The sequence below is a fragment of the Schistocerca cancellata genome, chromosome 5 (genome assembly GCF_023864275.1).
Source record: "Schistocerca cancellata isolate TAMUIC-IGC-003103 chromosome 5, iqSchCanc2.1, whole genome shotgun sequence".
Lineage (NCBI taxonomy): Eukaryota > Metazoa > Arthropoda > Insecta > Orthoptera > Acrididae > Schistocerca > Schistocerca cancellata.
The window spans coordinates 236381976-236454064 of NC_064630.1; positions in this window are offsets into that span (position 1 = coordinate 236381976).

The following is a 72089-nucleotide window of genomic DNA, read 5'->3' on the forward strand; positions in this document are numbered from 1 at the left end:
CGCTCGGTCTGCAATCACTGACAGTGGCGACACGCGGGTCCGACGTATACTACCGGACCGCGGCCGATTTAAAGGCTACCACCTAGCAAGTGTGGTGTCTGGCGGTGACACCACATGTACTGTATTCGAACACTATGAAGTACCTCTAAGAGAACGTTTTACTGACTGCTGTAGTCAGCACGGGTTCAGAAAATATAGTTCTTGCAAAACAAAACTAGCTCTTTATACTCATGAAGTAATGAGTACTATCGACAGAGGAGATCAAATTGATTCCATATTTTTAGTTTTACAGAAGGCGTTCGATACCGTTCCTCACAAGCATCTTCTAACCAAACTGTGTGCCTGTAGAATATCGCATTAGTTGTGAGACTGGATTCGTGATTTCCTGTAAGAAAGGTCACAGTTCGTAGTAATAGACGTAAAGTCATCGAGTAAACCAGAAATAATATCCGGCGTTCCCTTGGAAGTGTTACAGGCCTTCAGTTGTTCCTGATCTATATTAACGACTTAGGAGACAATCTGAAATAGCCCTCTTAGATTGTTTGCAGATGATGCTGTCATTTACCGTCTTGTAAAGTCATCATATTACCAAAACTAATTGCAAAATGACTTAGGTATGATATCTGTATGGTGCGAAAAGTGGTAATAGACCCTGAATAAAGAAAAGTGTGAAGTTATTCACATGAGTACTAAAAGAAATGCGCTAAATTTCGATTACGCGATAGGTCAGACAAATGAAAAGGCTGTAAATTCAACTGAATAATTATAGATACCCTAAATTGGAACGATCACATAGATAATGTTGTAGGTAGAACAAACTAAAGACTGCGATTCTCTGGCAGAACACTTAGATGGTTCAACCGGTCTACTAAAAAGACTGCTTAAACCACGCTTGTTCGCCCTGTTCTGGAGTACTGCTGTGCGGTATGGGATCCGCATCAGATGGAACTGACGAACGACATCGAAAAAGTACAAAGAAGTGCAGCTCGTTTTGTATTAGTGCGAAGTAGGGGGGGGGTGCCGCAAACATGATACGTAATTTGGATTGGGGGCACTCATTAAAACAAAGGCGTTTTTCGTTGCGACGGGATATTTTCATGAAATTTCAATCACAACTTTTCTCTTTCGATTGCGAAAACATTCTCTTAACAACCACCTATAGGAGGAAATGAACATCAGGATAAAATAAGAGAAATCAGGGGTCTTATAGAAAAATTTAAGTGCAAATTTTTCCCGCGCGCCGTTCGATAGTGGAACGGCAGAGAGACAGCTTGAAGGTGGTTCATTGAACCCTCTGCCAGACACTTTAATGTGAATAGCAGAGTAGTCACGTAGATGTAGGTTTAGATTCATATGGTCATAACATCTTGCGTTTATGGACTAACAGTGAGTTGTGTAGCTTATCATTCATTTCGGTATTTTAATAATTAATCACCATTTCGAGATAGCACTTCATACTCATGTTGTGTTTCCTGGTCCTGTTTTACAAAATCGGCAACACCTTCAAAGTGTATATGTGTCAACGAAATTTTTGGACACTCTCTGAATAGATATTATACAATAAAATAAATTTACAGCACTCCTCAAATAGTTTCATTTCTTTCAATTTATCTATAAACAGAACAATATTCTCTGCTAAAACATCACTCGTTATATTGATACATAACTCGCATGTGTCATTTAGCGAGGTCGGGCATTTTGTGACGTTTAGGATGGATACGAAGTCGAAACATAAATGCGTGAAATAAATAAGAATTTACAGTTGAATGGCGGAAATTCCTTACAAATGGTTCAAATGGCTCTGAGCACTATGGGACTTAACATCTGTGGTCATCAGTCCCCTAGAACTTAGAACTACTTAAACCTAACTAACCTAAGGACAGCACACAACACCCAGTTATCACGAGGCAGAGAAAATCCCTAACCCCGCCGGGAATCGAACCCGGGAACCCGGGCGTGGGAAGCAAGAATGCTACCGCACGACCACGAGCTGCGGACCAAATTCCTTACAAAATGATTGCGGATGTAGTGGGAAAACGGCGAGTTCACGGTTGTAATTGTGAACTAGCGTTACTCGCTCTCCTTTCTGAGCGTATCAAGTCCAGTTGCACGTCTTCACCAATTCAACTGACAAGTGGGCAGCAGTGGAGTCTGTGGGCACACGCAGTCGGCGAGTTAGAAGATGGAAGTCACAGGACTCGCTGGCAACTTCAGATCGAGTATATTGAGCTCATTTTTGATCTCTAGTGTCAGTATCGTCTCACTCTCAGAGATGATGACAGAACTTTCGAGTGTCGCATTCCTCTCCATGTTCCGCCATTTGTGTGAACAATTCCACGTTGACAACCAGAATCCATCTCCTTACTAGGTTCTTGACGAACTCACAGCCTGCCATCAGCTTGTTCCGACGTGAGCCAGCAACCAGTTTTTCCATTGTTGTAGGATGATCTGTGTTCTAACTGGTTTGATGCTGCCCGCTACAATTTCCTCTCTCTTCGAAATCTTATAACAGCACTACAATATACCATGTGCAGCTGGGACTCTTATATTGATTTCTGTCCTATACTGCGATACCAAATCTCAAAGAGAGTTTGTTTCACAGCTGAATACAACATCCTATGAACGCGAGTAGTGTGGTTACGAATTGTGACATGGATTTTACAAAAGAAAAAGTATGTATCACAGTAATTCCCATTAATAAAAAAAGGAGACACTACCTTTGTTATTGTTTAGATTTCCTAGGAGCCCACCCTTAGAGGCATGCAACATTAAATTTCAGGACTGTTTAGCTGCCACTGTCTTGTAACCTACAGACGATTAGCTAAAATCAGCGTTCCTTTTCTTGGAGCAGGTTCAAATTGTTCAAATGGCTCTGAGCACTACGCGACTTAACTTCTGAGGTCATCAGTCGCCTAGAACTTAGAACTAATTAAACCTAACTAATCTAAAGACATCACTCACATCCATGTCCGAGGCAGGATTCGAAGCTGCAACCGTAGCGGTCGTTCGGCTCCAGACTGTAGCGCCTAGAACCGCACGGCTACTCCGGCCGGCTTTGGAGCAGGAAATGGCCACTAAATACTAGAGTACATCACCTATAACCTAAGGTCTTAGCATACATACTCAAAACTTGAAGCTTTATTCGTTCCAGTTCCAGTCAACCAGTTTATGAACGGAGGAAACTGGGGTGCGATGTAGTAGCTCAATTAAATAACTTACTAAAAAGGCCCTAACAATAACTGCTGAAGAAAAAACTGCCGCACTGTAACCGAAAGCGATAGAACTGTTGCCCAGCACAGAAAAGCCTAATTTCACAACTGACGCAAGAATAGAGTTAGAATTGTCAGAAATAAAACATCAATACAAACATGTTTTTCAAAATGAAACAGAAAAAGTAATAATATATGTGTGTTGGATAAACGAGTTAGGTGAAAATGGAATGTGGTGTGGCGAGGGCCTGCTGGCGGGTAGACCTGATCGCCTGTTGCAAGTCCTTTGACGTGACGCCTTTCCGGAGTCTTGCGCGTCGATGAGGATGAAATGATCAAGATAATGAAGACACAAACACCCAGTCGCTGAGCGGAGAAAATCAACTACCCAGCCAGAATGGAGCCCGGGTGGCCCGGCATGGCAAGCTGACTCGCTGTTCACTTTTTTGTTTGTGTTTTTCTTTTTTTGCATTTTGATCGTTATTGTTAGTTGCATTTGGTCGTAGCGGACGTCACGTGACATCCGTATGACATCCGTTGAAATTCGTTGTTGATCCCTTCACTCAGTTTTCTTTATTACAGAGACCAGCCAGCTCTCTGAGCGAACACGCTGAGCTACCGAGCCGGCAACCACTCAGCTACGGTGGCGGACAACGAATTAGATGTAAGAATGTGCAAAATTATTAAGTGACCAAGAAGTACCTATCATTATTAGTATAGGCGGACAAGAGAGATCGCTGAAATTAATTGAAGAAAGACATATTTATCTTGAATAGTATAGGATCTTGCTACTTAGCTGATGTTATTTCATTTCGACCATGTTTACAATATTTTATTATGATTCATGCTACGTGATAATTTACTAGTGATTTGAACGGTGAAGTATGAAACACGCCAGGCTTTGGCGAGCCTCACGTTTCATTCTTTTTGATTGACGATGAAGTCCCATGTTTCTTGACAGAGCGTAGGGGATCGATGCGGGAGACCCGCACCGTCGTATCAGGCAAGGTCTTAGTGGAAGTGGTTTGCCGTTGCCATCCTCCGACCGTAATGGAGATGAATGATGATGATGAAGAAGACACAACAACACCCAGTCATCTAGAGGCAGGTAAAAATCCCTGACACGCCGGGAATCGAAGCCTGGACCACTTACTCAGGAAGCGAAAACGCTACCGCGAGACCACGAGCTGCGGACTCTTTTTCAGTAATCACACTTAATTCCTCATTATCAAAGGCGTAACTGATCGATAACTTCCGACGTGTACCCGAAGGAGAGGTATTATTTGCGGCGGTGAGAGGTCAATGTAGAGGATTTCCTTTAACTAATACCTAAAGCACGTGTTGAATTCACTCTTCTAATAGTTAGCGGGAAGTGAAATCATGACCCTTGTAGTTTTTACTCGCCTCGATTTGCCCTCAGCGGGCAGTGGGCGCTTTTTTTTTTCATGAGTAGGTGGAGACCAGGCGAGCAGGGGTCGGAACCCGAGGCCTGGCCGCGATGTCTCCCACTCCCGTCCCTGAATCACTCCCTCAAAGTAGCTTTTTGATTTATTTATATTTTATTTTATTATTTTTATTATATTTTTTTTCAGCAGGAACTGGGTAAATGAACAAAAGATCTTTATTGGTACAAACGTAAATACAACAGAAATGCCATCCTTCCGGCGAAAAGAACACAAGACATTATACTCGTACAAGGCGAGCATTTTTTTTATGAACAAGGTGTAGGAAAAAAAGAATAGTAATACTGATGTAAGCTAAGAGGTGTGAAGCAATATACAATGGAGTGAGGGAAAAACCAGCGTTTTCTGGTATAGTGCATAAAAGAAAGGAGGCGCGTGTCCATGCGCCTACTCCACTGTGGGTTACAATGTAGAAAGTGGCGCGGGGGGTCTCAGGTGTTAGCAGGGGGGGGGGGGGTGCTGTCGGCGTGTGGCACCATCCATCTGAGCGGGGGTGACGTAAAGATCGCACGTAGGTAATTGGCGAAGAAGGCGTGGTAGCGCGGTCGGTGTTCGACTTCAATGTGGGCGGTTTGTAAGTACTGCCAGAAATCAAGGCGTGATTGGTCGCCATCATTATACATGTAGGTCATCGTCCATCCCTTGACCCATACAATCTCATGATTTTTGGTGGCGGGGAAATAAGTATCCTCAGGATGGATAAAAGTCCATGGGTCAATCGAGTCCGGCGGAACGCGGAGGTAACAGGCAACGAACTGTCGGGCAAGTTTCCAGACGTCACTGGTGGCAGCACAAGTCAGTTGATGGACACCGTCATCCACGAGGTGGCAAATGGAACAAAGTGGAGTCCGTTAGTCCGATGGCGTGAAGACGATGATTTGTGGCGAATTTTTCATTTGCGACTAGGTACCATGTTGCCCGGACGTTGGAGGGAAGAAAAGGCTGGTGGATGTGACGCCAAACCGTGGGCCACTGCGTGGACGGATGTCTCACTTCGATATTGTTGCTGGATATGGAACGAAGGAGTGGGGTGTAAAAATCTTTAGGTCGAGGAGAACGCGTGGTCGGTAAGTGTGTGTGAGCATAACTGAAGTCGACGATGAAATAAGAAATGTGCGTCAGATGGTGCTTGATGTGTCCGACTAGTACTGGTGGTGTTATGGTCGCCGGCACAAGAATTTCCAGCAAGCTGCGCGTAAGGGAGGTGCCCCCGTGCCACTGCTTGTGCATGGTGGACATGTACAAGGACCCCGCGCGGAGTCGCACATTGACAAGTTCGAGGACCCCCGCTCGCGGGGGAAGGGTGAGCGTGTCGTAGCGGACCTTAAAGAGCGTACCGGCCGTAAGGATGTATCCGAAGGCAGCCAATAGTTGATGGCAGCGGGAGGACCTGTGCAATGTGGACCATTCTGGACGCCACATGTCGATTCAGATATTGGACACGTTGTAAAGAATCGAGTCGTTGGAGAAGGTTTTGTCGCACCGTCGTGCGGATAGTTTGGAGTGCACGCCGAAAATTGATGGCAGCGGAGCGGCGCACGGTGGAGGTGAAAATAATACCAAAGTATCGTAGTTTTTGTACACATGGGAGAGGTGCTAAGTCGTCGTGTGAGAGGCCGCGTCCAATGGGCATCGGCGCGGATTTAGCCACATTCATGTTACTCCCCGCTGCAGTGCCGTACGTTGATATCAAATCAAGTACCGTGTGTATTTCACTCCGTGAGCGGATCAAGAGGAGGAGGTCGTCCGCATACGCACGACATCGAAAACTGTGCTGTCGCAAAGTGAGACCAGAAAGGTGGCTCGTCAGACTCCCGATGAGCGGCTCCAGGCTTATGGCATAGAGTAGGGTCGAAAGCGGGCAGCCGTGCCGTAGGGAACGCCGGATCGCCACTGGTCCCAGCGATTCGGCGGTGCCGTACAGGCGCCGGATCACGTCGATAAAGGCTGGTGGAAAACCCATGCGGTTCATCACTGAGAACAGAAAAAGATGCCGCACTTTGTCCAATGCGCTGTCAAAATCAATGTCAACCACTGCGGCGCGGAGTCTGCACGCCGCTGCCAGTGCAATTAAATCACGACATTCTCCTGTGGCTGTTTGTATATTAACTGAGCCGCCCGGAGTTGTCTGTTCCGGGGATAGAATGCTGGGCAGGACCTTGCGGCATCGCGTTGCCAGTAGGCGTGTAAAAATTTTACAGTCTGAGTTAAGCAGAGTCAGGGGACGGTAACGTGCCGTCGTCACACCTGATGTCGGTTTGTGGATGGGTATAATAATTCCCGTGACAAAGGACGGCGGTACGGCGTTCCCCATCGTCAGCAGTTCATGAAACATCGTTGTCCACCGTGACGCCATTAGTGTGAAGAAAGTGCGATAAAATTCTATCGGCAATCGGTCGACACCAGGTGACACCAGGTGACCAGGTGACTTATTCAGAGCACCTTTTTTGATTGCATCGTGGATTTCGTCACGTGCCATGGGCTCCATCAGCTCGTCCGCTTCGTCGCTGGTGAGGGTGCGAGTTACGTGTGGTAACACAGACTCCTCAGCGTGGTTGTTGGTAGTGTCCTTCTGGTACATTGTGCGGTAGTGGTCGACAAAGGCACTGGCGATTTTGGCCTGGCAAGTGACGTGCTGGCCGCGACAGGTGGTGATCTCGTTGTCGTCGATGTTTCCTATCGGAGGCGATTTGATGCATGGTCGGATGTTCTTGTTCCGCCGAATCTTGTGTTCGGGTTCGCACCATAGCCCCCTGCAGTCTACGGCGTGTCAAAGTTACAATTTGCGCCTTAATCCTGCTGCGTTCCCTCTGGGTGTCGGGGGTGGGCGGTTGGGCGTCCAGGTCGCGGACAACGGCGTAGAAATAGTCGGTAGTGTGCCGGCGCCACATAGCAACTTCCTTTCCATACTGAATCAAAGTACGTCTAATGGCATGTTTGGCACATTCCAGCCTCCAGGTCAAGGTCGTGTCGTATTTAGGTAAGCGACGTTCACAGGTGGCCCATGTCTCGGTAACACGTTGAAGACATTCGGGATCATGAAGATGGGAGGTGTTTAGCTTCCACGGTGCACGACTGCGACAGACCACTTGCTTGGGGAAGAGAATGTTGCAGATGTTGGCACAGTGGTCCGAAAAGGCCAGGGGCCAAAGTTCTGCACCTAGGTGTGAGTTCCCGAGAGACGTTAATTCTATCAAGGCGGCTCGCGGAGTGACTCGTCTGGTAAGTATGTCCAGGCTCGTCGCCGTGCTGAACTTCCCAAGTGTCGCGGAGCAACAGATCTCGGACGACAACACACATTTCTTGACAGGTGTTGTAGTGGGGCACTTGATCGTTAGGGTGCAAGACACAATTAAAATCACCCCCAAGCAAGTAATGGTTGCAGCGTCCAAGAAACAAAGGAGCGATTTCTTCTGAATAGAAGAGTGCCCTGTTGCGTCTGCGGGTGGAGCCTGACGGAGCGTAAATGTTGACGATACGCGTCCCCATGACGGTGACGGCCATGCCTCTGGCTGATGGAAGGTATGTGATATCGGCCACTGGAATGCCTTCTCTGGCGTAGATGGCTACGCTGCGTCCCAGGTGTTCACCAGGAGAGAGATAAGTGTTATATCCCGCGACGGCTGGAAGTGTGGCCAAGTGTACTTCCTGTAGTAGTGCGATATCGACGTCCGACGCCTATATCATCTCTCGCAGCAGTTGAAGTTTCACTGGTGAGCTAATGGTGTTAGTGTTAATCGTCGTTATTCGGTAGGTTTGGAGCCGTATCCCGGCGTGGAGGGGAACTCCACTGGCGGAGGATGAAGAGGGGCGAGGCAACGGCGAGTCGTGCCGTACGCCACCTGACGGCGTTATCAGCCCCGTAACGATGCTTCCGTCTGGGGTAACTCCGTCCCCAGCGTGTGGTCCGGGTCCTCATCGACGTCCTCACTCCACACCATTGAAGGCGCTGTCGTTGTGATGGTCGTACGTTCCACTTCGGTCGTAGGGGCGGAGGACGTCTCGGCGGCAGTCGCAACGGTGGAGTCCATTGGTTCAGGAGCACCTGAGCCAGCCAGTAGAGTAGGCATCGACACAGCCACAGTCGGCGCATGTTGTCATTCGTATCGTCGTGGAGGTTCTCCGAGGCCTCGTCGGTTCGGACGGCCTTTGGAGCAACAGGGGAAGGTAATCCGTCTCGTTCCAAGACCGTACGGCGCCTCCTCTTGCGCCTCTTAGGTGAACGTTGTTTGCGGGTTCGTCCCTCCGTGTCGGAAGACGGAAGGGGGTCGCGTCGCTCTGAGAGGAAGGCCGTCGCGGGAACGTCAAATGAAGGGGCGTCCATATGTTCAGGCGGGTGGGGGGCCGAAGTCGTCACTGTTGGTAGTGGCGCCGGAGTAGCGTCACGCATTGAGCGCGACGTGTCGGCCCCGGCGGTATCCGTAGCAGCTGGAAGGGTCACCGGTACGTGGCCCGATGGGCGGCAGTCGGTGGGAGGTGAAAAGAGCGCCGATGCGTAGGTGATCGGTAAAACCGTCGTCGGAGCCGGAGGTGCCACGGTAGCGGCTGGCAATTGGATGATTCGTCGCTGAAGACACTCAGATCTGAGGTGGCCTTCTTTGCCGCACCCGCAACAGGTCTTGGGTTGGCCGTCGTATATGACAACCGCGCGGCACCCGCTAATTTTCAGGTAAGATGGCACGTGGCGATGGAGGCCGATGGTGATCTGCCGTACACCGTTAATAAGGGGGTACGTTTGGAATTGCGCCCAGCGTTCGGCAGTGTGGCCATGTACAGTGCCATAGGGGCGGAAAGCCTCGATAACGTCTTCCGCCGGCCGGCCGGGGTGGCCATGCGGTTAAAGGCGCTACAGTCTGGAACTGCGCGACTGCTACGGTCGCAGGTTCGAATCCTGCCTCGGGCATGGATGTGTGTGACGTCCTTAGGTTAGTTCGGTTTAAGTAGTTCTAAGTTCTAGGGGACTGATGACCTTACAAGTTAAGTCCCATAGTGCTCAGAGCCATTTGAACCATTTTTTCGTCTCCCGCCGGAAGCTCAAACGGGAGTTCGAAAACTCGTATGGTGCGCATTCCTAAGCCGGCATAGTCGACAGTGACCGCTCCGACATTGCCGTCGGCGTGGCAAAAGCGTAATCCATGGTTTGTGTCACGAAGTATTCTTTCACATACCGCGTCAATGACGACTTTGAAGTACACAATACTGCTTAATATGGACAAATGGAGGCCCAAGATCTCGGAAGCTGGGATCTTAGCAACGTCGCGTAGGAAGCGTTCCACTTCCAAGGCCTTTGGTCGTGCGTATTCGTTGCAGAAGTTGAATCGTAATGTTGATTTTCGAAAACGGTTGGCCACGGTTCTAGTGCACGTAAGCGACACGTAAGTGACGGCCGTTGAAATGTAAACAACAGCGAGCGCGCGCGCTCCGCAGGCGGAAACAACAACACGTCCGCACTGCACGGCGGCGAAAGCCGGACTGCTTTGAGAGTGACCATATGCAAGCAGTGGGGGGGTAAACACTAGCTGCCCGAGTCCCTAGGAGCAACCATTTCTGCCCTATTCACTGAGGCTGAGGGCGGCGTCTGTCTCTTGCAAGGTTAGCAACGCTAACATCGTCGTAATGGCGAATATGAATATGGATCTTACTCAAAAGGAACCAAGCCACCGACGCAAGTGGCGTGTCTTGTAAGATAACATCTCACAGTTGTGAAGCAGTGACGAGGCACCTCCATAGGCGGGTCTTATGTCTCGTGTAGCTGGGCTGCCGGTGGATCGACTGTAAAAACTGAGAAGCAAAGTTACAGGAAGTTTTCGCAGGATGGTTTATGGTAGGTCGGAGCTCATAATCCTTGGGAACGGTGAATTTTCATAGGGCGGCAGTCACAAGTTCTTAAAAGGGACAATTATGATAGGACGGCAGTCGCAATCTTCTGAAAAGGAGCGCCGAATCTTCGGAATAAAAATGTTTGGTGCTTTAGGATTGGAGAAATAAAGTATGTGATCTGAGACTAGCCGAAAACGACATTTCAGCTGTCTCACCCCGCAAAGGAGTAGGAGAGCAAACTATCAGGCACCTCTTCGCTACTGGTGGTAGGGAGTGGAACAGTTCGGTGTTAGAAGTTTCAGAGGGGTACTCGATGCCTGCGGCTGATTCAGATTCAAAGTCTTCGGATTCAGAGTCTCGGCTTAGAGAGGAACAGTCGATTTGCGACCAGATGTGCCGCTCTATCCCAGCATCTGCCTCTGTCTTCGACCTAGCCATTTTTCGTCTACCACAACTGATGTGATTTGGGCAGTAAAAGGCATACAGTATTTGTACGGGATGATGGGCTGGTCATGTAAGATTTATTAATCACTCACTGTATTGGCCATGATTTTTCTTCTTTGGGAGTCTCTTTCAATTTACTCACTACATTTCCAAATAAATCATCACCTCCTATTTATTTTCGCAATTTATAGTCATTTATCACAATTTCTTGTCCATTCGGTCCGCCTTGTGAGATCGTTCCCAATGAGTCACATTTATCAGCCGTTCATATGCGTATGTACACTGACTTTTCCATGATGAATACTTGCTCTGGATTTGTTCTGAACAGTCATTGAGTTTGCAACCAGCACATGTACATAATTTGTAACAGCCATTGATAGTCCCCTGTACTGATGAGTAATTATAACTTCACACGTTCATATGTGTATATACCCTCATTCTCTCATGACGAGTACTTGATCCTTAATTCTTCTGAGCAATTATATAATTTGCAACCGATACATGTGACCCTTGTTCCATTACTGCAGCTGATAGCCCCGTCACTAATTAGTAATTGTTAACACTTATCAGGAGAGAGTCCATGTGTTAGAGATAACCCTTTCGTTCCGTTCTCGTGATTACAATTCCCTTACATACTCTTAGTCGTAGTGGAGGACGTGTACCTTGAGTGGGGAGAGTGCAAGTCAGTGGGAAATGAGACTAGAATCTTAACCTCAGTGCTATCCTGCAAGTATAATATCTATACTGTAAACTAAGTAAAAGAACAATTGAAATTAAACATCACTCTTATGTCGGATATGACGGCCACCTTTCCAGCAGCTGAGAACTTTTATTTATGTACCATTGACGAACTATAACGATTTGCATAGCAGCGAATGCTGCGTCTGTGTAATGTTAAACTCTGATAACGCTTACACACTACGTGCTCCGTTATGTCCTCCATACATTCATTTTCTGTTTCTACTGCTTTACCCTCGGTCTACGGCTTCGCCGAAAGTATGGACGATATTTCAGACGTTTTAAAGAACGTTCTGTTATTCTGTTCATTCTTCAAACACCTTACGGCCACCATTTTTGCCTTAATATATTCTCTTTCTTTTCTTCCAGGTTCACCCTCATTCTACGGCTTCTATAGAACCGTGCGTCCGCAAAGTCTCCGCACCGGCAAGCCTCAGGCGTCCCGCCTTGCGGGGTGCGTGGAAGGTTGGCAGCACTTACAACAAGTATCGCCTGCACATGTGCAGTGGACCTGCAGTAGTACGGTGGTGGTAGTAGTTTGAGTGTTGCAGTTATTAGTTGTGTTATAGTCTAGCCTTTGTCTAAGCAGAATGTAGTGATAATGCTTACTGTTGCGTTTATAGTGGGAGAGGTTTTCCGCGCTGGCAGAAACGTTACGCACCAGCAGTTTCAAATGGTTCAAATGGCTCTGAGCACTATGGGACTTAACATTCGAGGTTATCAGTCCCCTAGCACTTAGAACTACTTAAACCTAACCAACCGAAGGACATCACACACATCCATGCCCGAGGCAGGATTCGAACCTGCGACCATAGCAGTCGCGCGGTCCCGGACTGAAGCGCCTAGAACCGATCGGCCACCGCGGCCGGCACCAGCACTTTCGATTGTGTTTTAATGCTTAGAAGCGCCCATATCGTGAAACTGCACGTGATTTAATTCGCAGGTTCCAGACAGCATGTTCAGTTCTTGACGCACCACGAGCTACCTGCACACAATTTTAGTAGACGGCAGCTTGAAGATATTTCGGACATCATGTTGCGGAGTTCACCAAAATCACAGAGATTATCTCAAGAGATTAAGTCTCTCGTACGACAGTACATAATGGCTTAACCAGAGAACTAAGGATGTAGCCGTACAAAATTACTGCTCTACAACAGTGCAAAGCGAATAGCGTATTGTGAATTGTTTCAGCGATTTGTTAACCGACATGGAGCTGGTGTTTTAGGTCTAAACTTTTTCGCTGATGAGGCTTGGTTTCGCTTCTCTGGCTGTGTTAATTCTCAAAATTCACGAATCTGGTTATCGGCCTTAAGAGAAAGGCCATTGCGCGCAGAGAAAATCAGAGCGTGGGTTTCCATAAATCGAGCGAAAATTAAAATGCCGATCTTTCTGGTTACTAACGTCACTTCCGATGCCTGTTGTTCTCAGATAATTGATCAATTTATTGCTCTGCTGAATAAAAATTACATCAATCATTCATTTTTCCAACAAGCCACCGCTAGTGCTCATACAGTGCCACCAGTCCCTATGACTTTTACGTGAAATCTTAGGAGACGGAATAATTACGAAACATCTCTGACCCCCTTGCTCACCGGACCAATCCCCGTCCGATTATTTCCTTTGGGGTGAGGCTAACACATTTGTGCATCAAAATAATCCAGAAACCATAGATGAACTGAAGACAGCGATAATTGATTATCTGCATTCGTTTACACTGAAACATCGGTATAAGTGTTTACAAATACATGTAAACCTGTCGAACAATGCCTTCAAGAAAATGGAAATAACTTTCAATGCCTACAACAATATTGATGAGTACAGTGTATTTAATTGTAATTATTATAATTAATAAATTATATTGTTTTAATTGTAATAATATTGAATCCCGTGTCCCAACATAACTGCAGCCACTAACAGTGAATCACGGTCTCGCCTTCACATCCTCCCTTAGAAGGCGAGTGTTTCTTCTTTTTCTCTCCCATTATTCGGACAACCTTATTTTTTATCTTAGGCCACTGAATTTTTAAACAGTCTTCTGCAGAACCGGATCTTAAATGATTCAGCTCCCTTACTTTATGGCATTTATATCTTGTTAAATTGTGTGCCCCTTGAAGTGTAATAAGCAGATATAAACATGTTGGACATTGGAATCTGTACCTGAAACTGAGGAGGTGCTGGTCTATTTTATGTTAACGCTGCAATAGTTTTCATGCAGTATTAAATTAGAAAGTTATTTTCCACCCTGTGATCACCCTGACCTTCGCAGTCACTCCACGTAAGTGATACTTTCCCCATGGAGTTCACATGCCCTGTCGTTTCCCCTGAAAACTGCTACGCTATAATCTCGACTAACATTCTTGATGAAACTTGGAGGGTGTGTAAAGGGAGCAAAATAGTTATGTACATATAGTTTGTTTGGCCTCATTTCGTTTTAAAGGATAAAACACAGCCAGAGGAGTAATTTGGCATTTTAAGTTTAGAAGGAATATCCTCGAACCGATGATACATTAGAAGCATTTTTCGCATAAAATTTGAATGAGACCTTCTGTTACAGCATATATTAAAGAAGCTGTGAAGACACAAACATCCTTGTGTAATAAAGCTGGTTTCTCAGTCACTATCTTTGGAAAATCATCTGTATAAAATGTGCTGTTGGAGTAATAACATACACGCATTTTGTTAATTTAAAGTAATAAGTAACTCATTATTATAAGACAAAATGATTTACAATAATTATTATGCTTAAAACGTGGCATTCTTTTAAGCTATGCTTATAAAATGAACGAAATAAACCTACACAACGGAGAAGACTATATAAAACAACAATGAGTAGGACTTCAAATTGTCACGGATGATTTTCAATAGATTGTAATCTTTATCAGTATATTCGAAGAGAACTGATTATGCACTAGTGACTGCAGCTTGATTGCAGTATTTCCCAAGTGGAGTTTGACCTCATAAACGTCCAACATATCTATATCTCTAAGTCTTCTCACAAAGTTCTTCCAACATCGAAAGCTGTACCTGTGCCGTCAAGCCTTTGGGATCATCTGGTGAACAAATTCCTTGTCCTCAGATTCGATGTTCTACACAGCTCTTTCACGCTGACCACCGCTACAATCTAACAACAATACAGGTGTTTCTCTCCCGCTGGGAAATATAACAACGTTAAAATACCTTAAAACCTGGTCAGACGTTGGTTTACCAGATCGCGAAGTTGCCACAAGGAGATTTAGGGCTTCAAAAAGAGATTCTAGAGTGCCCGGCCCAAACTCACCTTTAGTTTCTTTCAAAACAATGAAAATGTGGTGGTCAGTGTGAAACAAACAGTTTTGAGCGTCGTACCAGAGGACAAGATACAGCTGATGATCCCAAAGTGCTCGACAGCACAGGAACAAATATGGAACGATGTTGAAGAACTCTGTGAGAAGATTTTTATATCTAGTTCTGTTAAATGATTATCATATCAGTATCCATTTGATAAACAATACGATCAAGTTGCAATCACTAATACATAATCAATTCTCTTCGCCAAGGAATATCAATGTTCTGAAATTTGTCTGACACAAATTAGGATATCTAGAGTATCACCCACGACAATTTGAAATCCTGCTGATACTTGTTTTGTATTGACTTCTCTGTCGCGTACCTAACTTCAAGAAATTTCTTTCTTTTCATGTACACAGCGTAAAAGAAAGTTACGTTTTAAGGATTTCCTAACATATTACCATTATTGTAATTATTTTCTAGCATAATAATGAGCTACTTACACGAACATTCAATTAATAAAATACGCATCTGTGAGTCAAAAAACAAAAAAAACCAAGAAACATGAATGTATAACGTAAAATAACAATTTAAAACGTAAAAGGAATTTAAGTGAAGTAAATAATTAGAATGACATGAATGTTTAGAGATTTTAGTTAGCTATGTTGAAAACTTCAGAAACCAGATTTATTACATAGGTATGTATGTGGCCTGAAAGCTTCTTTAACTTACATCATAATAAAAGTTTTCATTTTTCAAAGTTAGTTAATGGTGGTGAAGTATTCTGCTAAATTTCAAATTATTACAAAAGCTGAAGATACAGTTTTCAAGAATATTAATTACATATCAACTTTTATATGAAAACATTGTTTATATGTTATTGTTTCGGGGATATCCCCTCTAAACGTAAAAAAACACCTTTCGGGGTGTGTTTTACCCCTTAAAAGTGAATTTCGGTAGAAGAAACACCTGTTGCAGTATTTTGCCCCCCTTACACACCAGCTATCAAAATAGTTTATTGACACTTGACAATATGCTCTTGTAAGGTACGGACTCCAAAAGACATTTAAGTACAAGCGTTTATATTTTTACTAATTTCGATTTTCTTTACTGTATTTTGTAGGAAAGAAGTAAAATGAAAACTAAGTGTCTCGCAAAATGAAAAGAAATCTTACAGGATTATGGATTGCTTCCCAGTTTCTCACCCATGTGGAAGAATACCTGTTCGGAGCTTCTGCGGGAAAACATTCCTTCTGGTTAAGTGTCAACTTATCAAAAACGGTTTGAGAGTCCATTGGTGTCATGGCTAAACCACGGCGAAGCCAAGACAGAAAAGTGAAAGGCAACTGCCTCACTGAGTATTACGTTATAGAAGAACCTGCTTTCGGAACGTAGGCGGAAAAGAACGAAGCAGTAGTCTTCTCATTTACAGGCCCACAATTGTAGTTCTAATCGAAATACTGCCAACAGCGAAAGTGCACATCAGTTTTATTTATATAAATGTTGTTGCCAGAATTATGATAAGGTCCTGCTATTCACTACTTAAATCAGTTGTTTGACACCCATACAGGGTGCCCATAAAGTAAGTAACCGTATGGTGACTGCGTTAACTAACGAGTGTCTTTTTGTTACATTTTTATCACTGAGCAGTTTGTAGACGATTCCTGAACTTACTGCCATTATCACATAATGTCTACAGGGTGTTCCATAAGATGAACTGCGTCGACTGTTTAACGGAAATTTAGGGAGGATAGGCCAACGAATAAAAGCGTATGTAAACTGTTTAATAAGCTTCAATGAGCAGGCACTGTTACTGATAAGTCTCAGGTCGGTCTTGCACAAGCCCAGCTGACACAGACGCCATACGGTAGTCACTTGAACTGAGTCCTAAATCTGTGCTTTGTCTTTCAAGCCAATTGAAAATTCCGAAATCAGTAGATTACAAAGTGCTGAAATTCACCTTGAAGAAGTGTGCATATCATTTGCAAGTGCTACCCCAACCCCATGACAATGAATTAGCTGAATAATGATTTAATGTCACACCTGCTGTTTATTGATGAGGCAACCTTCCACGTAAAGGGACACATCAACCGCTACAACTGTCGCATTTGAGCCGATACTCCTCCAACTGAGTTCACAGAGAGTATTAAGGGCAGTCCAAAGGCCCATGTGTCGTTGGGAGTCACGCGGACACACTTTTGCAGAGAGAAAGCTATTAACGGTGCCCGTTACTTGGACATGCTGAAGGAATTTTTGCAGCTACAGTTGGAATAAGACGGTATTTTAGAGAATTTTGTTTACCAACACGATAGTGGACCATGCCACTAGGCCTTGATGGTCAATGACCACCTGAATGGTTTCCCAACCGGTTTGATAGGACGAGGAGGGTGTAGACCATGGGTAGCAAAGTCCTCGTACCTTACCGCTTTAGGCTATTTTGTGTGAGGACTTGTTACATCAAAAGTCTACACAAGAAGAATGGCTAACATAGATACACTGACAGCTAAAATCCTCGAGTCTGTGTCTCTAATCTCACCGAAACATCAGTGAAATGCATTTCGTGAAACGGTGCACAGATGGGAAGTGTGCAGAGACATCAATGGAGGACATGCTGAAGTGAACCAGTGAGTTGTATTAAATGCGAAACAGTGTAAAAGATGGCTGTAATGCACAGAAAACGTATGAAGTCTGAAATACATCGTTTTCAAGGAAGTAGTAACTTATTTTGCTGACCCACTGTACTTCTCAAATTTTGGAACCAAAGGTCTCAGATGCTGTACTGCCATTCACTACTACAAGAAAATGAAACGCCTACGGCTGTCCATATGAATCTAATTTATTGTGTAGCTCCTAGTTTCTGTGCCTCATTGTGCCATCTTCAGGCCTTAGCTGATACTGAATGGGTTATACGATCTATACGTACGCTACATCAGTGGCCAACATAACTGGTTTACAGAGACTACCTGTAACTGTGATGTTAGCATTCCGACCATCAACTGCAATTGATGGTTGGAGTGTTGACATCACAGTTACTGGTAGTCTGCGTAATCCAGTTATGTGGATCACTGATGCTGAGTGTATATTGATAGTGATAACCCCTTCAGCATCAACTAAGGCGTGAAGTTGGCCAACTGAAGCGCCGAAACTGGTAACTACACAATAAATAAGAGTATAACGACAGATTTAGGTGTTACATTTTCTTAACACTCGGTAGGGATGCATGTGCAGGCCAGGTGGAGTATTTGTATGTGTAGTGAAAGTGATGTGCCAGTCCCTTGGGACGGGTGTCAGTCTGATTCGGCTGGACCTTGAAGCATTCTCTGCTGAACTGAGGTCTTATTTTCTGGTGTTCAGACAAGTTTTGGAATGTTTTTTGACTTGTTAAAAACAGATCCTGTCTGTCAACATTTTCGGACCAAGTGTTGCATTACACTCTTAGCTGGCACTTTGACACCAATAAACTTCTCAGCAAACAACTGATCACACCATTTCTGTTGTCACGTAAATTTCCACCATGAACACCCACTGTTGCACTGTGAATACCATCGTTCCCTCTGCACTACCCTACTCTCATTGATATAGCCTACAGTATTATTCGAACTGGTGTGGATCATGTGGCAGCCGTACACGTGGTGCGTGTGTCATACATTCACGTCCAATTGTAATCACTCGTCCCGGTCACTTTTACTTGCTACACCCTGTAGTTATTTTGGCAGTATGCCGCGAGAGTGTGAAGTCCATTAGTTGGATACCTCTCTACTGTTTCGAAATCTTTGGTTTGGAAACAGTAGAGAGGCGTCTAACGAATGACGTCACACTCTCGCGGCATGCTTCTAAAATATCTACCTAAAACAGAATCCTGCTAAAACTGAGGTATGCGCTTTCCATCTACGAAACAAAGGCGTCAACAGAAAATTAAAAATTGTGTGGAATGGCAAGGAGACCGAGCACTGTCATAATCAATAATATCTGGGGGTCACACTGGACCATGCACTAACTTTCTGGAAGCACTACCTAAACACAAATGATAATTAATAATTTAATTTGGCTCAGTGACCAGCTACAAGTCTTTCAATTGGATGACACTTGGGAGACTTGTGCGTCCCTAATGTTGGTGAAAAGGGAAGGGGAACGTAGTAAAAACTTGATGTGTTTACATAATTTAACACAATTTTTGGTGTTTGAAAGATAATAGAACCAAATCTTGCACATGAGGTAATTATGTTATGGGCTACGTTGTGGATGTTTTCAAATTGTTTTTTCAAAATATCTAGTCATGGACTTGTCGGACATTTTCACAACATATGCTAACATACGAAGAACATTTGCACAAACATTACTTAATTTACATCTTTCATATGGTGTTAGATAATTCAGAGTAATCAGATAAGCAAAAGTGTAGAACAGTTTTTTAACATCAGGTTTAGAGCTCTTACAATTTATTTTAAAACATTATGCATATGAAACAAATCAGCTTCAGTTCCACAGGAACGTCAACAATTTTGACAGAAATGCACTTAGAATAAATTTGTACCACAGGAAGTTGTGTTATGCTACGAACAATGTCGGCGGAAAAGTTTACTTTTCTGTCTCCAGTAGTTCAGCGGAAAATGCTCCTTATACATTGAAAATTGAAAGTTACGGGAAATGAACATAAAAGGTTTTATAAGAATTTACTCCATAAATTAGTACCTTAATGTTGCTCATAACCACACATGTGGTTCTTTTTTTTTTTTGCACTTCGTGTACCTGTTTCCTTTTTGTGTGATGTTTCTGGCGTGCCCTTTTGGCTTTATCCTTCACAGACAGATCAGAACATGCAACACGCACAGTATCTATCTTCTTCAATAGCTCCTCAGTGCAACAACCTGCAACAAATTCTAGTCCAGTAAGGGTCTTTATTGGTCCAATGTTACATTCATTAAACGTCAGACATGCATCATATTTGGCAATTTTAACAACAGTAGATAAGTTAAATGTTGTTTTTGGGCATCTCTTCCAAATGTGGCAGTTGTAGCTCTCATTCGGGTTTTGTGTTCCGCCATGGGTATATTTCTTTAAGAAATGTGGATGAGATAGAAACTGGAATGTTAGCATTATGGTGCCTGAGACTGCTCGAGGAAGACTTTGTTTATGTGAAAGGGTTTTGCTTTCTGCTTTTCCCTGCTTATAGTTGCACCAGGATATATCGCAAACTTCATGTACTGGCTTCTCATCAGTTGACAATTTGTGAAAAAATATCACCCACACAGCCTTCTGCATTGCCTTCAAATCTCCAGTGTTTTGCCTTATTACTTTGCCCAAATAAATATGCAAATTGTGTATCTCTTTGTCAGTGAGGCGTTATGGCCCACTATTTCTATCTTTGAGTTTAACACCTTTTTTTTCTCATTTCAGTTTCAGAAGTCTCCTACCCATCCCCTTCTGTATTTGCCGCACACGCTCTAGCTTTTCAATGCTTCAAGCATTTCCATATGGCTTGCTTTCTACAACAGGTTGAAAAACACTAGAACGGTGATACATGAAAGAGTTGTGTCGGGCAGGCGCCACCCAAAACTGGCAGGATGTGGGAGGCCAGCATCACGAACTCCAGTATACGATCTATGAGGGACGCGTGTTGACGCGTCCATCGTTTTCATGTATTCCTCATATTAGGGCAGCTGACCATTCCTGGACGTTAACCAGTCCCAGCCCTCCATCACATGGGGAGATACTTTAAATACATGTCCTGTAGATAAGAAGTAACAGAAGTCTGCTGAAAGTCTTCAACCTATCACCGCCAGTAGGGGGAGGATCTGTGTCACTTGACTGAGTTTGGACACTACGTAGAAGTTTAGGCATTCCACACATTGCAGCTGGTTCAAGTCCCAGAGTAGGTTATGGTGCACAATTATGCGTACTGTCTGTGGTAATGTTTGATAGTTTTCTGCAACCTTTCTGCGCACATCCTTCATGAACTTGACTCCCAAATATCTTAGTTCAGTTAGTGGGAGGAGGGAGGGGGGGGGGGGCGATAGCACCCTGTAGGAGACAGCGACCAATATCCAGCGCCACTGACTTGTTAACATTCAGGAGACTACCCACAGCCAGTCCACATCACTCGATCCAATTTAGTACACTGTGAACTTCATCAGTATAACAAATCAGCAGTAACACGCCGTCGTCGCACTATAGCGTAAGGTGATATCGCCAGGGTAATGCCAGATAGCCTGTGGCTGAAACTTATAATGGCTCGAGCACAGCTGCATGAAGCTAGGTAGAAGGGAGGAGCCTTGTCATAGACCTCTGAATCGATATTGGGCCTACCTTCCGTCTGATGACCCGGACTGAGTCGAAAGTTGTCACTGAGTGTCAATAATAATCAAGTTAGATCCCACATGGTCCATCACCTGTAGGTGGATGTTACAGTGCACAGTATGATCGAAATCGATGGAGGCGATCGTCAGTCTCAAGTGACACGCCACGGTGATCGCTATCAGGCCTCTGTAGTCAATGGTGGTCACTTCTATGTAGACGTCTATCCCCTGTAATGTCTGCCAGAGTCGAGGATCATCAGTAGTGTTGTCTTAATGCAGACTTCCGAAAGCCTTATGAAGATCTTGTAGTCGGCTTTCGACATTGTGAGTGACTGATGGCCACTGACCGATTGTCCTCCCACTGGCCTGTGAACTAGTATGTCATTCAACTAGAGTAGACTGTGCCAGCGCACAATGCATGCATGTGTTCGTGGAACACTGGGACCCAGCACGGCTTCATGAAATCACAGAAGGTCAAGTGAAATTCATTTGGTAATCAATCAGTTTCTGGAAATTTGTATACTTCACTCTTGTCTAATGCATCCCCAACCTCTTCAGGCAACACTTCCTCCTTTTATCCCTCAGTGTTTCCGTGTGAATAGTACACATCAGATGCTGTAATGTTTTCACAATGATCTTATCATCTACGGTTCATACTTGTAAAAATGGCGAAAATGATCCTTCATGGCATTTAATGTGGTAACATGTGTCGTACAGGAACGACCCTCGAGCGTCCCAAGGTGTGTGATTAACTGATGTGTGTCTGCCACAATGTGCTGCGTAGTATATACCTCTGTGGCCATTTGATCATGTCGTCACAAATGGACTGAAACACCTTCTAATGAGTGCTTCGTCAATGACAGAATATGTGCCTTAATTCAGTGTTATTCTCATTGTCTGCCTCGAATTGGGGGCAGAGCCTCAAGGAGCCTGAGTGCTGCATAAAAAAAGGTCATAGTCTGCTGGTGTCATGCAGCTGTGTCCTAATCAAAATGCATAATTGTTTTGTGGATTTCCAGTTTGGCGCAGAGGAGCCACCACTTAAAAGTGAAAGGGTCTTCCGAATGGCTTCATTCACAGTTGGACCAAATGTATTGTCTGTCACAGGAGTTGGATCTTGCCAAGGAGCTAACCATGTTTACATTCGTCGTCGCAAGCAATAAACCTGTTACTGCATCTATTGGGCGTGGTCACCAGAGTAGATACTGGAAAGAAGTGGACATCACGAGTGACGTCAACCCCACTGACCAAAGAAGCCCTCTGCGAAATGTTCAAACTGGATGGACCAGTAGCACCTCAGTGGGTTGCAGACTGGGATCCTTTGCAGTCTGGATATCCTTTGAGCACGAAGTGGATGCAGAAGTCTGTTTATGTTCCATAAGATCGCCGTGGTTGGTAGAAAAAAACCAAGTGGCTTTTGCAGCCTGCGCTGTAATCCATCTGCTGATCGTACTTTGCTGCAAAGTAATGGCAGATGGATGGACAGACGCCTACCGCACCACCGTCCATTCTGCAGGGGTGGAGTAGGTGGCAATAGTGTCAGCCTCGTTGTCGGAGTTCTGCAGGATCAGTTCTTCTTCCTCTGGCCAATGGGAGTTACTGTGTTCCGAAACGGTCTGGTTGTGTCGCTTTTGGCGTTTCAGTGAACACTGTTCTCGTGCTCAGCCTTCCGTGTTGGATGATGGCAGTGGCTCCTGTCTCTCCGGTGCAAAGGCTTCAGTTAGTACGAGAAGCAAATCGATTTACATACCTCTGTCGGTGGTTCCTCTGGTTTTTGGCGGTATCGATGGCATCTTACGGAGTTTAGCTGCTGGCCAGACTGAGAGCTTCCACAAAAAGTACTGGGAGAACTGTCGGCATCGATGGAGAAACCATGTTCTGCGGTGGAATTTGTGTGATACGGTGGTCGAGGTACTTGAAATATAGATGACCTTCTTCGCTGCATCTGAAAGAAGTTTTAGGATGGCCGCCGTCAGTGACTATGGCTCGGCTGCCTCCTATTTGGAGCTATGATGGTATGAGTCGTCAGAGTTCGATGCACATTTAGCGTACTCCATTGAAGACTGGATATGTCTTGAGTAGGGTTCACTTTTCCTCTATGTGTTCGCATACAGTGCCAAAGGGTTGCTGCACTATCACGAAATTTGCAGTCGAGGGTTTGAAGGGTTGTTTGAATGCACATATTGTTCGCAGTCCCAGTCCAGCATAGTCAACTCGACATAGCCAGCATATCCGTTTGCATGGCAAAAACGGAGTGCATGTTTTTTGTCTTTCTTTTCAAATCTCCTGTAGCCAAATGATGACCTATCTTCCACAATTGGATAGTGAGTATGATCTGGAGAGCCCCATATGCCAAGAGGACAATAGCAATCTTCACAGAACTGTAAGCTTCTTTCGCTGGGTTAACGAACACTTAAGTACACTAGCGCATTTCAAACGAACCTGTAAATGACATGATAGGGGTTTCATAGAAAATGTTGCTAATATTTCGAGCAGCATGTAGAATGTTACAATCAACACCTTCATAATTTCGTAGATCTATGGTATGCAATCAATGAGTGGCCTCAGCTGGATCTGGTGTACCTGAAAAACTTGTGGCCACTTTCTCTCACCCAGATGAGGACATTATCAATGCTGCAGGTGGTGTCACATTTCAGCAGCGCCAGGTCTCAGGCTAGTGACTTCTTCTCTCTCCATCTCTCTTTTTACCAGTGTGCTTCTTTGCGTGAGAATGTGTATATATGGACTGAACGTTGTTTTTAATAATTCCACAAGAGTTCTTGTTCACAAGGTAAACTCTTTAGATATCCTTCTTTTTATATCAGTTATATGTACATTCTTATATGGCGAAATATTGTAACAGATGTCACGTTGTATCTTGTGACCAACTTGTTAGCTATTTCATTAGGCTATGTACGCGGTATGGTTAACAATGAAGAAGAGTATTTACTTGTTATCAAATATGCAAAAATATGTAAAGAAAAGACAGCAGAAAGCTAAATTCGGTGTTCAAGTCTCGGAGTGGGGTAATCATCCACTCAGCAATGAAGTTTCAAATTGGCAACAGTGTTGCTCTGTTTATATTTTTGCTGCACATTCACATTTACATACATATTCCATACGGCGCACATTGTAGGGCACCTACCATCACTGCTACTCATTCCATTTCGTGTTTCACTCTCAACTGGGGCAAGTGAAAAGTAGAAGGCTTCCGTTTGAGAGGTATGTTGTACATGTATGTTGGTGGCAGCAGCATCGTTCAGCAGTGTTTCGCTGCTGCTGGTGTCTATACTTTCTCAATAGTCTTTTACGAGAAGAACGTCTTCTGTCCTCCAGGAATTACCATTTGAGTTCACGGAGGACATCCGTATCACTCGTGTGTTGATCGTAACTACCGGAGACAAATGTACCAACACTCCTGCGAACTGCTTCGATGTCATCCTTTAATCCGACCTGCTGAAAGTCGCAAACATCTGAGCAGTACTCAAGTATGCGTCACAAAAGTGTTCTGCACCCTGTATTCCTTGTAATGAGCTGTACCTTCCTACAATGCTCCCAGTAAGAGGATGTGATCCATTCATCCTCCTAACAACTGACCTTATGCCCTCGTTCTCTCCGATGTCGCTTTGCAGCTCTCCCCTATATATATATATATATATATATATATATATATATATATATATATATATATATATATAGTCAGACTGCGTCAAGCAGTACATAACTAATACTACATTCGAACATTACATGACTGTCTTACGACTTGCATTAACTTACATTGTTCCAAATTTAGAGCATGTTACCATGAAGACAGCTTCGGTGAAGTTTCGAAGGTAGGAGACGAGGTACTGGCAGAAGTGAAGCTGTGAGGACGGGGCGTGAGTCGAGCTTGGGTAGCTCACATGGTAGAGAACTTGGTCCACGAAAGGCAAAGGTCCCGAGATCGAGTCTCGGTCCAGCACAAAGTTTTAATCTGCCAGGAAGTTTCAATTACACATTCCCATATACCACAATAACATCAGCCGATAGTCACAGATTGCTGCTCACCCAGACAGTCAGATCGCTGTTCTGTCTCTGATGAACAATCGTGGTCAAGCATATGGTAATGGGTGTATTAGACAGAACTGTGATGCTACTATGCCCAACTGGCCACAAAATAGGAAAGGCTGGCTGAAGGTCTTTCAGTTATTCTACTGCATTGGGTGTTAATTGACAGCGATCACACTTTGAAGCAAGCATTTTAATTGTATATAAGTTACTGTATTTGTCGAGAAATAATTGGTATGCAGCTGCAACGAACCAGTTCCAAGTTTTTGGAACTGTGATCAAGAAGCGACAGAGAATACAAGGGCTACTGCAATCGGAGCGTCGGGCAGAGCGAATGGTGAGGGGCGTCTGCCTGCAGAGGCCACTGGGCTGTTCGGCTTTGATTAGCCCGGCGGTAGCCTTTCAGTACCCGCTGCTGCTGCGACCCTAATTAAAAGCTCCGGCCTGACGTTTCAACTCTGCAGGAGGGAGGCATCCTCAGGTCCCTGTAAAGAGGAAAGGCCATTGTGGTGGTGGGGGGGAATTGTTGAATGGTGGATGGGAGGGGGGGATGAGGAGGTGGCATGGGCTGAGACGCCAAGACAAACGCACCTGCAGCAGGTGGGTCGACTCAGCTGAGACTTGGCGAGCATCAAAGCCCGCGGACTGGTAATTGCTGCGCCTGTCCCCCCCCCCCCCCCCTCCTTCTCCAAGTCTTCCCACCACGTCCAGCTTACTTGCTGTGGCCGCTGCAGCGCTGCGCCGACAGCCGTCAGTAACAGAGCCGAGAAGCCTTCCCCCCACTATCTGGCCGCCTCCTCGCGGCTGACTAGAACAATCTGGAGGTAGCCAGGCGAGGCTTACGCGAGAAGTAGCGGCTTGCCATCTGGAACAAGGCGGAGCTCGTTAGCGGACCGTGTGTCTAAGAGCTCCTTTGTTCTTCTAGATGCGGCGTTCTCTATCCTAGCGTCTGCTTAATCTGCGTCTATGTCGCGGCGTGGTGTATGCAAATCCTGCAGTCGGACAGCGGTTTTTTGTGGTCGCACTACAGCGAGCGCGATACTGATTGCACCTTACATATACTCTGCTCGACATTAAAACTCAATCGACATTAAGACAGCATGAGACCATCGTGATGTTGCTGTGCGATGAGCAATATGCTTCCATACGAAAAGGACTAACTCAACATTGCAACCATAGGAAACAGCTTGGAGTAACTCCGTCTTTTTTACATGCAACGGTGGAAATCAATATAAAGTCAGAGTTCCTACTTCAGTAACTTCAAATTTCTGCAGCATACTACATCGAATCCATTATGAAAGTAGTAGATACATAAGACATAAAAAATCATGACAGAATTATACAGTTTTGTGCCGTGCGCCCGCGTTTAATTTCGCGTAATTCCCGTGGATTCTGAAGTCCCTCTGGCCGCAAGAGTGCATGGAGCGTTACTGTCGCAGGTAGAGGGCAGGTCGAAGGAGTAGGTGGTTACGGTCTGTGGTGACCTGGAGTAAATAAGGGTAATGTGACACCTGTCATACCACCTTCTCCTCATCCATCCAGGAATCACAAAACATTACAAGAGGGAATAGCGACAACAGTGTCGGTTTCCTATCTGCAATAGAGGCACATATGCATACAGTTACACCACAAAGGGCGACAGCCCTTACACTGAGTTCCACTCTCTACTACCTGAAACGCTGAAGTGCACTGTATTACTGAAGTCATATGCGATAACACTGGGCTGCATTTGTCAGTACACAGGATGTCATAATACTGCATGTACACCGTGTACCAATATTCCTGCAGACAGTGTTAATTTTCGTACAAATATCAATGCCTTTGTACTGATTTCTCACTCGGAAATTGCTGTTTGTAAGAATATCATGATATGTCTTTTATAAGAAGGAGAAACATCTGCAATATCGAGATTATCGTTGCTCAATATTACTGCTCACGCTGGTTAGGATCCCGCCACGATCACGCGAGCGCGAAAGAGAAGAATACAAGAGTCCCGCACTGAAAGTGATGCAGCATCTCAAAAGCTCGACGTGAGCTAGTGAACGAGCGATCGGTCGTATTATTCATTCGGCAGTTCAGACCAGCACACCCATGTCATGTTTGCTGACTCAGGAATGGGTCCTCTTTGCAGCTAGACTAGTATCCACATGGACAGAGCGACGCCGACTAGGGAACCACGGACTGTCAACATGGCGGTCATTGCTGTCGCTTCTGTTCGTGTGGCAGCAGAGAGGTGTCGTCACAATGGTGCGAACAACTACAACACAAAGAGACATACGCGGTACAATGTCCTCTATACAATGACGTACTTGTTATGCTTACTGCACCTCGATGGACGTATCCCTATGGGAATGCTTGGGGAAGGGGAGGGGGGGGGGAACAAATGTTGCCATATTGCATTCGTCTTTTGTGTATACACTGCAGCACTAAAGAAACTGGTATAGGCATGCATATTCAAATACAGAGATATGTTAACAGGCAGAATACGGCGCTGCTGCCGGCTAAGCCTACACAGGTTGTTACAAAAAGGTAAGGCCAAACTTTCAGGAAACATTCGTCACACACAAATAAAGAAAAGATGTTATGTAGACATGTGTCCGGAAACGCTTAATTTCCATGTTAGAGCTCATTTTAGATTCGTCAGTGCCGGCCGCGGTGGTCTCGCGGTTCTAGGCGCGCAGTCCGGAGCCGCGCGACTGCTACGGTCGCAGGTTCGAATCCTGCCTCGGACATGGATGTGTGTGGTGTCCTTAGGTTAGTTAGGTTTAAGTAGTTCTAAGTTATAGGGGACTGATGACCACAGCTGTTAAGTCCCATAGTGCTCAGAGCCATTTTGTTTCGTCAGTATATACTGTACTTCCTCGATTCACCGCCAGTTGGCCCAATTGAAGGAAGGTAATGTTGACTTCGGTGCTTTTGTTGACGTGTGACTCATTGCTCTACAGTACTAGCATCAACACATCAGTACGTAGCATCATCAGATTAGTGTTCATCACGAACGTGGTTTTGCAGTCAGTGCAATGTTTACAAATGCGGAGTTGGCAGATGCCCATTTGTTGTATGGATTAGCACGGGGCAATACCCGTTGCGCGGTACGTTTGTATCGAGGCAGATTTCCAGAACGAAGGTGTTCCGACAGGAATACGTTCGAAGCAATTGATCGGCGTCGTAGGGCGCACGGAGCATTGCAGCCTATGACTCGCGACTGGGGAAGACCTAGAACGACGAGGACACCTGCAATGGACGAGGCAATTCTTCGTGCAGTTGACGATAACCCTAATGTCAGCGTCAGAGAAGTTGCTGCTGTAGATGGTAACGTTGACCATGTCACTGTATGGAGAGTGCTACGGGAGAACCAGTAGTTTCCGTACCATGTACAGCGTGTGAAGGCACTATCAGCAGCTGATTGGCCTCCACAGATATACTTCTGCGAATGGTTCATCCAACAATGTGTCAATCCTCATTTCAGTGCAAATGTTCTCTTTATGGATGAGGCTTCATTCCAACGTGATCAAATTGTAAATTTTCACAATCAACATGTGTGGCCTGACGAGAATCCGCTCGCAATTGTGCAATCACGTCATCAACACAGATTTTCTGTGAACGTTTGGGCAGGCATTGTTGGTGATGTCTTGGTTGGGCTCCATGTTCTTATGTTCTTCCACCTACGCTCAATGGAGCACGTTATCATGATTTCATACGGGATACTCTACCTGTGCTGCTAGAACATGTGGCTTTACAAGTACGACACAACATGTGGTTCATGCACGATGGAGCTCCTGCACGTTTCAGTCGAAGTGTTCGTACGCTTGTCAACAACAGATTCGGTGACCGATGGATTGGTAGAGACGGACCAATTCCATGGCCTCCACGCTCTCCTGACGTCAACCCTCTTGACTTTCATTTATGGGGGCATTTGAGAGCTCTTGTCTACGCAACCCCGGTACCAATTGTAGAGACTCTTCGTGCTCGTACTGTGGACGGCTGTGAAACAATAGGCCATTCTCTAGTGCTGCATCAGCTCATCAGCGATTCCATGCGACGGAGGGTGGATGCATGTATCCTCGCTAACGGAGGAAATTTTGAACATTTCCTGTAACAAAATGGTTGAAATCACACTGGTACTTTCTGTTGCTGTGTGGTTCCATTCCATGATTAATGCGATTTGAAGAGAAGTAATAAAATGAGCTCTAACATTTCAACATAACATATTTTCTTTCTTTGTGTATGAGGAATGTTTCCTGAAAGTTTGGCCGTACCTTTTTGTAACACCCTGAATAACGCAATAATGGTCTGGCGCTGTTTTTGGATCGGTTACTACTGCTACAATGACAGGTTATCAAGAATTAACTGAGTTTGAACGTGGGTTTATAGACGCCGCACGAGCGATGGGACACAGCATCTCCGAGTTGGCGGTGAAAAGAGGATTTCCCCGTATGACCATTCCACGAGTGTACCGTGAATATCACGAATTCGGCAAATCTCCGACCTCAGTGCGACCACGAAAATATCCTGCAAGAACAGGACCAACGACGACTACAGAGAATCGTTCAACGTGACAGAAGTGGAACCCTTCCGCACATTGGTGCAGATTTCTATGCTGCGCCATCAACAAGTGTCAGCGTTTGAACCATTCAACGAAATATCGTCGATATGAGCTTTCGGAGCCTAAGGCCCACTCGTGTGTCTTTGATGAGTGCGCGACACAAAGCTTTGTGCCTCGCCTGTACCCATCAACACCGACATTGGACTGTAGATGACTACAAAAAAGTTGCCTGGTTGGACGACTCCCGTTTCAAATTGTATCCAGTGGATGGACGTGTACGGGTATGCAGACTACTTCAAGAATCCATGGACCCTGCATGACAGCAGAGGACTGTTCATTCTGGTGGACGCTCTCTAATGGTGTGAGCCACGTGCAGTTGGAGTGGTATGGGACCCTTGATACGTCTAGATACGATTCTGACAGGTGACACGTACCTAAGCACTCTGTCTGATCACCTGCATCTATTCATGTACATTGTACGTTCCGACGGACTTCGGAAATTCCAGCAGGACAATGCGACACCCCACACGTTCACAATTGCTAGAGAGTTGCTCCTGGAACACCTTTCTGAGTTTAAATACCTCCGTTGGCCACCAAACTCCCCAGACCTTAATATCATTGAGTATACCTGGGATTCCTTGCAACATGCTCTTCAGAAGAGATCTCCAGCCCCTGCTCTACATGATATTTTGGTCAGGTGTACAAGTTTCTTCTGCTTTTGAGTGTATAATACTGACGGAAAAAAATCGCAACATCAATAAGGAGTCGTCTGAAATAAAAGAAAGTTGGTAGCCGTGTTTCCACATCTGAAAGCTGATGACGACTATTCAGATTTCGCGCCAGTCGCCTAAGAGGGGCGCTACAAATCATGTGTGCCTTAAATGCATGCTTTAACCATTGTGAGCGTTAGTTACCTGAGAGACTATACGTGGCCGGGTGATATTAGTCAAGAATGCCTTTAAGGTGACAAAGACGGCATCATCAACACTTCATTGAGTTTTAGATAGTTAGAAATGTTTCTCCTGCGATATTGCAGAAATACGTGCCAAGAACTTTAGCTACTGCGCATTGCTACTGCCATCGGTGATAACAGGAATGTGCAGTCGCAAAAAGATCGGGCTCCAGACTGCCACGTGACACTAGTCAGATGGAAAACCAATGTGTTTGGCATATGTCTCTAGCGCATCGTACTGCACCTTCAGCAACAATTTGAGCAGCAGTTGCCATCACAGTGACACAACGAACTTGTTGATCTGTTACTTCAAGGATAGCTCTGAGCTGGACGCCCTGTGGCGGGCATTCCACCGACTGCAAACCACCGTCATTTGCGATTTAGATGCTGTCAAGCGAGAGCTCATTGGAGTTCAGAATAAAGGTCTGTTGTGTTTTCTGATTAAAGCTGCCTCGGTACCAGAGATCCCGCGTGTTGGTTAAGAGAAGGCGAGTTAAGGGCCTCCAACAAACCTGCCTGTGTGCTAGACACGTTGAACCTACACCTGTATGGTTATGGTCTGCCATTCACTTTCATATGACAGCAGGAGCAATCTCGTGGTTATCCCGCGCACCCTGACTGCAAATCTGTAAGTCAATCTATTGATTCAACCTGTTGTGCTGCAACTCATGAACAACATCTTAGGGGGTGCTTTTCAACAGGATAACGCTCGCCTATAGATCGCTGCTGTACAGAGTGTCGACACATTGGCTTGGCCTCCTCGATCACGAATTTCATTTGAATTTTCTCATTTTGAGAAGAAGAAGTGATCTGTTTTACTTGCTAAAAATACTGAAGATAGGATCGCGTGATTACTTCTTAATTTAAAACATGAGGATTCGACAGACTTTGGTGTCATCTTCAGGTCTTAAAAATGTTTTTGTCATGAAAAGTGTTCATTTTACGTTCGATCTCACGCAATTTTGTCACGTGGATAAAAATCAACATTTTGTTATGACAAACATTCTATAACCTGGTGATTTTTATCCACATAAGAACTTGGCATTAGCTCCAACTTAAACTTACCACATTTCATACCAAAGAAAAAGGACTGACGATGACAGCAAAATCTGTCGAAATCGGATGTTTCGAATACAAAAACAGGGTGTATACGACCCGGTACAACCGGGAAATCCGGCAAAAAACTGGGAATTTTTTCATCCGGGAGAAAACCGGGAAAAACCCGGGAGTTTTTTGAATTCCGGGAATTTCCCATTGTTTTAGCTTTCAGTTATATGTTTGTAATTTTGACTGCAGAATTGATTCTCTAGCAAAGAATGTTATTATATCCTGCTACTGGAGAATGACACTGGAACAATAAAATATAAACGAGAGGGAAAAAAATAAAACGTTAGTGGCAAAGGAAATGTGCAATTTACAACAACAAAAAACCGTGCACGCATAGCGTCTGCAAATAGCAAAAATATGTCAAATGCCGTAGGGCGCAGACTGTAATTCTTCGTAACAATAAACTGCTTGCTATGAGCATGACGTCACAACTGTTCACATTAGTTTCGTTTGACGAGCCAGCGGTCTGTTGCGCATACGCATATGACTCGAGTATTAAGCAGTACCTTCTCCCGCTACTTGAAGTTTGGCTGTTAGCTGTGTCGGTAGTAGCAGCAAGCAGCCAAATGCAAACGAGAAAAATTTTTCCGCGCGCGCTAGCTGCCAGATTCACGCTTGCACAGAGTTGTCTGAGTTGTAGTGGGGAGGGGGTTAACCTCCACGTTAGCTGTGTTAAGGTTAGTGATTTCGCTGCTTCTCTTCGTGTACAGCTCCCATGTCAAATGAAAACAAAACGGATTTCTGTGGCCGGGAGCTATCGAGCGAATTAAAATACATTCACATAATTACGGAGGGCAAAAGTATATTATTAATTTCAGTTTTATGATTTTATTTTGTTCCCAAGTTAGTAGCAGTCAAGCATTTGCCGAACAGTGAAGTTATTTTTGCAAGTTTGCTAAAGAAATTTGGCATTATTAATCTTTCCGCCGAGGCAATCATTTTATTTGACGAAGTGTTTCATTCCACAGCATTGGCTAGTTCCAACTGTTCGCTGAATTTCAAGTGCAATTTCAAGTGCACGTTATCATCTTCTGCCATATATGGCATTATGCCGTAATAAAGAACTAAAAATGAGATCGTAGAATACTGGTAGTCCTAGAAAATTTACATCCCAAAAACCACACTGAAAAGCTTAGTATCAGATGGGACCTACTTCATTGTGAATCTGGATAAAGCCAATTTGCACTTAAAGCCGAATTATGCATTTTAGTATGGTTTATGAAATTCCGATGCTCTTTGGAGTATCCTCTGATGCACTGTTTCTTTTATGGTGTAATGTAAGCTCTCTTAGTGCTTTATACACACGAACATACGAGCTTCCTACACCACGGCAGTTGCACACGCACGATAATGCCTGTTTTCTGGCGCTCTCTGGCAACTGGTAAATCGAACCTCTTTCTAACAGTCTCCGGATAGTATTACGAACGGTAGTTCGAAAAGCGTTACTTTCAAAGTAAATTTATTTTTACGCAAGATGAATTGTGTTACGTGTGAGAAAGTGGGATGGATATCTAAATCACAGAGCGTTCGAAACTGAACAGTTTGAGGACCAGCCACTTGCAAGAATTTGGAGCCGAGACATTTATGTCATAATTTTAAATTTTTTTGGCACATTTGTGTGATGTGTCTTAAAGTAGAACACACGCAAAAAGAGATCAATATTACATGTGAAAGCTTAGGTTCTGTTGTAGCGTGTTAATCTTAGAGACTAACATAATATGTGAAAGCTTAGCTTTTCTTGTAGATATACGGTACTGTGTACATTAAAGTAAACCGTTAACTTTTCCTCTTGCGTGTTCGCGCTATGTAACCAGTGATCTTGCTATTAGCTGACTATAACACGTGCCATATGCTCTGAATAGGTGCTGTCATCGGCTAACGAGATCTAGTGGCTTGAGACATGACTCGCTTACAAAAGAACATCGCAACCTCGGTTTCAACGCTCCGGAAACTAACGCCCTGTGTTTGGTGCAATTCGCATTTATACTTTCGTAATACGAAAATATGCAACGTATATTTTGCTGCAAATCAAAGGTCTTTCCAAAACTTCTCTCCTTTTTTTTTTATTAAAAGTCTCTCCAAAACTTCTTTGCCCCGTCTTTTCTTTTTTTTCCGGGAAGTTCTATGCGATTGTATAAAACGTTAACCATTCAAAGGATTGATAGGTTGTACAGTTCCGAGGGAAACTCTACGGAAAACCTACTGTCACTTAGAACAGAAAAAGTGTATTTTCGCCCGGGAAAAAGCATTTTTTTAAACGGGATATCCGGGAGAAATCCGGGAATAATCCGGGAATTTTTTTTCCTTGTACACGTATACACCCTGAAAAATATTTATGCTATTTTGACGAAAGATTTTAACACCGGATCTGTCTCCAGTCGAACACGTGCAAGACGTCATCGGACGACAACTTGAGCATAATACACAAACACAATTAACCGTCCTTATATCTATTGACCATGTGCAACTGGCATGGAACTCCATCCCACAAACTGGCATCTGGCACCTTTACAACACAATGCATGTATGTGCCTGTACTTGTATCCAACATTCAGATGGCTGCACCAGTTATTAATTCATCAGAATTTCACATCATTTGCAGTGGCTTATCTAGCACTTCCACTAACCTGTGATCTTGCAATGTTAATGACTTAAATGTGTTACCTAGACAAATGTATTCCTGAAATTGCATTACTCAACAATAACTGTTTTTTGGTGCTGCGATTTTATTTCCATCGTCTACATATTTATATATGGGCCAAACACAAGGTGTGATGCTGTGCAGTGCCATTGGGTACGTACACATATAGTTGGTAGTTTGGGCAGTAATGGCGACACGGCTGATGTGATTAGCCTGAGGTTAGTGTAATGCTTTCGAGGTCCAACAAGCTGATACTAGAGCACATTAAGCCAGTGCTATCCTGACCTCCCTCAATACACATGGTGTTAGGATGTTGTCCTGGTCTGAACATCATCCTGGTCTTACTAGCACTGCTATCCTCAGCATAGACGAGCACGCCATCATTCACAAGCAAATACGATTGATAATCTCTTTAACACAGTTGAAGCGGAATGAAATAACTATATTAGTCAGGCGAACTCAATCTGACCTGATACCCAGCTGTGTTTTTGACATTGTTGCAGCCATAGGTGGCAGCTCTGTGTCCTAAATTTTGCACCCTTGATACATCCTAATTACCTACAAATACAGACATGTCTTCAATTTTCTTTTCGGCTTACACACGAATATACTTGACAAATCAGACTCTAACAGACTCAAATGTGACCAATCGGATAGAATGTCACAAGTGTGTAGGACCCCATCCCACACACTTGTGACAAATTACCCTACACAGCAGTAACAGTGGGTATTGAACACATTGATAGAAGGGCTCTGTGAATGCTCACAGGTTTTTTTTATTCATTGGAGAGCACAATGAATACGATGCAAAAGCTGAACTGACACATGGTTCAAGATAGATGCTAATTATTCCATGACACCTATTTATGAAGTTCGAGCATCAACTTTATGTGAAGAATCTGCCAATATACTGTATTTATCACTCCTATATAGTTTGCAGAAGTAGGATTAGAATAATTACAGTACACACAGTAGCATTAGAGAAAGAGTTCTTCCCGTACTTCATATGTGAATGAAACCCATATGTCAATTAAACCTAATAAGTGATACAACAGGAAGGACACTATGATTGGCAGAGTAGATACAGAAGTATGTAAAATATTACTATTTGCTATCCTTCCTGGTGTTGCAGTTTTAATAACTGGCAGTGCAGATGGGTTGGTATAGAAATAAAGGTACACATGACCACTTAGCTGGGCTGCTATGCTAATATGGTGACGGAAAAAAATTCCACACCCTTTTAGAGGTTTCCAGTTCAATCATGATTTATTGTTGTAACACTGAATATGGAGTATGTGAAATGATTACATCTGCAGATCAGTAGCACTAGTGGTTCTGAGGTACCAGGTATCGATTCATGCTGAAACACTCATATTAGTAAATGGTGTAATGTTGTTGACTCCACGGACGGCAAAGCAGGCCCTGAATCTGGTATCCGGTCGATCGTACACATGACTAATGTTATCCTGGGTTACATTATGTCACTCCGGCTTCAACTACTCACATAGTTCTGTATGAGTTGCAGGTCGAAAGATAGGTAAGCCACTTCTCGTCCAATCATATGCCACACACGCTCGATTGGAGAGACGTCCATAGATCATACTGGCCGGGGAAGTAGCTGTAGGTCTTGAAGAACACATTGGGTTACATGGGCAGAGCGTGGGCGAGCATGAGGCTGTTGGAACAACACATCACCTTCCTGTGGCAAGAATGGGGAAAGGGCTGGTCTAACAACCGTCTGCAACTACTGAGCGCTGGTTACTGTTCCCGCCAGGAACACCAAAGGTTAATGAGAATTGTAGCTTTATCGCACCCCAGGCCGTAATGGCTGTAGTGGGGCCAGTAAGTCTTGGACGAATGTACTCTATGAGACAGTGCTCAACAGATGTACGTTCTATGCGCGAGAGACTTTCGCTTTAACGCAGGCACAATGTGCTTTCATCGCTGAAGACCACAACACCATTTCATCTTCCAAGTGATCCACGAAACTAGTGGAGTTGTGCACGTTGATGAAGTGGTGTGAGTAAAAGACGGGATAGAGGTGCGCAAGTCCTTACTCCCACTGCTAATAACCAGTTCGCATTAGTATTGACAAGTCTGTTATCACAAGCCCTCTTATCTGTGCTGTTGCAGCTGTATAAGTTGCCCTTACAATACGACGATCCCAGTGGGCGTCTGGCTTGCGTGGACGTCCAGAACCGATTCTATCTGTGTGAGAATTTCACGTGACCACTGATACCAGCATCGTAGCACAACTGACGCAGCACGTCCAACTTGTGTAGCACTTCTCCTACATGACCGTCCCGCCACTCCGAAGTCCACAATTTCACCCCTTCCTAACTCACTCATTTGTTGGCTGTAGGAAGCATGAGCGTGTCTCTGTAGGATGGTTGCCTGCAGGCTTCACACGCTTGTACCAAACTGAGCCGTCAGGCTGTGAGCAGTCGCACTTAAAGTCTAGACACAGATGGCGTTCTTGTAGCTATGCCACTACGCTATCTCCCAAGTGGCATATGCCATCATCGGATCAAAATCGTCGTCGTCCTTCCAGGTGCACTATTTCTTTTCCGGCATTTGCTGCACGTCTTGCAGGACAGGTGCATTTTGCTTGCCTTCAGCTGCGTGTTCTGGTCTTTCTCTTAATCCATTACGCTTACTATTCGATTTATACTTTCATTCATCGCTTCCTATGTATCTATAGACTTTTTATCTCTTCGTTGCTATGATACTCAACTATTCATTACTGTTCTGACTAGGTAGAACTCAGTTTATAACCATTTGCACTGGGAGTGACAAAGGGAGCGGTTGAATACACATGTGGTTCCTTTGGTGAGTAGTAATGTGTTAGCCAGAAGCGAAGTTCGGGGCATACCGTAAGTCATTGGAAGCATTTGTAAACAGCCCAAGGACACATATCGAAGATTTTGAAGGACAGTTTTAATTCTTTCTGCCTTTCTTCTCTATGCTGTTTTTGTTGCTGTGCTCCGTTTTCCATGTTGCTTTGTTATTGACCTTGGGGATTTTCTTCCCCCGGAATATTTATTGTAGTGCTTAGAATGACTAATGGATGGTTTCACTGTGCTATGTGTGTTTCTGAAACAAGGGACCGATGACCTTTGCAGTTTGGTCCCTTTAATCTTTAAACCAACCAACCAACCAAAAGTACTGGACAAGTGGTGGGGGGGGGGGCGGGGGAAGTGGGAGGTCAGCGTTATTGCAGGAGGTAGTGCTGCTGTGGTGATCCAGGCGCAATCCATTTACATTTATAACATCATGTGACCTAGGTGGCTGGTCTCGTAATGTCATCATTCTCATCAGTGATATCACCACTTTTATCACCTTTGTCGCCATTTCTATCAGTGAGAAGTCACGATCCTCTGCCTCCTCCTCACCGTTTCCTTACCTCCAGCCAGTCGTACTGCAGCTTTAAATAAAATCCAAAATGGCAGAAGTAACTCAACTGCGTCACTGGAAAATGAAAAACTATGTCCTCCTCCTCCTATTTCCAACAAATTACAATGCAGTATTCCTTATCTCCAACCAATCATAGTGAAGTATTTAAACCGAGCGGTCTAGGGCGCTGCAGTCATGGACTGTGTGGCTGGTCCCGGCGGAGGTTCGAGTCCTCCCTCGGGCATGGGTGTCTGTGTTTGTCCCTAGGATAATTTAGTTTAACTAGTGTGTAAGCTGAGGGACTGATGACCCTAGCAGTTAAGTCCAATAAGATTTCACACCCCATTTTTTGAAGTATTTAAAAATCGAAGATAGCGGAAATAGCCCAACTGCGTTAATGTTAATTTGAGACCCTCCCCTCCTTGTATAGAACTACAGACCAATTGTGTCCTTCATACTCCCTTCTCCGTCTCCTCTTCACAGTGCAGTATTAAGAAATAGCCTTGGAAATTAAAAAGAAACTCCTCCTCTTCCCCTCTCCTCCTCCTTATCTGTACTCAGTCATAGCACAACAAGACGTTGTAAACAAGCAAACTATGTGTTTTACACCCCACACTCTTCCTCTCTGTCGCCAACGAATCAGAGTGTAGTGTAAAAGTGGTATCTAGTTACGCTGTTTACAGACAGACCAACTGTGTGTCATATTACGTTCCTTATGTACAAAACAACTGTATGTTTTATAATACTCCTCCCATTTCTAGTGAAATACTAAAAATAGAAGACACTGGAAACAGTTCAATGGTCTACTTTATACTCCAATCCCCCATCTATCTCCAACCAATCACAGGATTGTATTAAAATGATGGGTAGAAATGAGGTCAGATTACATTGTTTCTGGCGTAAACATCAAGTCAGTCCCTCTCCCTCCCATTATCTCCAGAAAATCTTAGTGCAGGTAATGGAAACACAACTGTGTGCTCCCCCTACTGTTTTCCCAACCCTACTGTTTCCCCAACAGAGAATTAGTATTATAAGTAGGCGGTTTATGTTTTCTTATTGGCAACGTTACGTAGCGCTCTGTACGAAAATCACTGCCTGTGCTGTGTGCAGTCTGTGGCTAGTTTGCATTGTTGTCTGCCATTGTAGTGTTTGGCAGCGGCAGCTGGATGTGAACAGCGCGTAGCGTTGCGCAGTTGGAGGTGAGCCGCCAGCAGTGGTGGATGTGGGGAGAGAGATGGCGGAGTTTTGAAATTTGTTATACTGGATATTATGAACTGCTATATACACTCCTGGAAATTGAAATAAGAACACCGTGAATTCATTGTCCCAGGAAGGGGAATCTTTATTGACACATTCCTGGGGTCAGATACATCACATGATCACACTGACAGAACCACAGGCACATAGACACAGGCAACAGAGCATGCACAATGTCGGCACTAGTACAGTGTATATTCACCTTTCGCTGCAATGCAGGCTGCTATTCTCCCATGGAGACGATCGTAGAGATGCTGGATGTAGTCCTGTGGAACGGCTTGCTATGCCATTTCCACCTGGCGCCTCAGTTGGACCAGCGTTCGTGCTGGACGTGCAGACCGCATGAGACGACGCTTCATCCAGTCCCAAACATGCTCAATGGGGGACAGATAAGGAGATCTTGCTGGCCAGGGTAGTTGACTTACACCTTCTAGAGCACGTTGGGTGGCACGGGATACATGCGGACGTGCATTGTCCTGTTGGAACAGCAAGTTCCCTTGCCGGTCTAGGAATGGTAGAACGATGGGTTCGATGACGGTTTGGATGTACCGTGCACTATTCAGTGTCCCCTCGACGATCACCAGTGGTGTACGGCCAGTGTAGGAGATCGCTCCCCACACCATGATGCCGGGTGTTGGCCCTGTGTGCCTCGGTCGTATGCACTCCTGATTGTGGCGCTCACCTGCACGGCGCCAAACACGCATACGACCATCATTGGCACCAAGGCAGAAGCGACTCTCATCGCTAAAGACGACACGTCTCCATTCGTCCCTCCATTCACGCCTGTCGCGACACCACTGGAGGCGGGCTGCACGATGTTGGGGCGTGAGCGGAAGACGGCCTAACGGTGTGCGGGACCGTAGCCCAGCTTCATGGAGACGGTTGCGAATGGTCCTCGCCGATACCCCAGGAGCAACAGTGTCCCTAATTTGCTGGGAAGTGGCGGTGCGGTCCGCTACGGCACTGCGTAGGATCCTACGGTCTTGGCGTGCATCCGTGCGTCGCTGCGGTCCGGTCCCAGGTCGACGGGCACGTGCACCTTCCGCCGACCACTGGCGACAACATCGATGTACTGTGGAGGCCTCACGCCCCACGTGTTGAGCAATTCGGCGGTACGTCCACCCGGCCTCCCGCATGCCCACTATACGCCCTCGCTCAAAGTCCGTCAACTGCACATACGGTTCACGTCCACGCTGTCGCGGCATGCTACCAGTGTTAAAGACTGCGATTGAGCTCCGTACACGGCAAACTGGCTGACACTGACGGCGGCGGTGCACAAATGCTGCGCAGCTAGCGCCATTCGACGGCCAACACCGCGGTTCCTGGTGTGTCCGCTGTGCCGTGCGTGTGGTCATTGCTTGTACAGCCCTCTCGCAGTGTCCGGAGCAAGTATGGTGGGTTGACACACCGGTGTCAATGTGTTCTTTTTTCCATTTCCAGGAGTGTATATTATGACTATTAAGGTAAATACATTGTTTGTTCTCTTTTTTCTTTTTTTTAAAAAATTTCGCCAGATATGTAGTAAAAATTACGTAACCTCTACTTGAAAGTCCAAGATAATCATTAATTCCCTGATAGTCAAAGATTATCAGCTTGAATGTCTTATTACTTCGTTCATTATACAGGGTGAAGAGAAATTCGCGCGTTCGACCTTCGCAGAGCGACTCCTCATATGCCAGCGATAAAAAAACTGTCGGTCACGTTTCGCTCAGCGAGTACATCGGGTAGAAAGGATGTTGAAGAATGGTACATATTAGTCGTTAGGTACAGGGGGTACAGTGGATAGAGTGTTGGGTTAGCATGCAGGAAGTCGAGGGTTCGAACGTGGGTTGAAGTGCATTTCTTTTTTATTTGCTAATTTCTTTCTAACATTTCATACTGTAATATACACCGTTTCTTAGCTCACATGTATCCTAAATTTGCAACATTCTGTAGCGCTGAATACGACATATACGTGGTTATACAAATAAGGTACAGACAGTTGAAACAAATGACCTGTCATAGGACAGAATAACTACAAAAACAATATCAGTTTCGGGTTTGCCAAAGATTGTAGTACAGATCAACAACACAACATCTGTTTGACATTTACAGTACATGTACGAGTAATATGAGCGCTCAGACGTCGCACATTAGCAGCCAGTGACAATAATAATGTCCATGTTAATGACCGCAAATCGTTCACAACAGAATACGTTGTCCTCAGAACAACAGATTCTCAAAACGACCTTCCTGCACGTCCAAACATCATATGGCTTTGGACTCTTCACAGCAAAGTTGTTCAACAGTAACGAGAACAGCATGAACACGCTCTACCAATTCTTCCACATTCATCGGCGGAGTAGAGTCCACGTGCTCTTTCAAGTGTCCCCACAGGAAGAGATCTAGAGGATTTAGCTCAGGTGAACGCGGTGGCCATACAACTTGACCGCCATGTCCGAGCCATTTCACTGGAAATATTCCGTCCAAATACGGCCGCACACTAATTACACCCACACGAGTTAATGCTGCTTCATCTGACCATATTATGGTGTTCATGAAGTCATCGTAGTCTTTCTGTTGTTGTTGGAACCAGTCACAGAACTGCATCCACTGATGGCGACCTGCAGGATGTAGGTGTTGCGTGAAAGCCTATGTTGGCCGGCCGCGGTGGTCTAGCGGTTCTAGGCGCTCAGTCCGGAACCGCGCGACTGCTACGGTCGCAGGTTCGAATCCTGCCTCGGGCATGGATGTGTGTGATGTCCTTAGGTTAGTTAGGTTTAAGTAGTTCTAAGTTCTAGGGGACTGATGACCACAGATGTTAAGTCCCATAGTGCTCAGAGCCAAAGCCTATGTTAGGGGTGCAGCCCATACTCGTGCAGCACATTAATGACAGTGCGTTGCGAGACATACGGCTGCCTTGCTACGCTATGTGTACTTCGTTGAGGTTATTGGTGTATGCCCTCCAGAATATCTTCCTCAGTAGCTGGAGTACGGCGAGTCCGCAGACGACATCTGTCATGTGATGGAGGAAGGAGAGAACCTGACTCCTGAAGGCGCAGTTACAGGTGACGAAACACATTTTTATACGGATAGAATCGACGAGGATATCTAGCATCATATTCACGGGTGGCAACGCCAGCCCATTTATCAGAATCACGAAGGACCAGAAACATATACACATATTCCTCGTTTGTGTTTGCCATACGTCTGCCACACTGGTTTAGAGGTTTACAATGAGAAAATTCGGTAGGTGTACGCATGTTCATTGGTGTCTGTCACTCGCGCGTTACTCCGCTCGAAACTAGTCCCTGTCTGTTGCACAGCGCATACAGTATAAATACGACGTCAGTCTTCCGCGCTGTTCCACCTAATTCATCCTGACACCGCAAATTGTGAAATGTTCGGTTTTGAATTACACTCTTTCCCTAACTATAATAGATCTGATGTTTCCACACTCCCATCGATAGAACAATAATAATAATAATAATAATAATAATAATAATAATGCATTGGAATACGTACTAAACAGCATGCGGTTACCAGACTCACTGTTGAAAGGCGTAATTAATGGGACCATGGTCATAACAAATAGTAACCGAGTTTGAACATTATTCGAAAAGCACGTTGTTAGTCCTAAAGGTAACGAGAGGTACTAATGAAATGTAATGGACCTGAATGAGGCAAGAATAATAGTTCGTACTGACCTACGGGATCATCGGAGGAGGGTACAAAGAAAACAAGTTTCGCATCTATTAGGTGAAGGATATGAATAATTTCACCCCCATGACATAGAAAGGGCTTCTTTCAAAGCTTCCATCTCTACGATTGTAGTATTTAAGTGCAAATGTTTTCTAGAGGACCCGCTGCAATCGCTGTTGACGATTAACATCTCAGATGCTGTACGACCTGGACTACATTTACCAAATAAGTAACAAATGCCTGAACCAGGATCGAACCAGCTACCTCCTGCATGCTACCCCAAAACTCTATACACTGTGCCAACTATCAGTACGAAAAGTACTATACTTTTATCCTTTCATGTTGGGCTGACGTAACTAAATTTAATCCAATGATAATTATTAGGCACAAAACAATGCCAAAATCTTCTGAAATACCGCCGGGTGTTGTTCACTTTGTACATGACAAGAGCTAGACGAACGAGGCTGGTAAGAAATTGTGGATTAACAGAGTGTGGAAGAGAAGGAGAGATGGTTTATTGAAGAAGAGTTCTTGTGCTAGATCAGTGTAGCAGTCATCTGAAAAATTCTGTGGAAGAGAAATTGAGACAGGGAAATACAGAGTTTGCTGTTATATACTGGGAAGACTTACTTCATACCTGTAACCTCTTTATATTTCGATAAATATTCCATTTAAAGTGTATGATAGGGAAATGGAACAAATGGATGATGGATGAAACCCAACGCGAAGTAACGCCGTAGGAATCTTTAATACGACCTGCAATCAAACAAGTGTGTCAATGGATAAAACAGTCGTGGTCTATGGTGAGAGAAGATATTATTGTTAAATCTTTCAAGAAATGCGGCATAAGTAACGCTCTCGATGGCAGTGAAGACCATCTTATATATGAAGAGGACAACGACGAGAGGAGGAGGAGGAGGAGGAGGAATAATAACATTGTTCATTTATTTTAAAAAATGTTTAAAAATCAAGCTGCATCTAATAGTGCGTAGTGTCTCATAGTGCACTAAATACGGTACATTTTAAAGTGTATTATGTTTTTGACATCAAAACCAATCAGGTATTTACATTATACACAATAACAATTCTTTCAAACATGTACATCATTTACACATTTTTAAGTATTTATATTATTTGCAAACCATTATTTTGCAAGTATTTACATTACTTACATATTTTTCAAGTGTTTAAACTTTGTGCTATAAAATCCAAAAACGTATTCGCTTTATATATGTCATCGTTGTTTTCAAGTATTTACATCTTCAGCACTAAAAACCAACGAGTTAATTACAATCATTGTTTTTGATGCTGTAATTTCCCCAGGCCAGCGAATTTACAATATCGATAAGTAGACAGCGTCTGTCATCCGGAGCGGTTAAAGAGATTTTAAGTTCTTTAATAGTCGAAACAACATGCTACTCCGATTGAATGAGAAGCTACTCAGTTGTCTTTACTTGCGAATCCAGGACACTCTGCTTGTAATCGTCAATAGTGAGCCTATTTGCAAACGACTGTTTTACACGTTTTGCTCTACGCAATATACGCCCAGCCTCAGACTCAGGCGCATACGTATTTCCATGCAGGCCCACAAATTCTACGACACGCTTCTTATTCAGTTCATGTTTCATCAAACCGAACATGTTCCAAGTCACCAGGCAAGTACCGAATTAGTTATTTGCTGGGAATCTCGAAATACTGAACTTCGTATGCACATCACTCCTGATATCTTCATAGACATTAACAGTCTAGATGTAGTATACGAGGCTGTGTACAGCACAGATTTCCACAATTTGGTGAGAACTTGTTCACTATGCGTCCATAATAGAAATCGAGAAAGTGTTTCCGAAATATTGAAAATCGCCATTCCAACTACGGGATTTGCTTTAGTTGGCTTACTACAATGTCCATATGATTTTTGTTAAAAATGACCCGTCTTTCAGAACCAAATTTTGTAATTCAAGCAGCTCCTCCGAATATGTCCTCGTATGATGCTCCAAGACTAATGTCCAGTGTGTTCCATTTATTTTGCTTCGTTTTGTTGAATAAGGCATTGTTCACGAGGTAGTCGAAATTTTTCCTGAACTCGTTCCGTGTTCTCATGCCGTTTTGTGCACTAATCTCCATGTACGGCTTCGTCCAGGGAGCTTACATAAAAGATAAGACTTAATAATTTTTTTAGAAAACGAATTTACTTTTCAGAAATTGTTTTACATTTCTGTAATGAAAGACATAATCTTTACCTAAAACGATGGTGAAGAGCGGGGGGGAGGGGGAGGAGGAGGAGGAAGGTGACTAATGTCAGATGCATCGAGACTTGATGCAGAATCGGATGGAAGAGTGTACCGGACCGGGATACTAGCCCAGGATCTCCTGCTTACTAGGTAGTTGCTTTAACCACTGCGACACCCAAACACACGGTTTATCGCAATTGCGCGGTCTATGTCGGCTCATCTCTCGGTCAACTCACATTGTCACATAGGGTTACCTTTTTGCAAACCCCGTCCATCTCCTCCATGCTCGCTAATTTGAGATTCACGCAGGAGGACGACGTACTTCTGTATCCGCACTGATGGTGGTGAGTTCATTGCCTATGAATCAGTTGTATCAGTGCTTGGTGCCTGTTATTTCGGAGAGACACACTCTAACCATATGACACTAAAACAAATAATGACACATAAAGACCGAAATACTAAACGTCTTTTCCGAAAAATTTCGAAGAGGAAGATCACACTTATCTGAATATGTGATGACTGTTCTTTAGGACACGTCCGAAAGAACATCACTTAGTCATATCAATTTAACTTCCCTCTATGGGCGACGACTCCACCACCTTCGCTGCGGATCCACAACACCGTTCGACCTCTTGTGGGGACTCAAAGCAGGGAGTGTGGATAGGTGGCCCTAGGTGGGAATGTTCGTCGAACTAGAGGCGTCCCGAGATAGTCTGCGCAGTTGGGATAAACACAGTGTCCTGGTGTGTCCGGATCCAGACGGAGCTCCTTGACAACAGACTCCTAAACCTGGACATGTTGCAACGGACCCATTATACCACCGTCCATGGCCGACACAGGTTGGGCGCAATAGGTTCCTTTCTGAGTCAAGGGATGTTACTTGAAGTCAATTATGACGCAGAGCAAAGAGCCGGTAGGTGGAAAGAGCTCTCTTCTCTATGAAGGGTACAACTTCGCTGACGACGTAATAGGAGAAAAACAGGAGTCCACACAGGAGAAGAGACCTGCATTAGAACCAAAACTTCAAGGAGCTTTGGAAGACTTACGACAAAACAAAGGCGGAAGGGATAGATAACATTACATCAGAATTTGTAAAATTATTGGGGAAAGTGGCAACGAAATGACTATTCACGTTGGTGTGTAGAATGTATGAGTCTCGCGATGTACCATCTGACCTCCAGAAAAACGACATCCACACAATTCCGAAGACTGGAAGAGCTGTCTGGCACGGGAATTATCGCAAAATCCACTTAACAACTCATGAATCCAAGTTACTGACAAGAATAATACGCAGAAGAATGGAAAAGAAAATTGAGGATGTGATGGACGACGATCAGTTTGTCTTCAGAAAAGGTACAGGTGAAACGTCCCCTTAGAACAATTTATATATATGAAACGTCCACTTAGAACAATTTTACAAGCCTGTGCTTAACCTGGCACACAATAATTTTAGCGCAACGCAATCTGACTATCAAAAATCCCTGCAAAAGAATGGCCCTGACAAACATTAAACTATACCTTTCACAAATCACTTACCTCACAAAAATCTTCATTACTGGAACTACTGCAATACAGCGAGTGCCACTACTGCCAGCTAAATAAAAGATACAAACTACGGAAGGCACTAACTACTGATAGTCTTAGCAAATGAAAGATTCTAATAGAGAACAAACAATGTATTTACCTCAAGATTCATAATATATACAGCAGTTCATGACATTTTTCAAAACTCCGCCATCTCTCTCCCCACATCCACCACTGCTGGCGGCTCACCTCCAACTGCCCAGCGCTACGCGCTGTTCGCATCCAGCTATAGCAGTTCATGACAACAATGGCAGACAACAATGCAAACTAGCCACATACTGCACACAGCACAGCCAGTGATTTTCATACTGATTTTCATACAGAGTGCTATGTAGCGTTGCCAATAAAAAACATAAACAGCAAACTTACATAGCCCCCATGCTCCCCACAAAAAATTTTACAAATGTTTTTTGGGCAGTGGCCAATAAAGATTTGATAAAATTTTTCATAATTACAATAACAAAGATATCCAATGCACACACTTATTGATACAATGTTGGTCAACAGCTAATATTGTTTCACAGTCAATAAAGACAGTCCTGATCATTCATCATAAGAGTAAACCTGCACTTTGTTTGCTCAAAGTCTGAGCAGTAAAATACAATGCACACGGAAGTAGTGGATTTCCATGCAGTCTTGAAGAAGTAGTATTGTCCTTCCAACGGTAAGATAGTGCTGACTCTTGACGTGCTGACATGTAATGGGCCACAACAGAGCAAACCCACAGCAGAGTCATTCGACATTTTGAAGAAGATTGGTAGGTAGGTCATCACAGAGTAGACCTACTGTAGTCCTGGTAGAGATTGTGGTAATGGTGGGCCACCAGAGGTGCAGACCCACTGCAGTCCTTGTAGAAAGTGTGGTATTGGTGGGTCATCAAAGATGCAGACCCACTGCAGTCCTTGTAGAGATCGCCAGCAGCCATCTGTTGCGACTGTGCAGGTGCACAATCACCATTGAAGAGTCTTGCGTATAATAGAGCAAGTCCATAACCACCACTTGTGCACTCACAAAGTTTTTGAAATTGTCCTTAGAACCAGCAATGCTGTTATCCAGTCCCTTGCTGAATTATTAACACACGTGCAAACACTATCAGTCCCTATTTCTCACATAGTGTCCATATAGTATGACCAACAGAAAAGTGTGCAGTGAAATGAATGCTTACAAGTTAATAATATGATGAACTGGTGTCAATTACAATTTTATGACGTAAGAATACAATTACAAAGATACAAAATACATCATTAAAAACATAACAATACAGATAATATTTGTAGTAATAGGGCTTTACAAAAGAATAGAAATAAACATATACATCAGTGTTACAGGAATGATGACATGAGTACATACATAAAAGATCAGAATAACTTTTGAAACGTCAACTTCACACATGAGCATAAAAACAAAACAGAATAAATAAAGTCTAAGCATCTTTACAAAGAAAATAACAGAGTATTACAAAAATTCTACAACATAGCTCTCATCAGCTAAACACATAAAGACAGGAAAAACACAAATACACACGGGTACCCAAACACATAGTGGGATAACACAAATGGAAAGGACAACACACAATTACATATTGGGAAAAAGCAGCAAAGAGGAAAGGACAGGGTTTCTTTTACTGCAGTATTTTGCTTGGAGATCTCCCTTCATTCCATAGATCGTTCGTCTTATTTCAACCTTTGCTTCCACCAAAAATTCTATCTAAGCATGCTTTCTGTATTTATATGTTCACACATTGCTTACCTCATCATTTATTTCCAAGAAAATCCTACCTATACCTCGTTCCTGTATGCTATTCATCTTTCTTTCAAAATAATTATTTCTGATTGTACAATACTCATTGGGGCCCAAATCTTTCTTCGCAATGCATTCTTTACCTATTCTCCATAGTCAGTTTCTTATATAGTCTACCCCCTCTTAAGCTAACTTAAATCTACTGAGCTCAGATATATATACCAAGGGACGAGGCAATGCAGCATGACAACAAATCAACACAAACAGAAATGACAAAAAATGCCAATTGGCAAAGCTAGCAGCATAAATTAGCAAAGCAAGTGCAATATTACAACTAATATAAGGCAATGCAGGAAACAAGAAAAACTAGCTTAGAAGAGTAACACAAAGTCAAATTCAGTAACACTGTGCCTGACAAACAGCAGCAACTTATACCTAAACATGACATAGCGCAAGCAGAAAAAATATTACAGGAAAAACAACAATGCAGACAAGGGAAATGTCTATTCACATCTTAATGTCTATGTAATTAAAGTGGTGCACCATAACAACTTATTGTAAAAAAATATTACCATGTACTTGAAAAGAAAATCATGTTTTACTGTTACGAGTTCCTTCGTATTGTTCTTTCCTTTCCAAGTGCTCCTTTTTAAAGAATGTGGATCATAAAATAATTATTTAATAGATCTGTTGACAGAAAGAGTTCACATTAGCAAATGCATCTCAGTTTATTTTATAAAACTAATGCTGCAACACAGCTGGAAACCAGATATTAAATGAAATAAGCAACTACGAAAAGCAAAGCATAAAAATATCATTCAATAGTCATGTGACATTTCATAAGTCAGTAGCTCTCAACTCTCGTACAAAGACACTTGTCATAATCAGGTGTGCAGATGTAAAAATATTTCTTGTCAATTCATAAGCATTTCAGTAATTAGCACAAAGTGCGAGTAATCATATGTTTTTAAGTAACGAGGGTGTCGCATTAGCGATGAAAGGCACATCCTAATGGCTTGTTCTCCAGGTGTTTGACGCAGCTGTGTGCCCACAACGCATTACAAAAATCATATGTTTTCAAGTAACGAGCGTGTCGCATTAGCGATGCCCTCTACAAAGGATTGTCAATAGCATGGTTAACCCCTTTTTTGTTTTTCTACCTGTGCTTCCGGAAAGGCCCTCACTCTAATGGCTTGTTCTCCACGTGTCTGACACAGCTGTGTGCCGACGACGCACGTGCAGGTGGTCACTTTCTTACGGAAATATTTACGACAGCAGTTTCCGCTGCAGTGACAGTCTCATTCACGCATTTACACACACATTTCATAACTCTTAAAGTACGATTCTTGGTTTCCAACAACCTTTTTCACAAGTCAAGAGTCCCTATCTTCTATTCATTATTCATATACATATAAACTGGTAATCACCTTCCTCATATATGGTAGCATCATCTTATTGACATAAACATACCTCAACAGCATAATACACATCGTCGTCGTAATAATAACATCATAACACCTCAGTCAAATCTCAAAAACGTCGTATCTTTCTGCAATTGTTTCAAAACCTAAAGAAAATTCTCTGCTCATTTCAGTAGTGTCATCTACCTCAAACGTACTTTAAAAATCATGATCTCATACCAAATACATCATTCAAAGCTCTCATAATATCACAATGGTTCCGAAAAAATATGAACAGTTCACAAAGTACAGACAAAGTACAATTTCTTAAGTGTGAAGTTACCCAACTCTGTAATTGCGTAAACATCTGTCACTGACGTAGTAAAAAGATGTTTGTTTCTCTGTTAAATTATCAGATAGCTGTGTAATTTATGTGTTAGAGAAATATGGTACCGATGTGTAAAGTTGTATAAGCAAATACCATATTAGCTAGGGCTCCTTGTGCTTGCCAAACACATGGTACACAAAGTAGGCGTGTACCCCCCTGAGGTTTATTGTAATTATACCCTCAGGTGTTACAGATTACAGCAATGGAATGAAATGTATTGCGAAAAACTTTCTTTGTAATTCAAAAATCTTTAAAAATAAATGTTTTAAGTACAAAATTAATCACTCAAATACGTGTCTTGTAGCGCTAAATGTGCGTCTTGCTGTAAGATAATCTCTGGGAAGTGTCGTAGTCATTGTCCTCCGAAAGCTAAGTTCTGCAGAAGTCAATGTACTTACCTCATGATAAACAAAGTGAAATGCTTTGCGTATAGATAACTTAGTTATTACGCTTATTGCCGTGATGAGGAAAGTACTGCGCTGTAACGTATTGTTGTCCTACGGAAAAGGCTGTCTCCTTGTAGCAATAGCACAAAAGTCACCACTAAAACATGTCTCACTTTATAGAAGAATTCAGAAAAAACTGTGCAGATATAAAACAGATACACCGCAAAAGCAACATTGTAAATTGTCACTCATTAGTAACATCGTGATATAATCGTGTAGCTGTCAAAGAAACCAAATACTAAGTCATCTTGAATCTCACAGAAAGTACTTCAAATCCTAAATCCACTCTCAAGCAAACCAAAATGTTGCATGAAAATTTCATTAGCAGTGCTGGTAAATGTTCTAATCGTGCAACTAACAAGCAAGAATGTACACACACAATTACACTGTGTCGTCTGTTCGCAATAACAATGCATTCGTAATTTCTGTTTAAATAATTTCTCTTGGTTCTTGACTGGATGGTTAGTTAGCTTTAAAACATAGTTGCATGTTAACAGTTTCTCAGTGTGACAAATTGTACAAGTAGCGTGAAGTGAAAATTGCAAAGACTAAGTTAAAAAGCAGATTATATGTCAATAAATGGTTTTACATGAGAAATGTGGTGTAAACCTTTACTCTTCCTAGTACGCAGAGTTTCAACTTCAACGCAATTATCATGTGGTATACGTCGGATTCTGTAAGGTCCATTGTAAACTAGAAAGAATTTGTGACTCAAGTGTTTCTTCTTATGTGACAATGAATGAGCTTTAATGAGAACTTTCTGACCAATATATAATTTCTTTGCATTTGCTTTACCGTGTAGTTTTCTCCTTTTGTCTGCTGCAGATTTTATATTTTTAAGAGCCAAATCAATTATGTCTTTGTGTCGAAGTTTACGTGTATTCGGGAAAGATACAAGCTCTCTGATTCTGTTCGGAGGTTCTACATTCTTCAGTACAAGAGTAGGTGGTAAAGCAGTGGAATCATGAGGCATTTCATTCAGCACATTTTGAAATAAGTGTAAATATCTGTCCCAATGCTGATGCTTTCTGTGACAATAAAGTCTGCAAAGCTTATTGATTTCTTTCATAATCCGTTCAGACGGGTTACAATGTGGTGAATACAATGAAATAAAAACAGGTTTGATTTTATGATTCCGAAGCATGCGTGACCAAACAGCAGATCTGAATTGCGGTCCGTTATCTGAAATGACTTTACTAACGTGTCCAACTTCACGTAAGAAATTTTTAACAAAGGCGTTGGATACAGACCGTCCAGTGGCTTTACGTAACGGAGTGAAAGAAACAAATTTTGAAGTAAGTTCAACAGCGACTAGAACGTACGAAAATCCATTCGATGTTCTGACAAGGGGTCCCAAGAGATCAACAGCAGCAAATTCTTTTAATTTAGAAGGAATAATAGGAAATAACGGAGCACGATGTGAGATAGTAGATGGTTTCGCCTTTTGACAAAGTTTACAAATAGACAAGACTCTTCGAATTCGCTTTTCCATATTGTTAAAATAACAAGTCGTTCGAAGAATATGATAACATTTTCGTGGACCAAAATGTGCGTAGCTGAAATGAATGTACCAAATGAGCTTATTAACAAAATCGTCTGGAGTGCAAAGTACCCATAGCTTGTCATCAACAGTGCAGCGTTTGAAGAGTATGTTGTTTCTAACCAGGTAATAATGCCGAATCTGAGTGTGTGTCTTTTCATGCCATTTACTTTTGATATCTTTCCAAATCGGATCTTTATCTTGTTCATGAGCAATGTCCTTTAAAGATGTGGTGATGAAGTTTTCAAAGGCGACTTTCTGAATGTAAAGAATACTGAAATTTTTCTCGAGGTTGCCTTCTGTGTTACTTTTCTCAAGCCCAGCCGGTGCGCGTGACAGCGCGTCCGCAACAATGTTCTCCTTGCCGGGAATGTAGACTATTGTGAAGCGGAATTCTTGCAGAAACAATGCCCAACGTTTTAACCTATCATGATTTAATTTTGAAGACATAAGAAATTGTAATGCACGATGATCACTGTATACTTTTACGTGCTTACCAGAAAGAAAGAAACGGAATTTGTTAAATGCCCAAACGATAGCTAAAGCTTCTAATTCAGTAACGGAATAATTTTTTTCAGATTTTGTTAGCACTCGGCTAGCAAAAGCAATGGTTTTCTGTACAGTAGTGTCATTTTCTATGGCTTCTTGAAATAAGTGGGCACCAAGACCGACTTTAGAAGAATCCGTGCTAAGGCAGAAATCTTGTGACAGATCTGGATGAGCTAGTATTGGCGCGTGAAGTAACGCTTCTTTCAAAGAATTGAATTCCAACTGTGCTTGTTCGTTCCAGTTCCAAATAGTATTTTTTCCAGTGAGAGAACAAAGTTTTGGTGTAGCTAGAATTTGCATATTCAGAAAACGACGGTAAAAATTTACGAGACCTAGAAAACTGCGGACTTGTCTTTTTGTGGATGGAACTGGAATGGCTCTGATTGCTTCTAACTTTTCTGGATCCGGCTGAATGCCTTCAGAAGAAATAATATGTCCCAAAAACTTCACCTTTGACCTACCGAATTCTGACTTTTCCAAGTTAACTGTAGTTCCAGATTCTGCAAAAATACGTAACAAACTGTTGAGGATGCGGTTATGTTGTTCCCATGAAGCTTCTGCTATTAGAATATCGTCCACATATAAAGTGCTGTGACGTTTTAAGAACTCAGGTAATATGGAATTTAACCCACGAATGAATGCTGCCGAAGAAATGTTCAAACCAAAAGGAAGTTTCCGAAACTGATAACAAACGCCGAAACAAAGGAAAGCTGTGTATTTTCTGCATTCTGGATGAAGTTCGATCTGATAAAAGCTGGATCTGAGATCAATGGAAGACAACACTTTTACACCATTAAAATTTTGAAGAAGTTCTTCCATCGTCTGCGGCCTGTCTGTTTCAGGAATAATGATAGTATTGATTTGTCTCGAATCTAAAACAAGCCTGATCGATCCATTTTTCTTCTCAACAACATGTAATGGATTGTTGTATGAGCTTACTGCAGGCTCAATAATGCCCTCGTCAAGCATAGATTGTATTTCTGTTCTAACACGGTCCCTATAATGTGCCGGAATTACGTATGGTCTAACACAAAATTTAGTATGCTCACGAACACGAAATTGGTATTGAAATCCCTTGATTGTTCCTGTTTTGTGAGTAAAAACTGTGGAATGTGCTTGTAAAATCTCAAAAAGGTCCTGCCTATCAGTGTCATTACAATTCTCAATTGTTTGAATTTTATTCTGAATTAACTCATTAATTTCAAATATGCCGTCGATATCATCCCTTTCAGTACTTGCAGAGTGATTGTTGGTGTCTACTTCCGTAGAAAATTCCGAACTGTTGTCTAACAGAACATAAAGCCGATTAATTTCCTCATCATGGTTTGAGAGCCAGTCTTCAAATTTCAAAGCTATTGACTTACCTTCTTTCTCTAAACTTATTTCAGCATCGTGAAAGCTTAAGATTGCTTTATATTCATTCAAAAAGTCTACTCCCAGTATAATTTCCGTCGACAATAATGGAACAATAAGGAAGTTCATAGAGAAGCTGTGGCTTTGACAAAAGAATTCTAAATTGGTTTGTTGGCGTACATCTACACTTTTTCCAAAGATTGCACCTTGTAATTTAATCTTACGTAACGGAAGTGTGGGGCAATTGTTCGATTTGTTGCATTTGCTAAAAGCTGTTTCACTAATTACTGAAATGGGACTGCCAGAGTCAAGTACTGCCGTAAATTTTACGTCATGTACAGTAATGTGAATCACAGGATATGCAATGGTGTTATATGTTACGTCGTGTTCCTGGAGTAAGATGTCCCTAATGTCTTCCATTTTTACGTAATTACTAGCTACGGCAGCTGCGTCATCAGTTTCATAAGTACGTCTTGTGGCTGCCAGTGGTGTGAGTCATCGCCTATTGTCTCTTTGTTGGCGCGCGTCGTTATTGGGATTTGGAGACCTAACTTCTACAAATTCATCGTGACGAGAGTGCTCTGCTCTGTTTAAATCTCGCCAGTTCTGATGCAATTCAGGTCTGTCGTTACGATCATATCGTCTGTCGTCATGTCGGTAGTTTCCATAGTTTCTTTCTTGTCGGTCACATGGTGGAGAATTTCTCCTTGAATCGTAACTACGCGCTGGACCGTTGCGTCTAAAGTTATTCTGTCTCCCTTGATAATAGTTATTTTGGGTCCCATATTGTCTGTTTCTCTGATTGTCTCTGTGATAGTCATTACTGCGGAGAGGTGATCTTTCCCTGTAATTATTACTCCTCTGCCAACGGTTGTCATACGGGTGGTGTCGATTTTGGTCACGATTTGTGTGGTGAGAATAGCCTTGTCGCGTCCAGTTATCGTTTCTGTCGTCACGGAATTGTGACAGATGTGACCTGTAATTGTTGTACTCCTGTTTTCGCGTTCCGCGATTGTCAGTGTCAATTTCCAGTTCTTGTAACAGTCCCTGAAAAGCTTCAATGTCGTCTTTGCAACGTCCTGCTAAAATAATATGTCGTAAATGTTCAGGCAGTTTGATTAAACAAATGCGGATGAGTTCTGAGGGGCTGTATGGGTTTGACAGGTACTGATTCTTGTGCAACATGTCTTCAAAATATTTCACAAGACAGGAAAATTCAGATTGTTCGAAATGTTTCATCATTATGATGTTATGTTTTACACGGTCCTGTGTAGCTTGAGACCAATATGCTGAGAGGAAGGCATGATAAAAATCTCCTTCACTGTGACAATCGTGAATGACCGATCGCATTCTTACAGCTGGTTCATTCTCCAAATAGCCACACATAAATTCTAATCTGTGTTCTAATGACCAGTTGGGAGGAAAACAATGAGAGAATTGATGGAGCCACGCTTGTGGATGAATGTCGTTGGCAGAATTCTTGAATGTTTTGAATTTACGTGTAGTAATGAACAGCTTATAGTCAAAGTCATCATGTCGGCGAGTCACATATCGCTCATTGTTACGTCGTGTCGGCGGTTCCATCTCAAAATTCGGTGCACCTTGCCAATTCCTTTCATAATTACCGAAATGCCCTGTGTTATTATTTTGTGGCTTTTCCGTATTTATATGTCCCTCTTCCCTTATTGGGGCGCGAGTGTCCTCTGAAATACGTAATTCTTGTATTACCTGTGTCAGCTGATCTTGTACTTCCCGCATTTCTCTTTTGTATTGCGTATTAATTTGATTCTGATTTTGTTTGAATTTTCTTATTTGTTCATACTCTTCTGTGTCAGTGAAGGCTACGGGTCTTGTGTCATTCAGATCATCATCTACCTTTGTAGATAAGTTAGTGACCTGATCCGAAAGTTCAGCTACTTTCTCCGATAGTGAACACATTTCCTCAGTGTGTTTTTCTGAACCAAGTTTCAGAGTGTCCATTTGTGTTGAAATCGAATCTACTGTGTTCTTTAAGTTTTCCTGAGTTTTTGCCAGTTGCGTAACCGAATCGGTAGATGCAACTGAGTCAATTTTAGCCCACAAGGTCTCATGATTTTCATGAACAATGGTTTGCAGCTCTTTTATGGCTGCTTCGTGATTCTGTAATGCATTTTCATGCCGCGAAAAAATAGGCTGAAAATGCTCACAAATTTGTGTTTTTACGTCATTACAGACTTTTTGACATTTCGATTCAATGTTATGTAATTCAGTAGTTAAATCTTCACGTGTTTGTTCAAGTGTGGTGTCTAACTTCCGAAGATTTTGTTCCATTGTGTCTAACTTTTGCTGTGTTTGTCTCTGGTGTTGTTCCATTGTGTCTAACTTTTGAAGATTTTGTTCCACTGTGTCTAACTTTTTAAGATTTTGTTCCACTGTGTCTAACTTTTTAAGATTTTGTTCCATTGTGTCTAACTTTTGAAGATTTTGTCCCATCTGTCTCTGATTTTGTTCCATTTGTTGCATTAATTGCAATAATAATGTATTAGTGTCTGGAATCTGTTTCTCTATGCTTTTTGACAGTGCGTTTTCACCGGCCGCATTCACATTTTGACAAGCAGAAAATGTGTCTTGACTCATTTGAGAAAACGGTGAGGACGCAAAACCTGAATCTACAGTATTTGCAAAATTGTGTCCTATCATTTCGGATTCCTGAGGCGAGCTGTTGCCGACCGATCGATCGATAATGCTTCCCTGTTCACTACCTGTTTGTCTGTCTACGCCATTGTTTGACGCCCGCTCCATTTCCCTATGCACAGTTACCAAATTACTACTTTGAACATTAGTTAACTCATTACACAGTGGCGCTAACACATTGCTTTCGTCTTCACTGTCGTTTCTTAGTTTACTTTTGAGCCGAGTGTTACGTTTTTCACTCGCCATTATTGTGACAATATTTCACACGATAACACAGAAAAACACAATTTGAAGAGCAAAAATAAGAGAACACATTAACATAGCACTGAAAATAATATCTAGTTAATTGCAGCTGCGAAATACTTGGTGCAAATCTACATGCATGCCACAACTGTTTTACAGTACAACAATGAAAGACTGCAACTAAAAAGGAGATTCTCTCTACAATTACACACTAGCAATAAACAAAAGCTACACTAAATACACAAACTACAAGAAAAAATCAGAAGATTCCAGTGAGGTATCCTAGGCTAAGGGTCGACATATGAAACGTCCCCTTAGAACAATTTATATATATGAAACGTCCACTTAGAACAATTTTACAAGCCTGTGCTTAACCTGGCACACAATAATTTTAGCGCAACGCAATCTGACTATCAAAAATCCCTGCAAAAGAATGGCCCTGACAAACATTAAACTATACCTTTCACAAATCACTTACCTCACAAAAATCTTCATTACTGGAACTACTGCAATACAGCGAGTGCCACTACTGCCAGCTAAATAAAAGATACAAACTACGGAAGGCACTAACTACTGATAGTCTTAGCAAATGAAAGATTCTAATAGAGAACAAACAATGTATTTACCTCAAGATTCATAATATATACAGCAGTTCATGACATTTTTCAAAACTCCGCCATCTCTCTCCCCACATCCACCACTGCTGGCGGCTCACCTCCAACTGCCCAGCGCTACGCGCTGTTCGCATCCAGCTATAGCAGTTCATGACAACAATGGCAGACAACAATGCAAACTAGCCACATACTGCACACAGCACAGCCAGTGATTTTCATACTGATTTTCATACAGAGTGCTATGTAGCGTTGCCAATAAAAAACATAAACAGCAAACTTACACAGGCACCATAGAGTCTATTCTGACATTGTGGTTGATAATGGAAGAGAGGCAAAAAAAAATTGAGGAAATCAAATTCGACAATGCAAAACGGTGCCAGATGTGGAGATTCTGAAGAAAACTGGTATAACCTAAAGGAGAAAAGACTAACATACAATATGTACAAGACGCAAGAAAAATAAATGGTTCAAATGGCTCTGAGCACTATGGGACTTAACATCAGAGGTCAACAGTCCCCTAGAACTTAGAACTACTTAAACCTAACTAACCTAAGGACATCACACACAGCCATGCCCGAGGCAGTATTCGAACCTGCGGCCGTAGCGGTCGCTCGATTCCAGACTGAAACGCCTAGAACCGCTCAGCCACACCGGCCGGCAGAGGCAAGACAGAGCAATAAGAGTGGAAGACCAAGAACGATGTGCACTAATTGAAAAGAGTGTAAGCCATAGATGTAGTCTACCGCCCGTGCTGTCCAGTGTATACATCGAAGAAGCAATGGCGGAACAAGGAGAAACTTAGTATCCTGACTGGTGATTACGAAGTACGTGGAGTGAAGGAATTCTGATAGCTATGCAGCGAAATAACCAATGATGGACGAAGTATGAACGACATTAAAAGCAGACTAGCGCTGTCAAAAAGGGCGTTACTAGCCAAGAGAGGTCCACTAGTATCAAACGTAGGTCTTAATTTGAGGAAGAAATTTCTGAGAATCTGCATTTGGAGCGCAACATTGTATCATAGCGAGACATGCAGTGTGAGACGACAGGAAGAGGAGAGAATCGAAGCATTCAAGATGCGGTGCTACAGAGGAATTTTGAAAAATAGGTGGGCTAATAATGAAAGGAATGAGAGGGTTCTCTTGAGAATTGGCGAATAATGCAATATACAGAAAACACTGACATTAAGAAGAGACAGGATGGTAGGACGTTTGTTGACATAAGGAAATAACATCCATAGTACTAGAGGGAGCTGTAGAGGGATTAGAATACATCATGCAAAACATTGAGGACGTAGGTTGCAAGCGTTACACTGAGGTGAAAATGTTGGTACAGGGGAGTATTTCGTGGCAGGCCGAATCAAACAAGTCAGAAGACTGACGACTAAAAAAAAAAAAAACATCCGACTTGCCTACCCAACCTAGTGTGCCTTACGGAGTGGCCGCGTGGTTTGAGGCACTATGGCACTATGTCACGGATTGTGCGGTCCCTCCCGCTGGAGGTTCGAGTCCTCCCTCGGGCATGGGTGGGTGTGTTGTTCTTAGGATAAGTTAGTTTAAGTAGTCTGTAAGTCTAGGGACCGGTCAACTCAGTAGTTTGGTGCCTTAGGAATTCACACACATTTGAACATTCCACTCCAGTGTCGCTGACAGAGGACGCAGAGGCCTCTTTCTACCTGAGCTTTTTATTTCTTGAATACACCTTCACCCGGACCATGCTTCTCCCTCTACGTCGACTGGCTGTCAAGATAATGCATATCTCATAGCAATCGCAGCTTCCGCCGAGTGTGATTCTAGGAAAAGATTCTCTCGTCCGGTGGATTGCCGTGTGGCGGGCAGTGCACACCCCTGCTCTAGCGTCAGATGTCCAGTCCTCTTGGTACGTGACGGTTAATGGGAAACAAGTATGCCACTCACGTCTTCACCATTATGTATTATCTTCGCCATTATGTATGACGTGTGGCGTACAAGACGAAGAAGACGGGCATTGATGATTCACTGATGTGTCGCCACCACGTGTGTTTCCTGCCACTAGTGTCGAAGGCGATCATCAGTCTTTGCAAGTTCATGCTGGTGCGCCGTGGACGGATTAATAATATAAAAATCAAATAAATGAATAAAATAGAACAGAAACGCTTTGTTTGTTTTCCTTTCCTGTTTTTGGGAGACATTACTGGGGTCTTGTTGAAAGGGACCAATGCCTGAAGTGGTAGAGTTTATTCTAGGGCTTCTTTTTAAGTTTAGGGTAAAATTTGCCGTGGCATTAGCTTTTCCTTTTTTGTGAGAAAAAAAATGAAACAACACGAGTAAGTTCCACAGTTCGATCCCGGACGGAAACAATTTATTTCCTTCAGGTGGTCGTTTACTTGTGATTTGGAAGAAATTAGTTAATAAACGTAAGCACGAGATCCTGGGTTGGAATCCAGGTCTGGCACACATTTCCAGTCTTCGCCGCATAAAGTTCCGGTGCAGCTGACATCAACAGGTCCTTCCCTATCCTTTCCCGTCTTCCTCATTCATCTTCAATTTACTTAATATGTACCACAGCTGAGGATTCACGTGGTGCCTATTCTTTCGGACAGGTCTGAAACAACATACACCCCCCACGCCTCCATATAAGACATAATTTTTCTTCTCACTGTAGATCGAAAATAATATCTTTGGTTTTTTACTCTCTGAGGGTGGCGCAATTTTTCCCAGATATAAAGGTATAACCGAATGTAAATCGTGAATACTTTCAGGGTATGTGCTCTGTTTTCGAATAATCTGGTACGTTTCGCACATCAACATTTTGTACGCTTTCTGAAGGAAGCCATTCAAAATTTCATACGAACAGATGCTGCAAAGTTGCCCAGCTATAACATATAAGCCATTCACATCATTCTGTACGATGTAAGGTTCACCGAAGTTTCCATCATAATCAGACACTAATGTGTTGCTGGCAACTGCATGCCCGCAAGAGCAATGAACCATTCCGCTTCTGGAGTTGTTCGATTAGCTGCAACGCCTCTCTGATAATTTTCAGCAGAGTCTCCCACTCCTAATCAGTTGTGGTAATATAGCGTGTAGGATCCAGTCCACACATCTTAAGGAAAAGACGCATGAGCTTTCGAAGACATCGTCAAGGAGCAGAACATCAATTTTTAGCTACAAGTCAGAGCATTCTCCAAGTGTCTTACAATTGAATGTTTTCCGTACACTGCAGGCTCTTTGGTAGTTAGTCTTGGTTATTAGTTCGTCTGTTAGAAAACCCTTAAACTTTTCGTGACAGGGTAGGCGATCTTCCAGAAGAATCATTGGTTATATATTCACACGGGAAAATTCTCTTCTGGTTAACTGAGCTGAACTCCTGATCGCCGGGAAAACATCCCCTCATTACGTTGAGTTATTTTGGTTAATGGTAAGATGCACACTTTTCCAGGGAACATGTCATAAAATTTGGTGACTCAATTATTCGGAAATTTATGCTGCATCTTATTTCCTGTTGTGTTCCTGGAGCTTTGAGAGAGATTTATATTTCTCCATATTCGATGCCATAACGGAAAAACGACCTCGTTTTAACGTAATTTCTTCTGCACTGTCTGTTGTGTTTTGTTCACATGGTTTTGTAATCAAGAAATGCTCCACGTAATTGCTCAGATTGTGTAATTCGACGTGCACAGCATATCGACGTCTGTAATTTACATTACAGCTGTGAAGTGCTGCTCTTCGGTTCGCTGCTGTGAAGTGGCAATGACCCTGTCTTCCTCAAAGAGTTTCTGACAGAACTGACGGACTTTTGCCGAGCAAATCGCTGATTGTTCCTGAGAGCTTAGAGCTACTGAGCAAACCATCCCATGCATTCGTTGCCTACTTATGTATTAAGGTAGGGATATTCCTGGTTATAGCTGCAGTGTATGTAGTTGGTGACACTGAACTGTCTATGGAAATTTACTTGAACGGAGTTCGAACAAGAGTCCCTACTACAGCGACTGGTTCGAATACATTTTCAGTATTAGAATAACACACAAGAGGTAGTTTCAGTTCGTTACTATATTTTGTAACTTTCACAAATTTGTTTTTCAAACTGGACATTATGCTGTTGTCTGGTTTAAACTGCGCTCAGTCGCCTCAGTGTGCATCACATCTGTCATAGGAACGAAAACAATAGTGGCATCGTTCACATACTTCAGTTGAATGCTGATTCTTGGTAATGCTGCTTCGTGCTAACATTGACAATTTTTTTTGTAATAGAAATGGCTTCTTTCTGTATTATGAGCATCCTGCAACATTATAGATTGACATGTCAGTCACAATGATGTATTGTATTATGCAGTGCTACAACTTTAATTTATTTGTCTTCCCTCTTACCTTCTGCAGAAATTCATTCACAAACTGAGTGCTGGATGCCATAGACCTTTATACACAAGTTTTTATTCTGTTTTTCCAAAACAAGTAGTATGTTTCAGTTCTGTAGATAATGTGCATTGCCAAAGTTCTACTTCGTTAAATATAGTCATTATGTAGACGTAAGTCGTGCATCCTTATTTATAGGATAGAATCTTGCAAGAAATGACCATTTAAAATATGTCTTATCCATTGACTTGATATTCATGACTGTATATTTATCAGGTAATACCTTAGGAAGTTTCGTGTTCTCTCCCGCGTGAAAACCCTTACCTTCATTACCTGAAACTCACAATAGAAATATTTTCTTTAGTGCCCAGCCAGGATTGCAATGTTGAAAAGTTTACAGTTTTCTTGGAAGTGGCTATGTGACACTGGTTCTCAACAGCCCACAGAGGTGGAGATGATTTATTTGTATTGAGGCATGTCTGCTCTTCGTGACCACTCTTTAGCAAGAGAAAATTGCAGAGTAGCGGACAACAGGCTCCCCAATTTGATGAACATAACAACCGAAAATGGGAAACAGGTGTTCAAGAAAAATCTGGGGGTCCTTAAATCAAAATCTTTTATCTATAACACCAATACGTATTCGTCTACTAAATCCGGACTTTACATCAAGCCATTCGAGACCATAATCTAATTTAACACTTTTGCAGGTGGGTCAGCCGTTAGTATTATTAGGTTAATCTATGAAAGTTCAGCCAACCCGAGCCGATGGCCTTCTTCTGCAGGATCTCATCTGCCTCTCCCTCTTGCTGATTGTTTTTCCTTCTTAGTGGCTCGATCAGACTGCTATTCGATTAATATGATTGGAGAGTCTCTTCGTTGCTCAATCTGGAAGACTGCAGACTTTGTAGCATTAAATGAAAGAAAAAACCACGTTCATACATATGACAAACAGAATGGTTGATTAATAGTATGTACAATAAGAAGAAAACTCATATTTTTCTCGAATTTTCAACCTCCAACGGCTTTTTCAGGGCGGAGAGATCAACGCTGCTTCTTCTTTTGCAGATATCGCCTAGGAGCTCAAATCAGATATTCACAGCTCACAGCAGGAATGACTCTGCTAGCAGAAATCTCTGATTTTTATTCCCTCCGCATACTTCCGAGAGAAAGTCCCTGGTGCTGTAGGATCTTGCCACGTGCCTAAAACTGTCCGTAATTGTCTGTTGTTCCGACGTAGATCGAGTAACAGTACTAACAAAGATCAATTTTTTCGTACTATTCAATACAGGCAACATTTAGGTAGCATTACCTTTTTGCTACACTTAGTCATTGTTATTGAATGGAACCAGGTGTTATCCATTATCTTTATGATTCAGCTCGTAGCACACTGAAAACGACAGTCTAATGGATACTGCACTGTGGTCACCTGATTTCTGCAGTCAGTGCTGAGCAGCGCTTGAGGTCGTGTGAAGAGCGACACCACTGGACAGATGGACGACTGCAAACTAGCGATGTGGAGTGTGTAAAGACATTGCTTTCCCCGAAAGTAGATAATATTTTTGTTTGGTGCATTACCTTCTCATAGTAGGTATGTATCATTTATTGCAACTATTCTTTATTTGTTAATACGTCACATTGTTTCTTCATTTATTTTGCTACTGTTTTATATTTTATATTGTACGAATATGAATTTTCTGGTTCTATATGCTTTGTAAATCTTTGGTTAGGCTCGTAGAAGTATTGCGTCAGAGAGAGAGCGAACGACTATCGATAGAGTGCGTGTGAGTTGTTGAAGTATCATGGTCGGTTCGTGAGCGTAAAACGTTGCATATTTCGGCGTGAAAGACGGTGATACTCGGAGGAACAATTTATTACAGTGCGTCCGCTGTGTTAATAGGAGATTGTGCATTATTAAGTGAACAGTAAAACCTGAAAAGTATATCGAGTGTTTGCGGTGACGGTTTTACAAACTGTGTGAACTTGTGACAATTAGCCATGAACCAGACACCATTGTCGTATGGAGACACTAACTGTTAGAACTGCGTGAAAGTGGACAAAACTAAAATATTAAGTAAAAGAAGAGTGCTGTGATTTGATCAAGAAACATTTGTTATATCGTCCAAACTGTCTTAAAGACGTCGACGTAACTGAACTGATGTTCTACGGACTGTTGTAGTGAAAAACATATCTGACCGTTTTCTTGTGGCAACACGGTGAAAGAACTGTGCAAAGTATTGGAATTAACCGGATATATATCTTAAATGCTAAAGACATTGCATAATTCCGACCTACCCGCACTGCGTGATTAATAAACTTTTAATAATAAAACGTCGCGCGCGTAACGACAACGCATACACTGGAACTGTTATTATCGCGCCAGTGCTGTCAGCTGATTCGACTTCAACGGAGACGTGGGCCACCACCGTAACTGGAATATTAATGAAACAGGAGGATCCATTATCTTCACGCTACGAACCAGGATTCACTTCACACATCGTCCCCGCGGATCACCGCTGACGTCATCGCACTGCCTGCAGCAGCAGTTAACACATTAAAAGAAAATTATTACGCTCTCTCTCATTTCAAAATTAAAGACAATTGCAGTTAAATTAGCTATTTTAAAAATACTGTCACAATATCTCAATTTTGTTTAGTTACAACAAATATTCTTTCCATTATTTCGTCTTGTTGACAGTGTTGAAAACCGCCGAAGTTCAATTAATAATCTTCTTTCAAAATTCTTATCGGACATTTTGCTGCTCATTACAATTTTATTTTAATGTTATTTCTGTAACTTCTTTTGGAGGGATTTCATACTTTATTTTTTGTGTAGAAAAATTAGCTACCATAAAATTATGTATATTACCAACTGATGCTGTCCGCCATTAATGCTGGAAAACTGCACCTATTTTATCATTGGCTGTCTGTTTCAAAACGAAATTAAGTATTTCGTGGGCATCTAGCAGATGCGCGATGTCTATGTAGGCCCCTACAATAATTAGTTTTTACTTTTGCAGCTTTACTGGAATTATATTGACTTTAATTGTTCATTTGGCCCCCGTTAAAGTGATTTATCGCACCTATATTATAATTGTACTGAATTGCCTAATATATATTTTTTTTCTTTTTCGTCCATGACTAACAGGGGTAATCAGATTCCTTGTATACGTTATGTTTTATTATTTAAAAGGTTTTTTTTCTCTTTTTTTAGAAGTAAGGAACCGGTCTCTTTACAGGTGGTGTTTGCTACCAGTCGTCACTGAAGTACGGAGGTGATGATGGTGTTCCAGTATGGGGCTCTTTCTCGTATCTGAGGTGTCGTCCCGTTAATGTACATGAGAAGACCCTTAATGGAGAAGGATATGATGATACTTTACAGTGTTGTGTATCATCTACAGTAGAGGTTCAGTTAGGAGACTATTACTGTTTTATTAATATAGTAATTCACCATAGCATCAAGAAGCGTCTGTAAAAGAGTGGTTTGTGAACAATGATACCAACCCGAAACCCCGACCTGAACAGGAAGGAAAAAGTCTGAGATAAGTCAGAACAACGAATTCAGAGATGCTTAGCACCTCTAGATACATACATACATACATCAAACCTTGTTCCATAGATCATAATACGAAATTTCGTAATGATGTGGAACGTGTCACTTTAACATAAGTTTTCCTTACACAAATTAATTAAATAATTAATTAATTAAATTTCCTGTTTTTTAAAGTTACTACTTCGTACCTAAGAATTCATCTATTGAGTAGTAGTTGTTGTCATTCACGTATTCCTTTAATTTGCTTTTAAATGTTGGTTGGCTATCTGTCAGACTTTTAATACTATTTGGCAAATGACCAAAGATTTTTGTGGCTGCATAATTCACGCCTTCTGTGCCGAAGTGAGATTTAATCCAGAATTGTAAATATCATCCTTTCTTCTAGTGTTGTAGCTATGCACATCGCCGTTATTTTTGAATTGGGATGGGTTATTAATGACAAATTTCATAAGTGAATATACATATTGCGATGGTACTGTGAATATACCGAGTTCCTATAATAAATGTCTCAAAGGATTTATCAAAGGTGTTATGCCGTTTACTATACAGAATTGTATAAACTGGGTTATCTCAAAATCTTGTGAGAGTCCATTTGCAGAGAACCATTTAATAATTTTCTGAAAGACATTAGTTACAATTTCCTCAGCTGATTCTTGCTTCTTGGGTGTGATTACTATACTTGTATCATAGATCTTGAGATGTTTGGCATCCAACATCAATGGTTTCTACTATTGTGAAAGAATGAGCGGCCATTTTTCCACAGGCATTCAGATATCTTCTTGAAAGTTTTCCCAGCAAAATACAAGTCATCATAAATGGAAAGGGTGGAGAAATCTCGCATTAATTTTTATAGTGTAACAACCTGGTTTTGCTAGGACAAAATGATGCAACACGAACCAATGCAAGCGGCAGACAGCAACATCCAATGAAGAGAGGGACAAAGATCGTTATCTAAGAGTTTACGATGTCTGATGAAAATACTGAGTACAGGATAGGACGTTGCGCACAGGGATTCCATCGGTTGAGAGACAACAGCAGAAACTTCTTTTGGCAGATTCGGAAATATTCCATGTATTTATTGATTTCCATTGAACAGCACGCATTGGATTACGGGAAAGAGATCGTATTGGCTTTCGCAGAAGAATTAAAAATATTATTCAAATAAATGAGCCTCTTTTACGTCTACGTTGTATACCGGTACCACTTGCATCCAAGAGATAATGCTTCAGCCTTGTCTGTCACAAGACCACAGCCAGTGCCGAGAGGGCTTGAATTAATAGAAGTGCACAACCTCTTTCATTATCACGGCGCCCTCCTTAATAGAATATTTTTTCCGTATTTATTCTTTCTTTTTAACGTAAAATTGTGTTATTGTGAAGCAAGGTCTGTTTAATCTGTTCTCCTCTGGCACACACATCCGCTAAGAGAGAGAGATATTGTTTCCGGCAATAACTCGAGGAGGGGTCCTCTGTCCTCGAGAGATGTGTGTTTTGAAGGAGATATTAGGAAATCAACGAAATCTCACACAGTGGAGGCGTAAGAGGTATTAAAATCAGATCTCTGTTGTTTTACTTGCAGTAGTGTCTATCTCTCACAGATAAAGTCATTGGCTAGCGAAAAGCATTTCAAGAAGTGAAAGATCGAATAATACAATTGCTACAGAAGGAGCGCTTTACGGATTCCGAATGCTATGTTGTTTTGGAAGTATGTGGTAGTTACATATGCACTTACTACACAGAATACTTTCTGTTCCATTATAAGAAGCGGGTAGATATCTACATTAAAGATATATTATTCATGGTGTACACAATTTGCCCTCAAATACTGTTCAAAGCTATTTAGTTTTCCTTAATGCTCATGCAACACTCAAATCTTGGTTTTTCAGAGGAGGTTTTTCAAATATCTACTCAGATTGCAAGAAACTACTGTTTGCAGTAGATGATGCTGTAAAAAGTGTGACATTACATGCAACTATTATGAGAATTTTTAAAACCAATGCTTTCCATATAAACTTTATTATTGCTTTTCTTATCTTTTTCATTATATTATCTTTTTCAGTATATTATAGTTCTTCTTCATAAAAATTTTCTTTAACTTCTTCTTAATTAAACCTCATAATTTACATGTGACTGAATTAGAATAAATAACTTTGTCTACTTCGCAAATTTCTTTTGATCAATTAGCTGTGTAGACTTTTTCAACAATTCTTTTTAAAATATTTATTCTTACTTTACCACCTATTTGATGTTTTAGCATATTATTATATACAGCAAGAACTTTTAAACACAGCAAACACTTTTTTATAATTGAACTGGTTTCATTTTTATTGTAGATGTTTTATAGTATTATATTCAACAACTAGATTATTAACTGAATCGGTGCATATGTAAATTTCCTGAAGGGCAAATTTTCCACATCTTTTACTTCAGTTTCCTTTTAAATTGTTTCACAATAGATGATTTTATTTCTGTAAAAGGTGAATAATCATTAATTTGATACTTCTTCATAAGCCCTTGAAAAACTTTAGTACAAAATTCTTTAGCATCATTTGTTTGTAAAATTTTTGGACACATTTGCTTTTAAATTTTGTAACTTCCTTCAAAAATAACTTTGTGTTATACAAATTTACTGTGTAATGTGTTGTTGAGCAAATGGTGTGTTTAATCAGTTTTACTGTAATCCAAAGAAAAATTAAACTGCTTAATCTGAAAAACCATTACGTAAAGCCTATAAAGAAATCAGTCTCTCTGAAGTTTACTTAGTCTCATGAGCACGGAGTTCTATGGCCCTGTGGAATAAACTGATAAAATTCTATATGCTAAGAAACAATTAAATACATTTTCGTTAGCTCTTGAGTTGCAATGGATGTAATCTTGCTATTCTGTTCTCCCCACAGCAGGCATACCAAATATTCGATCTTGGTTCAGCGAAGTGCAATGCCGGCCATAAAATAGCTTCATACAAATAATGTCAGCAGATCAGTTGATAAATGAATAACCTAGCAAATTTTCAGTGATAATTTTGGATACTGACTCAGTTCTGTGCAATGCTGCTTGCATTGAAACTGTTACAAACTGTTAAAACTTTTCTGATTCTCATACATTAAAATGTTTTTGATTCTAATTAAAAATTCATTTCATTTAAAAAATACTCATTGAATTTAAACAAAGACGACACGGAAGAGGATGAGGTGCTGATAATGGAACATGCTAGCACAGAATGATTCAGTTCGAAAATTGTGTTCAAAATAAAGTTTCTCATTCACGAAATCTAATACGAAACATTTTATATTGGCTTCAAAATCAGTGAACTTCTCAATTGTTCTACAGTTCTCACTTACTGACGAAATTGAAAACAGTTGGATTGTTACATGAGAAAGTCTAACATTGTTTAGCAAAAAGAGATTCCAAAATTTGACTTGTCTGTATCTGGATTACAAAACACGCAAAATATTAGAAATCGGTTGTACCTAATCAACCTGTACATTAAACCTGATGGCAGATACTTGGTTCCTACATTGAAGGGTCAGTAATGTAAAACTAGCTAGATTCTCATTTCATTGTCGCATACTTAAAACTAAATATACAAAATTTCATTAACTTACGGAACTGTATTTTGCTGTGTTTGTAGTCTGATAGCTAAACTCTCACAGCTAGCCACTAGCTTTGAAGTCTTACATTCTACCTTTAACACAGTCCAACAGAGACTGCTACTGAGCTCTGTTCACACCCACTTACAATCGATTATGCCCCTCAGGCAACATCTTTGGTTCAGCAGTGTCAAAGATACAATCTCTTCTACATGTGGTAACCATTTCATGTCATTTTTCATGAGAAATGTTGTAAAATAGGGCTCCATATACAAGTGGTCCCCTCACATAACCGTCCAGCGGATTTTGTTAAATTTGCCATATGGTTTGGATCTGCAGTGGACACTAAACATAGGACTAATTTTTACATCAGTGTTTACAATATGAATAATAGGTATTACATAATCATCACAACATAATCCTAAAGACAGTACAAATCATCGAGCTCTTAAGCAAACTGGTGCTCTGGTGCGTAAGTAGTATTCATAAGGTCTGGTCATGTCATGTACAAAACGTTCTAAATTCATGTTGCTAGAAGATGCATAACATTAGTGATACTAAGAGTAAAGCATATCCCTAGTCGTCAAGAAAGTAATGGAAAGTGGTTAAGGAAAGGTTGTTGCATGGCTGAAGATCATAACCATGTAGACATGGCTGCTTTATAAAGTCCAATTCTTTGCAGACTCATTTTTTAGTATTAGCCATGATAGGTTGGTCCAGCATCTGAGAAGAGCTAAACACATCATCACTCCAGTACAAAGGTACAGTTGGTACCTGGCACCATATTTACCAACTCCCAAAGTCTGTTGTTCTCAGTACATCATTATTGTGAAGATCATCATCATCACTACATTTGAAATTCAAGATTCTTCATCAATCCATTGTGTATATCCACACTGAAGTATTAATGCTGATATCCAATAGCTCCAATGCCATTAACAGAGGCAGGAAATTGGATGATGCAAGGTGGGAAGCAGTAAGACAGGTAAGGTAGTGGAACATATGGTAATAAATGTAGCAAACTGTCTATGTAACGTTTAAATCAGCCTATACTGAGTGCTGCAACATGGGAACTTCTAATAAATATGGGTACAGTGAACAGTAAAGATGCAATATCCTAATGAAACCATGAACTAGACTAAGCCATAGTGCCGAACATTATGACATGTCAATTCTATACAATATAATGAGAAATGTGGCAACATTTTGCCTATAAGTATAACAATTCTCAAGAAATGTAGCACTAGTCTGTCTGTGAGTATATCAATGCTAGAAAACATGCTACATAAGCAAGACATAAGGATTTAAGCAAACAAGGCAAGAGAATATTGTTGGTAGTGCAAACCCTTAATAACTTAATAATATACAATGGCCTATATACCTATCATAATGCATATAGCTGTGTTTAGACACATTAGAAAAATAGTGAGTTAGCTACAAGCTCATTTTACATACTAAACATTCTGACAAAATATTTAAGAAGGTAATAAAAAGTACTTGTGGTATTGCTGCATTTGGCCATTATATAAGGTATACATGTTGATGGAAGGTCATAGGTTGGTTACAAGTGGCTGTTATAGATTACATAGCTACCTAAAATTCCTGGCTCTCAATGGCCATTTGACATAAATGTTTACACAAACTCCTCATAAAATGGGATGAAAATTAGAATGCTGGCCCTCAGTGGCCTTGTTTGTGCAATACTGTGACATAATTACTTCAGAAAACGCCGCAATAAGATCAAGAATAGATCGGCTCCATGTTGCCTTCTACTTGGAATATATGCACGTCTTAGTATCTAAAACAGCTGTAGAGCAAATTACAATCAGAGGCTCCAAGTAGCCTTCTTATTCACATTAATGCTGGTCTTAAGAGCTATAAAATGATTGGGGCCCCAAGTATCCTAGTACAGGAAATACCTGCAAATCTTAATATATACTACTGGCCATTAAAATTGCTACACCACGAAGATGACATGCTACAGACGCGAAATTTAACCGACAGGAAGAATATGCTGTGATATGCAAATGATTAGCTTTTCAGAGCATTCACACAAGGTTGGCCCGGTGGCAACTCCTACAACGTGCTGACGTGAGGAAAATTTCCAACCGATTTCTCATACACAAACAGCAGTTGACCGGCGTTGCCTGGTGAAACGTTGTTGTGATACCTAGTGTAAGGAGGAGAAATGCGTACCATCATATTTCCCACTTTCACAAAGGTCGGATTGTAGCCTACCGCGATTGCGGTTTATTGTATCGTGACATTGCTGTTCTCGTTGGTCGTGATCCAATGACTGGTAGCAAAATATGGAATCGGTGGGTTCAGGAGGGTAATACTGAACGACGTGCTGGATACCAACGGCCTCGTATCACTAGCAGTCGAGATGACAGGCATCATATCCGCTTGGCTGTAACGGATCGTGCAGCCACGTCTCGAGCCATGATTCAACAGATGGGGACGTTTGTACGAACAGTTCGACATTTGCAGCAGCATGGACTATCAGCTCGGGGACCATGGCTGCGGCTACCCTTGGCGCTGCATCACAGACAGGAGCGCCTGCGATGGTGTACGAATGGCCAAACTTCATTTTTTCGGCTGAATCCAGATTCTGTTTGTAGCATAATGATGGTCGCATCCGTGTTTGGCGACATCGCGGACAACACACATTGGAAACGTGTATTCGTCATCGCCATACTGTTGTATCACCCGTCATGATGGTATGGGGTGCCATTGGTTACACGTCTCGGTCACCTCTTGTTCGCATTGACGGCACTTTGAACAGTGGACGCGACAATTCAGATGTGTTACGACCCGCGGCTCTACCCCTCATTCGATCCCTGCGAAACCCTATATTTCAGCAGGGTAGTGCATGACTGCATGTTGCAAGTCCTGTACGGGCCTTTCTGGATACAGAAAATGTTCGACTGCTGCCATGGCCAGCACATTCTCCAGATCTCTCACCAATTGAAAACGTCTGGTCAATGGTGACCG